Genomic DNA, 72,089 nt, shown 5'->3' with positions numbered 1-72,089 from the left:
AAATCTGGTGATGTGATTTGGTTTGATCAAAGGAAGTGCTAGAAAATCCTCTTTGATATAAACAAGATCTTTTTAATTTTATTCTTAAACATGTTGAGTTCTTTCTATTTAATTTACTTAATTTATTGGATAGAGATAAAGATAAATCAAAAGGGAAAGATTGATAGAAAGGGAGAGGGGAAAGAAAGACACTTGCAACACTGTTTAGACACTTGTGATGCTACCCTCCCATAGGTAGGAACTGGGGGTTTGAACCTGAGTCCTTGTGAATTATAATATATGTACTCTAACTGGTGTATCACTGCCAGATAGATATAATAGGAACTTGAATCACATCTTTCGGTTGAGTGGTTTCTGGAAAAATGTCTTGCAACTCAATTTTCTGTTGGAACCAACAGTTGAATAACCCAAACCAGGAATTAACCGGGATATATTTGAGCAGTTTATCCTCCCATATCCTCAGGTCATTGGCTATCAGTCACCAAATGTAGATTCAATTCTGACATGAAAGCAGCTTCCTGAAACCAGAGAGTAGGAGAAAGGCTATGTGACATGACTGAGTCATTGTGAAAATGCCGGAAGGAAATGTTTCATATTGTTTTCTCTCAGTGACTATGTCATTTGCAAAGCCTACATACTCTGCTGAATAAGGGTATTCTGAGTTTAAAATGTTTTCTTCTTATGATGTCTTTTCTTTCATTTTTCCACATCATAAAAGAATTATATCTTTTAACTAGGGGTTTAAATGTCATTTAAAATAATGTGGTCAAATTTTAAGAACCAAGAACAAAATTGAATCTATGAAAATACAAGATCTCCAAGTTCCTAGGCTTAACTATTCTCTGTACAAGTTTACTAAGTTTAATACCATATTAAAATGAAGTTAAAGTAGATTTCAGTATTAACTTTTTAAATTTTATTTACTTTAGCCTCTTTTAACTGAAGTAACATTGACATATAACAGTTTTCAGATCTACACATTATCAATGATGACAATGATGATTGATTATTTCTCTGGGAAGTAAAAAAAAAAAACTTAAAGAGTTGCTTTTCTCTAACATAATGAAAAACTAATCTACTCACAGAATCTTGGCAAGTCCAGGAAACCCAATGAATCTCTCAAGGAACTGGAGATTACTTAGAGGTACTGTCATTTCAGGCATGGCACAGGTACCCATTGTTCTTGCTGTTCCCATGCCAGGAAGAGTACCTGATGAATTGTCAGTTTATAAACCCTGTATGATGAAAGGCATTACAAAAAATCTAGACTGTGAACAGAGTAAGCCATGATTAATTGCTTAGTGTGATGAAATGAATCCTGAATGTACATGAAACATGACATGAATGCTCACGTATATAAAGGGGATTTCTAATACTTACACACCTCTCCAAAACCACTGACTTGAATATAGTCTTTTGAATTCCTGAGAATTTCTATTCATGAACTCCCAACCCAAGAAAATCAATGATTCCAGGGAATCAAATAAAAAAAAAAAGTCAAAATAAGCCAAGCATAAATTCCCCAAGTTGTTATGTTTATGCAGCTTGAATAGTTTTATCTAGCTAGAATGAGATATAAATATCTTGCCACATGTAAAATTGACCATAAGTCAACAGGTTCAAATAATCCTTTGCTTCAGAAAACAGAAAAGCACATTCCCATATAGAATGAACAGAGTGGTGTTTGCTATGTCTCATGTTCTCCCTCTTTTTTGTCTCTCCTCCCCGGTCAAAGTGAGAGAATACATTGATTGCATTGATTGCGGTGGAATCACACAGGCGCAAAACCAATGTGTGTGTGTGTGTGTGGGGGGTAGTGATGGTGGCAGAAACCCATGTAATAGAAAAATCAGTTAATATTGACTTTTAATCATCTTTAATTAATTTGAGTGTGAAGGGGAAGGTAGGGAGAGAGAAAAGGAAACACCCGCAGCACTGTTTTACCTCTCATGAAACTTCACCACTGCAAGTGGGGACTGGGTGCTTGTACACATGTTCTTGCACATGAAGCATGTGCACTTTACCAAATGTGCCACCATTGAGTCCCCAATTAATGTTGATTTTTATCTGATAATCAGCACATGCTTTCATAATAAATAGAGCTGAAAGGGCCCTTTCTCGTAATATAAAGAATTTTTATTCTTTATGTAATTAGATGGTTCAATTAAAATAGTTTCTTCAGGTGACATATTATGACATATAAATGTATCTTAAGTACTTTTAATTGGAAATGTTATAGATTATAGAAATTAATGATTCCTAATCTCACTCCCTATATAAGAAACTATGCTAATATTTTTAATGTATTTAAATTCAGATGTTTTTAAATATTTGAAAGTAGAAAGGACCTGATTTTCTCTGGCCTTAGAAACATTTATGATCATGGTTGTGCTGCAAAAATATACCCTATAGTCCTACAATCTTATAAAACACTAATCAAAAATTTTTAAAAAATCATTTAATATGAGACCTTCCTAGTTATAATAAGGTTATAAAACTATTTTTAAACCCTGAAGATATTTTAAAAATTAAAGTTGAAATAATTTTAATTACTCAGTGGGAGATAGACATCCCTGCATACAAGAGAGCTAAAACTTGTGACCAGGAAATGTGCAGAGAAATTGTGAAACTTAAAACCTTTTTCCTTGAGTTTTGTATTATTCGGTTTCACTCTAGGTATATAAAATCAGGTTTATGACTAAGAAAACTGCTTTTTGACCCTCATGCAATGAGTCAGAAGTAAAGCCATGGGAATTTAGCTAGGGCTGAGCATGGATTAAGGTGAAGCTGTCAAAGACTTTCTTTGAAAACCAATAGTAGGAAGCAACATGGATAAGCACTATGTAGAATCTATATGATTTTTCCTAACCTTAAATTTCTCAGTGTCTAGAGGAATATAATAGAAAAATTTCAATGGCATCTCTACTTTTTTTGTAATTTTTTTATTACTAGTGACTTAACAGCAGTTTACAAAATTATAGGATATCAATTTGTCTGCACATTCATTTACTCTACTTACCTACATTCAAGATGCAAAGGAAAAGTAGTTGTCTTCCACCTTTTGTAGAAAAATACCTTAGAAAAAATGGAAAAGCAAAGTCATGTTATGAAGTTATAATAATAAAGTACATCTCTTCCTTATGTTACTTGGATAATTCCATTATAATGTGTATTTTAAACATGCTCTGTGTTGGGGAGACAACATAATGGTTATGCAAAAGACTTTCATGCCTGAGGCTCTTAGTCCTGGGTTCAGTCCTCAGCACTACCATCAGCCAGATATGAGCAACACTCTAGTCATTTTCTCAGTATCTTTCTCTCTACAGCTCTGTTATTAATATAAAATAAAATTAAAAAATAAAATATTTTAAAATTTATGTTCATTTTTATGACATAGGAATAAAATTATAGTTGCCTCTTTAAGATCTTTTGCACTTCTCATATTCAAAGGTATTTGGGGGGGGGGCGGAGCCAAGATGGCGACTTGGAGGCAGCTGCTAGTGTGAGCTCCAACAACAGCAGCTGGATAGGGTAGGATATTACTCTGTCAGCAGGAGGGTGAATAAGGGGTCCTAAGTGTGACACCAAGGAGGTGACTATACCTCAGTCTTGGGTTAGAAAATGGAGGATAAAGGAAGTCTTCTGATTTTTCCTGAAGCACACCCTTCCCCCCACTTCATAACCAGACCCCAGAGGCTGGAGAGTTGCTACTAGCAGGCTCCCTGGTGAGCTTTTTTTCTTTACCAAGATTCCTGGCTCAATAGGGGTGTCATTCCAGTTATTTTCCTATTTGATTTCCTTCTCTCTCTCTCTCTCTCTTTGTTTCTAAGTGGAAGAGGCTTTAGTTGAGTAACAAAATATCTGACCAATAAGAGCCTCACCCCTGCCTGGGAAAGACTACCTGGAGGTTTTTTTTTTTTACAATTGGTGGTCGTTGCTCAGGCTGCCTGAGCTAATCCTGAGCTCGCCAAGCTGCAGACTGACTGTTAGGGTTTTTTACTCTATTTTATTTTATTATTACTATTATATATATGCGTGTCCCTCTCCACCCTCCTTCTTAAGGTTGACCAAAATGAACTGTTATTGTTTTTTTCCATTGCTAGGTGACTGGCTGTCCTGTCCATTGTAAAAGGAACTTGTCTCATTCTACCTCTTCTATCCACTCTCCCATTTTTTCTTACCTCCTCCTTCTTTGGCTTTCTGAATTCACTGATACTTGCTTGTGAATTATTTTGGGGAAGAAATCTGACTCAGAGTGGACTCTGTGTGTGTGTGTGTCTCATCTCTACTTCCCTTTCTTCTCTTGCTGTCCCTAGAATTTACAGTGGACAGTAGATTTGCATAATTTTCCATTCTTGCTTTTACATTTTTCCTTTCTCTTTCTCATTCACTTAGATTTGGTTACTATTTTTTCTTGAACTGGAGGTGTTGTTTGGATAACTGGTATTGGTTAAACTGCATCAATCACTTCAGTTATTATTGCTGTAATTTCTGAGGTTGCTGACTGCATTTGTCATAAAGGTGTTTAGCATAGCATGACTTGTACTCAAAACACAACAGCTGAAGAACAACAGATTAGAAAAATAAAAAACACATCAATAAAAAAATGGTTTAATCAAGAGCAAATGTAACTGCAACCACAATGAATGAAGAAAGATCCCAGAAGAAACACCAAATCAATCAGAAGTAACCATAGGTAAAAAAGTATGCAGGAAATAATAAACTTAATAATAGAAGAAATGAAGACAACTATGGAGGGAAGGGCTATCAGAATTAGGGAAACAACAGATGAGACCCTCAAGGAAAATACTAGCTACCTCAAGGTAATCAGAGAACTAAAAGCTGAAATAACTGAACTAAAAGGTCAATTCACAGAACAGGCTAATACTATAACTGAACTGAAGAAAGAAGCTAAGGGAATGTAAAGCAGGCTAACAGACCAGAAAACAGAATTAGCCAGATAGAGGATGAGCTAGAGAAAACTATGACAGAGGTAAGAGTCCAAAATGAGATTGAGGGACACTGAAAACAACAAGAGAGACATATGGGATGATGTTTAAAAAAAGCAACATTCCTATCATTGGCCTACCAGAAGAAGAAAGAGAGGAAGGGGAAGTAAACATTCTAGAGGAAATAATACAAGAAAACTTCCCAAACCTGAACAACAGAAAGGACATTAAGATTCAAGAGGACCACAGAGTCCCAAACAGAATCAACCCAGACCTGAAGACACCAAGACACATCATAGTTACAATGAAAAGAAGCTAGGATAAAGAAATGATTCTAAAGGCTGCAAGAGAAAAACAAAAAGTCACATACAGAGGAAAACCCATAACACTATCAGCAGACTTCTCCACTCACACTCTAAAAGCCTGAAGAGAATGACAAGATATCTGTTGATCCCTGAATGAAAAAGGGTTTTCACCAAGGATAATATATCCTGTTAGACTTTCATTCAAACTAGATGGAGGGATCAAAATCTTCTTAGACATAAAATAGTTAAAGGAGGCAACCATCACCAAGCCTTCCCTGAAAAAGGTTCTAAAAGACCTCTTATAAAAAAGAACATCACCATAATAGTTGTCATATATCAAGCAAATAAAAAAAAAGTTGTTGAATAATGGCACTACAATACATTAAATCCATGATATAAATAAATGTCAATAGCTTAAACTCTCCGTCAAAAGGCAGAGAGTAGGAGGATGGATCAGAAAACATAACCCAAGCATATGCTACTTGCAAGAATCCCACTTGACCCAACAAGACAAACACAGACCTAAAGTGAAAGGATGGAAAACTGTTATACAGGGTAATGGACCACAAAAAAAAAAAAAAAAAAAGGCAGGAACAACTATTCTCATCTCTGACACAATAGACTTTAAATTAAATAAAGTAATAAAAGATAGGCAAGGCCATTACATAATGATTAGAGGATAAATCAACCAAGAAGATTTAACAATTATTAACATCTATGCACACAATGAGGGACCATCTAAATACATCAAACATCTACTGAAAGAACTACAAAAGTACATCAATAGCAATACAATAATAGTGGAAGACTTTAACACCCCACTCTCACACTTAGATCAACGAAGCAGAGAATCAACGAAGAAATAAGAGAATTAAATGAAGAGATGGACAGACTAGACCTCCTGGACATTTTCAGAGTTCTTCACCCCAAAAAATTCGAATACATTCTGTGCAAATCCACACAATACATACTCAAGAATAGACCACATATTAGGCCACAAAAACAGCATCAACAAATTCAAGAGCATTGAAATCATCCCAAATACCTTCTCAGACCACAGTGGAGTAAAGCTAACATTTAACAACAAATAGAAAATTACTAAACCACACAGAATTTGGAAAGTAGACAACATATTGCTTAAGAGCCACTGGGTCAGAGAGACACTCAAGCAAGAAATTCAAACATTCCTGGAAACAAACAAAAATGAAGACACAAGCTATCAAAATATTTGGGACACAGCTAAAGTACTGACAGGGAAACTCATAGCCATAGAGTCACATATTAAAAAACAAGAAAAAACCCAACTAAACGACCTTATGGCACACCTTAAGGACTTAGAGGAAGAGGAACAAAGGAACCATAAAGCAACCAGAAGGACAGAAATCACTAAAATTAAAGCAGAATTAAACAATATTGAAAATAAGAGAACCATACAAAAGATGAATGAAGCCAAATGTTGGTTCTTTGAAAAATTAGACAAGATTGACAAACCCCTATCCAGACTCACTGAAAAAAAAAGGGAGAAGACTCAAATTAATAGAATTGTAAATGATAGAGGATATATCACAGCTGACACTACAGAAATCCAGAAAATCATGCAAAACTTCTATGAAGAACTATACGCCACCAAGCTAGAGAATCTGGAAGAAGTGGAACAATTCCTAGAAACATATGCCCTTCTAAAACTGAACCAAGAAAAACTACAAAACCTAAATGCACCAATCACAGACAAAGAAATTGAAACTGTTATTAAGAATCTCCCCAACAACAAAAGTCCTGGACCAGATGGCTTCACAAATGAATTCTACAAAATTTTCAGGAAACAGTTAATACCTATACTTCTAAAGCTCTTCCACAAGATCAAAGAAATAGGAATACTCCCTTACACCTTCTATGAAGCCAACATCACCCTGATACCAAAAGCTGATAGGGATATAACAAAAAAAGAAAAACTATAGACCACTATCTCTGATTAACACAGATGCCAAAATATCCCAAGTGGGATTTATCCCAGCAATGCAAGGTTGATTCAACATACGTAAGTCAATCAATGTCATTCACCACATCAATAAAAGCAAAACCAAAAACCACATGATTATCTCAATAGATGCAGAGAAACCCTTTGACAAAATCCAACACCCATTCATGCTCAAACACTACAAGAAGTGTGAATATATGGGTAATTTCTCAAGATAGAGGAGTCCATATATAGCAAACCTACAGCCAACATCATACTCAGTGGACAGCACTGAAAGTGGAGTTTTCACTAAGAAAACTGAGTTAGAATACATTTGTTTATTTATTTATTTATTTAATTTTCCCCTTTTGTCACCCTTGTTGTTTTATTGTTGTCATTGTTGGATAGGACAGAGAGAAATGGAAAGAGGAATAGAAGACAGATAGAGAAAGAGAAAGATAGACACCTGTAGACCTGCTTTACTACCTGTGAAGCGACTCCCCTACAGGTGTGGAGCTGGGAGCTCAAAGCTGGATCCTTATACCAGTCCTTGCGCTTTGTGCCACCTGCGTTTAACCCACTGTGCTACTGCCCGACTCCCAGAACACATTTATAAAACAAGTTCAAGTTATGCTGAATCTCAGCTCTAGAGTATAGGACTTGCATGCCCAAGACCTGAGTTTGTGAGTTCATGTCCCTGGCATGGACATCTACCAAAGTTCAGTTGTTCCCTAGATTTTCTCACTCATCTCCTTTCTTTATAAAAGCAAACTATATATGTATTTAAAAATCAATGGGAGGTAGGTCACCAAGCAGAGTATACACTTTACCACATGGTAAAGTGGGTAAGGGATCCAGGTTTGAGCTTCTAGAATATACAGAATGGCAGGTGCTATGGTATTCCCCCCTTTCCATCCCTATTTAAAAAAAAAATCTACTGCCAGAAGTGGTAGAATTATGCAGATCTCAGAACACAAAGCAAACCGATTTCTCTTCCCACCATTGCCTAGTATCGTGCTCACTGTAAATTAACTTCTAGGTTCTCAGTGGTGGGAGACTCACAGGTACATATTATCAATTCTATATGATGCAATTTTAGTCATCTGGGGCAAAGGATTACCCAAATACCAGTCTGAAGTATTCAAGAGAAAACAGTTCCATCACCAAACACACAAAATAGACACCAGGAAATAGAAGAATAAAGATCATTTTTGAGAAGTAGAAAAGTCTCTGAAAGAACAAGGCCACAAAGTGTCAGAGAATGAGGATCAAAATCTCTGAGAGACGAGAACATAAATACATCCATGAATATTTTGTGAACTCACAAGCAGATATGGATCAGCCAAGATACTAAACAGAAAATCTTACAGTGCTGCAAGAGAACATTAGAGTTTGTTTGCTAATAAGACAAAACTCTCAGATTTTTATCTTAAACCCTCTTCCCAAGTATGAAAGATTTCTGAGGAGCAGAAATAAACTAGAAAGAGATCAGCCTCACAGAGACTGAAATTCAGGTTAAAATTATCTAAATAACTGGTTATACAGAGGTGGTCCACACTAATTGCTTGCCAAAAAAGCAAAAGAAATTAGTTGGTAATAAAATGGAGACACATTTTTACCCCATGTTCACAAACCAAATGTGTGACATTTAATGCAAATATTAGCAGATATACCAGGACAGGAAACTAATGATCAAATAAATCAGATTAAGGGGGCTGGATGGTGGCACACCTGATTGAGCATACATTACAATGCACAAGGACCTGGCTTCAAGCCCCAGTCACCACCTGCAGTGGGGAAGTTTTTTGAGTGGTGAAGCAGTGTTGCAGATGCCTCTCTGTCTCTTTCTCTCTCTCTCTTTCTGTTACCCTCTTCACTCTCAATTTCTGGCTGGCTCTATCTATAAATAAATAAAGATAATAAAAAGTGTTAATTTTTTAAAGAAATCATATTAGGTAGTGATTTCCCTGTAGAAAATTAAAAACCATAAGAAAAAAAAAATAACACAACCTTCTTCACTGCAGTGGCCAAAACAAGTGGCAAACATCAGGTAAATGGATAAGGAAGTTGTGGCATATAAACAATGGTTTATTATTATTCAGCAGTAAGGAAAGATAAGAAGGACTAACTGGAGGGGATTATGTTTAGTAAAGTAAACTGAGAGAAAGGCAAATGCCAGATGATCTCACTCATACATGAGATTTAAGAAACAAAGCAAAGAAAAAGGTAGAGTGAAATACAATTAATCCCTAGGTCTGTATCAGCAGATCTGAGGTCACTTACGGAAGGGAACTTAGGGCATTTTATGGAAGAGCTGGGTTTGGGAAGCACTGTGATCTGCAATGGTGTGAGATGGTACTAGGTTTTTGGCAAATATTTCTCAGCAATGTAAAAAGCGTACCCCCCAGGACAACAACTGTCTTATCAAACATTTACCAATATATTTTTGAAATATTTTTTTTTTTTATAATCTTTATTCATTGGATAGAGACAGCCAGAAAGAGAGAGAGTAGAGAGGGAAAGAGACAGAAACATTTGCAGCATTGCTTCCCCACTTGTAAAGTTTTCCTCCTGCAGGTAGGAACCACTGAACCCAGGTCCTTGTACATTGTAACATGTGTTCTCAAATAGGTGCCCCGCCCCTCTGCCCCCCAATAATTTTTCAAGTGTCAAATAAAATTTTGTGGGACCATAAAAGAATTATCTGATTTAAATTCCTCTCACCTGAGATCTCAAATTATTATAATAGTCAGACTTTGTTAGATTAGATCCTCATTCTTACACTTCTTAGTCTCACATTTCAGCCCACTCTGTGTCAGCATGCCTGTCAAAATAGAGGTAAAATAGGGGCCAGGAAGTGGTGCAGGCAGTGGAATGGACCTGGGTTCAAGCTCCCAGCTCCCCCTGGTGGGAATAAGGGAGTGGGGATGGGGGTGGGAGCTTCAAGAGCGGTGAAGCAGTGCTGCTCTTTATCTTTCTTCTCAGTTTCTATCTGTCTCTAAAAAAAATAAATAAATGAATAGAATATTTTTAAAAAGAAAGGCAAAAATGACCATTCTGGGAAGGAGTTATTTTATAGTAGTATATAAATAATAAAATCTAGTCAATAGTACTTAATTATCCTTATGGAAACAATTCAGTCAGCCTTGTGGTGGAAGAAGAGCTGTTGAAAAAATATAAAATGTTACTAATTTGGAAGTAACATGTTAAATATATAACAAATCTACCCATAGGAAGTAAAATCAAGCTATTGCCAATATGTCGTATCTTTAAAATCATTTATGAAATGAATATTTGGCAATTATATAAATATACATAAAATATATGACTCTATTCACTCATATGCTTTGACTTCCTGATAATTATTAAAATATATTTGCGAGTAATTTCCAATAAATTACTACATTACCTAATAAGTAACTTTTCACTTTCATAGCAGAGTGTCGACATGTAGGCTGATCTTAACTTTCAAATTACATATAATGGGGATAGTTTTGATTAGTAAAAGTAGTTTTGGATTTAAAGTATTTTTTTTCTTACACTTCAAAATGAAAATGCAAGGTTCTTTCTGTGACACTGTAACTCCTACAGAATTAATAGCACTAGCCAAACAACAGTAAAGCTCTGTAGCAAATTGTGCTTATTGTTCTCTGGTCAGTATCTTGATTAATCAAACACTTAGTCTGTGTGGGTTTTCTGGTGCGTTAGCCATGTGACAAAACCACTGATGATATCAGGTTCCCAGAACATTCTAATGTAGGCCAGTCTAGTTCAGAACAAATCTCATTCGACTTTATAACCCAAAAATGACAGATTCCATAAGTGCCTTTAACTTATTATGAAATTCTCAAATTCAAACCAATCATTTCTAAAGACAATTTCTGAAGAGAGAATAACCTTTGCCCATGTAATATAAGTCCATATTTTTTCTTCTTAAAGTTTAGTGTATTTATTTCCCAGGGCTTTTTGTTTGTTTGTTTGTTTTGTTTTGCCTCTAGGGTTATCACTGGGGCTCTGTGCCTACACCATGAATCCACTGCTCCTGGAGGCCATTTTTTCCCTTTTGTTGCCCTTGTTGTCCATCGTTATTATTGTCGTTATTACTGTTGTCATTGCTGTTGTTGTCATTGTTGTTGGACTGAGAGAAATGGAGAGAGAAGGGGAAGACAGAGGGGGAGAAAGACACCTGCAGACCTGCTTCACTGCTTATGAAGCGACTCCCTTGCAGGTGGAGAGCTGGGGGCTTGAACCAGGGTCTCTTGAGCCGGTCTTTGTGCTTTGTGCCATGTGTGCTTAACCTGCTTCACTGCTGTCTTGCTCCCTGTTTCTCAGTTTATTAACCTAGCAGCATAGAAGGTTGGTTTCATTGTCTTCAGAAGAAACATTACAATGATTACATACTAGTAGTATGAATCATTAAAACAAATATTATCTTTTCTATACAGTGATTCCTTAAATTTAGATTTAAATTAATAAAATGACCTAAAAGTATATGATAAGGTCTGGTGAATATAAAATATAGGACCTATGCATAGCAGGCGATATAATTTTTGTTATAAATCCTGAAAACAGTATGGTATACTAAATACTATAGGCTTTTCTTCTTTTAAGTATTTCATTTTAAGTCTGCATATTGTTAATAAGTACAAAATGCTACACAGACAAACGTAGTCAAGAAAACGCAGGTTATGAGAAAAAAAGCAAAGACATAAAACAGTACTTTCTTTACAAGTGACCCAACTTAATTATCTAGCAGTGAGGCCAACATTCTAAATATATACTGCATAGTAGAGTGTAATCTTATATATAGACTTGTATGATTGGCTTGATGACATGTTTAAAAGCCAAAAATACAATAGTTTAAAATTTCTGTATTTTTGTTAAACACAGTACCTCAGACACAATGAATTTGCCTCTACATAGTTAAGGTGATGTGGGAGGTGATGGCTCCCCCTAGTGTCCAACAAGAAAGAAGAAAATACTTCAAGCCATTAGGAATTTTATTGTGAGTTATCTGCAAAAAAAAAAAAGCAAGATTCCACACATAACCTCGCTCACAGATAGGCTATAAAAAAAAAAAAAAAAGGAAAAGTCAATAAATATGCATCATCAATAAACTACAGTCAATAGGAACAGTTTAAGGAATTCAGAAAAGGATTTGTTTTGGTCTAAGATGATTACTTGACTGAGGGTCTTTAATATTGTCTAAGTGTCAGACTCCTTTTAATCCTTGCTCTACTAATATTAATTTTATGTCTACTCTGGACCAATTCGTTGCTAAGGTCTGGAGCTGTTGCAATGAGTCGCTGAAGCAAAATCTTTAGCTTTCTTCTCACATTCTTGTGAGAAGGAAAGAGATGATTTTTTTCATTATAGTCTCTAAAGTCTTCAAGGGTAGAAAAATATTAGAAATAAGTAAGAGTTAGCTTTATTTATTACCACAGTGAAGTATGGCCATGGAATATGCTTCTCTTCTGCTTAAAGCTGCAATTGACTTGTTAGTAAATGTGGACATCCATTTCTAGTTGATGTTTCTTTTTCTTTTTTTTTCTCAGTAATATTTTTATTTATTTATTTATTTATTTGCCTCCAGGCTTATCGTTGGGTCTCGGTGCCTGCACCATGAATCCTTTTTTTTTTTTTTTTCCAATTTTGTTATCCTTGTTGTTGTCATCATTGTTATTTTGTCATCATTGTTATTCTTGCCATTGTTGTTGTTGGATAGGACAGAGAGAAATGGAGAGAGGAGGGGAAGACAGAGACAGGGAGAGAAAGATAGAAACCTGCAGAACTGCTTCACAGCATGTGAAGTGACTCCCCTGCAGGTGGGGAGCCAGGGGCTCCACTGGGATCCTTATGCAGGTTCTTGCACTTTGCACCACATATGCTTAACCCACTGCGCTACCTCCCGACCCCCTTCTCAGTAATATTTTACCAACATTGTGTGTCTTTCAAGTTTCTCAGTAATGTAGCTAATGAACAGATCTATGTGGAATATTTTCTAAAGGGAAGGTAGATATTTTCTCTCAGACAACACTGAAGTGAGTCAGCCTCTCATGATCCATAGTAAAATACCAATTTGACTGTGATAAGTATTCTAGTTTTGTTTCATTTTGCTTTTCTTCCCTTTTGTATGATGTTTTGCTGAAATTATGTTTGAGTCTGCTAAGATATATGTAAATGAAAAATTATTTTCAGTTGGATTCTCAACCCAAACTAGAGGATGATTTAATTTTAGCTTTTCTTACAAAATTGGTAAAAATAATAATTGTTTCTAGAAACTGAGAACAATTCTAATGTAATTCCGAGAAAGGAGAGCGAGGAAAATCATGAAATCCAAGGATGACACTTATCTTACCTTGTAAACTGCTGTATCAATGATTCAAACACATGAAACACAATTCTTCTTCTAGCGTTTGCCCTTCTTCCGTAGCCAGTCAACAGCGTCAGGTTGAGCCTGATGTAAAGTTTCGAGACCTCCTTTGAATCTGGAGAGGTGGCAGTCGTTGACTATGTGGGTCATAGTCTGTCTGTAGCCGCAGGGGCAGTTCGGGTCGTCTCTGGCTCCCCAGCGATGGAACATAGCGGCGCACCGGCCATGGCCAGTTCGATAGCGATTGAGGAGGGCCCAATCATAACGTGCTAGGTCAAAGCCGGGTTGACGCTTGCAGGGGTCTGTGATGAGGTGTTTGTTCTTTACCTCAGCTGACTGCCAACTCTGTTTCCAAGAGACTGGAACAGAGAAGTTCAGTGTAGGCATAGGGGACCAGATTGGGTGACGAGATGTCAAGCGTTGGACAGGGTGGGCGAAGATATCCGCGTATATTGGCAGGTCCGGTCGAGCGTAGGCGTGGGAAATGAACTTAGATGATGCCGCATCCCGACGAATATCTGGGGGGGCGATGCTGCTAAGAACTGGCAGCCATGGAACCGGGGTGGAACGGATGGTTCCAGAAATTATCCTCATGGAGGAATATAATTTGGAATCGACCAAGTGGACATGGGGGCTACGGAACCATACTGGGGCACAGTATTCTGCAGTGGAATAGCATAATGCCAGAGATGATGCTCGTAGTGTGGAAGCGCTCGCGCCCCATGAGGAGCTGGCCAGTCTTGCAATGATGTGATTCCTCGCGCCCACCATTGCTGCAGTTTTTATGAGATGTTCGTGAAATGACAGAGTGCGATCGAGAGTAATGCCAAGATAGACTGGCTGGGCTTCATGCTGGATTCTCGTATCATCAAGCTGCACATTAAGCTCACTTGAGGCTGAGGCATGGTGTAGATGGAAAACAGATGATACCGTTTTTGCAGTGCTAGGGACTAGTTGCCATTTTTTACAGTAATCAGATATCAGAGACATGTTTTTCGTGAGTGTTTCCTCGAGGATGTCGAACTTTGATGCCTGAGTTGCACAGCAGATGTCATCAGCGTAGATGAACTTCCTTGAAGAAGTTTCTGGGAGGTCATTGATGTAAATATTGAATAGCGTAGGAGCCAGAACAGAGCCCTGGGGGAGGCCACTTGAGACAAGTCTCCATCTGCTAGACTGAAACACAATAATACATTAGAGTAGGGATTATGTAATGCATACTTTATAGGATTTTTAAACAGTGTGGCACTAATGTTTTTACTGGGGCTTGGTGCTTGCACAACAAATTCACTACTTCCAATGCCAATCATGTCCTCTTCCTTTTCCTTCTTTTGTTGAGAAATCTTAAGAAATAGAGAGGGAAGGAAGAGGAATGGGAAGAGAGATACAGCAGTGCTCCATGGGTGGGGACAAAGGGTTTGGACCAGGGTGGTTCCATATGATAATGTGTGTGTTCTACCAGATAGGTCACCACCTGACCCTGGGAGTTATTTTTATATTCATTTTACAAATGAGAGACTAATATTTAGAGAAGCTAAGTGGTTAATTAGAATACACACACTAAACAATTAGCAGAGGCTTGATTCAATCCAGGCAAACTGAATCCCTTCTCTAGATTTTATTTTTTTACTCCTCCTTTCCCAATTAATTAATTAATTATTAAAGAGAATGGGGGAAGTTCATTGTAGTCTTAGGGTTTGAAAAGTAAATAGGCAATTATAACCAACTTAGTTGGGAGCTAGTTTATTTTTCCTGTTCTCTAGTGCCGGGCTAGAGCCAGCCTGGGCTGCTACTCACTCAGCTACGTGAGGGAGATGACTCAGGAACCAAATAAGTGACGAGACAATGCAATGACCTCTAGTTGATGTTTCAAAATTAATACAAAGGTCTTTGTAGACAGAAACATTATGATGGTCAGAAAGGTGACATTACAATGTGGAAACTGGGAGTCAGACGGTAGCGCAGCGGGTTCAGTGCAAGTGGCTTGAAGCACAAGGACCACTGAAGGATGGATCCACTGATGTTGGAGCCCCCAGCTCCCCTCCTGCAGGGGGCCCCTTCACAAGAGGTGAAGCAGGTCTGCAGGTGTCAGTCTTTCTCTCCCCTTTGTCTTCCCCTTCTCTTTCCATTTTTCTCTGCCCTAACAACAACAATAATAACTACAACAACAATAAAAAAACAACAAAAGGGAAAATAAATGTTTTTTAAAAATTAAAAAATATAAATTAGAGCTGAGTAGTACTCTTGCAAAAAATGTGGAAACTACAGATGGGTGAAATTCCTGATGGGACACATAATGTTATTTATTCAATATATTGATAACTTACTAGCCTCCCAATACAAGAATTCAGCAATATATGCAATGGGTAAATGGCAATTCCTGCTTAACTGCATCTTATCCTAAATCATATTTAATACAATTTTCAAGAAGTTATTTCAACTTTTACTCTGTCGATCACATATTTATCAATTTCAAGCCAGGAGCAAAGGGGAATTATCTAATTTATAGAATGTTTTACCTTTCAAAGTGTCAATATAGAAATCCATAAAATAAACAGGAAAGGGAGTAGGGCGGTAGTGCAGCACAAGACACAAAGTACAAGGACAGACAGAAGGATCCAGGTTCCAGCCCCCGGCTTCCCACCTGTAGAGGAGTCGCTTCACAAGCGGTGAAGCAGGTTTGCAGGTGTCTTTCTCTCTGCTTCTCTGTCTTCCCCTCCTCTCTCTATTTCTCTCTGTCCTATCCAACAACACTGACATCAATAATAACTGCATAATAAAACAACAAGGGCAACAAAAGGGAATAAATAAATAAATATTAAAAAAATAAACAGGAGAAAGCACACTCAGAATGCTGTTTGATACCAGCCTATTATGTATAAAGCTGTTATCATTAAAGAACCCAAAAGAAGGTTGGGGAAAAGAGTGTGCCTTTGTCACGTTGAATTTGTGTTTCCTGGGAGTGTATATTTAGGAAGGTCATACTGTGAAGAGATAGGAAGAGGAAAGACACCTGTTTGTGTTGATGATATTATATCCAGGGTAACATAAACAACTCAAGTCACATACATACATATATATACAATGTGTAGGTGCACAGTACATATGCACATAAGTATAAACATATAATAGTATTTCTGGCATTTTAGTCACCAGACAAATGGCATTTTATTTTTTTTATTTTATTTGTATTTATTTATTATTAGATAGAGACAGAGAGTAATTGAGGTGAGAAGAGGAAGATAGGAGGCAGAGAGATACCTGAAGCTTGAACCTGAGTCCTTGTGCATTATAGTGTGTGCACTTAAACAGGTGAGCCAATGCCTGGTCCCCCAAACGGTATTTTCATCTGGCAACTGGTAGAATAAGATATTGCCTAACCCAGGGATCCTGAGGCAGCACAGTAGGTTAAGCACACATGGCGTGAAGTGCTAGGACTGGCAAGGATCCTGGTTCAAGCTCCCGGCTCCCCATCTGCAGGGGGCTGGCTTCACAAGTGGTGAAGCAGGTCTACAGGTGTCTCTCTCTCCCTCCTCTCTCCATTTCTCTCTGTCCTATCCAACAACAATGATATAAATGACAACAATAACAATGATAAAACAACAAGGGCATCAAAAAAGGGAAAAATAGACCTTAGCAGCAGTGGATTTGTGGTGCAGGCACCGAGCCCTAGCAATAACCCTGGAGCCAGAAAAAAAAAATTGCCTAATCCAGTGCCAGAAACTTAACAGATCATGCAGCATTATAGTGTTGACAGTGTAGCAAATAGGAGGCAAAGAAAGAAAAATAAATCTACCTATGTGTCTGTCCTATATGTCTACTCCCTCATAATTGTTCAAGTTGAAAGTTATTGAACACAATGTCAATCTTATTGTCATTTAATCTTATAGACTAAAAAGATCACTGAATAAAAAAAAAACATTCTGCTCAGTAGGAGATAGAGATAAATAAGCAGTTGATTACAAAATAGTGTGAAATTGCCTCAATGAAAGCAGAAGTAGGGTTGAATGTTTAAGGAAGTTCATGACTCTGCTGTGGCTTGTGAGGGGAAGTGCTCCTCTAGAAGTGACACTTGCTTCCTGTTTTTTTCCCCATTGATCAAGCTTGGAGACAGGGACACTGAAGATTTGTAAAAATCCTAGCACCAAGAGATAGGAAAGATGTTTGAGAATATCTAATGGACCACAGCCTGCCATGTGGTGTGAGTTTCTATATTTCTATGTGTGTTTGTATATTTGGACTTTATTTCCCAGAAAACTAATGGAGAAATTTTCTTGAAATCTTTTATCATGACATTTGAACATGATTTCTATGAGATACTTTCTAAAACATGTGGATATCTATAAACATCTTAGATAATACTGGAGTAGCTATAACATGACACTGACCATACTATTTGCTCTATTTTTCCCCATATTTTATAATGAACATTTTTAAAGGACTTTTTTTAATACTTCATTTTAATTTTGAGAGAGATTCAGAGAGAGAGAGTAAGAGAGAGAGAGACTCAGAGAGACACACACAGAGAGGAACACCAGAGCACTGCTCAGCTCTGGCTTATGGTGGTGAGGGGGATTGAACCTGGGACTTAGAAGCCTCAGGCATGAAAGTCTGTCTGCATAACCATTATGCTATCTCCCCCGCCCTATAATGAACATTAAAAGGAAATTTTGAAACTTGTGAAGACTATGGTTTGGGAGGTAGGAGGGTGGGGACAGGGCAGTTTGGTGGTGGATGTGCTGTAGAAGTACACTTGTAATACTACAACCTTGCCACCCACTATCATGATCAATTTAAATGCAGCATTTTGTTACAAAACACATTTGAGTACATGACTATGACTGTTCTCTGTGTGTGAGTTATCTTATCTGCCATTCTCGGGCTTCCCAGGAAATTTTATGAACATGGACACATATTCTCTCCTCTCCTTATCTCCTCACAGTAGGACCTTCCTAAATATACAATCCCAGGTAGGACAAAGAGCTAAGGTAGCTGGGCACCACCTCCTTCCCCAAAGTGCACCAACCTTTTTCTGTGCTCTCCAATGTTAGCAGCTTACCCTTCTTCAAACACAAAAGTTTTAAGTGTCTTAAGTCACAGGAAATGAAATAGATTTTAACTGTCTTTAAAATCTACTTGCTTTCTGTTATACTTCCCAGAAGCTTCAAATAGCTGCTTGTTTGTTAATGTATTTTGTTCAGTACTTATAGATATTATTTTGAGAAGAGTGTCAGCTGTACATGGCACCAAACAGTTAAATCTATGATAACCTAGCAGTATGCTTCAGAATTTTTTTGAAGTATGTAAGCTAGTCTTAGTGATTCTAGAGGTCCTCAGCTCACAAATGGCAGTTTGAAATGATCATAATTACATTTTTAAGCTAGTAAATATACCTTTGACACTACTTGGATGCTTTTCTTTCTTCTGGAACATAGAGAAAGTAACAGATAAAAAAAATCAAATGTCCCAGTTCTTCCAAATATTCTGGAATAGTTACTTAATATTGCTATGTGTTTTTATGGTATTGGAAATAATACTTCAATTATCTCTATATGTGTTTATTTACATATAGGCTGAGTATTGGTTACAGGACTGACCCTTGGTATCTCTTGCTACTATAATGTTCTATATTTCTGCAATCATTTGTTTCTTTTTTGCCAGAATGGAAAGAAGCACAATGAAAGTTAATATAAATGCTAAATTAATAGCACCTCCTACGAATTTATTAAGTTAGCAGAATCTCAACAAACATAATGAGCTGAAAGAAACATTAAACATGATACAACCCTCTTGGAATCTAAGATCTAGGAGCCAGTACTCAAATCTTATCAGGAGACTACTAGTAAAACTAAGATGGAAATCAAGATTCTGATTCCCTTGTCAGGAAAAAAAAAAAATAGTATCTGCAAAGTCAGAGAAGTGGTTGCTTCACAAATATGGTAATGATGATTTCCTAGTGTTCAGTACACAACTAGTCTTTACCATATATTAAGACAAGGGGTATCTATTAAATGTTTCAAAATAAATTGTATAAGGAAAATATTCAAAATTCAAGGACATAAATAGTGTATTTAAAACAATCTCATATTCTTGGATTTGTGATTAACAGGACATTTATTAACTTGTTACCATATATAACTCTCTTACTACATAAATCTATAGAGTTTCTTCTCAGATGAGTAATAATGATGGGAAAACACTTGTTATACATTAATTGCATGAGAAGATACTCTGCTGAGGAGTTTATATATTATATGTATCATTCCATTCTCATATTATTGCTGTAAGTTATGTGTCATTAATATTGTTTTCAGAGTGAGAGAATGGGAATGTAAGGTGGTTTCACAGCTTCAAATCAATTAGTGGAAATGTCAGGAATCAATGGAGTCCAGACTTGAAAACAATAAGAATTAATAGTTAATATATAGGGACCAGATTGTGGCATACCCAGTTAACGCACACGTTACAATGTGCAAGGGCCCAGGTTCAAGCCCTGGGTCCCCACCTGCAGGGGAAACTCCTGAAGTGGTGAAGTTGTGTTGCAGATGTCTCTCTGCTTCCCTTGCCTTCCAGTTCCCTGTTCCTTCTTGATTTCTGCTTCTATCCAATAAATAAGATAAAACTAGTTAATGCCTTTCTTATTCCAAGTAGCCACGAGTAACTATTTTTAAATAACAAATCATGTAAGATGAAAACCTTTGGTCACATCCCCCCACTTATACATTCATGTCATAAAAATTATTTGGAAAGTTGTGTGAAGATTATATTGAGAAAGACATTTCTAGTAGATAAAGGAAACAAAGTTAAATTGAGTGTCAACAGGGAACAAAAGGATAGAAGAAAGCAGGAAGAGAATGAAAAACTTAAGGAGTTGAATGACATTAGGGTTTTAGTTTCTTATATTTGGGGCATGGTAAATCACTTCCCAGCAGGTGGTGCTAAGAGTCTGCATAGTCCAGATCTAACAGCCAGACTTGGTACCTTTGCTCTCAAAACACAAAAACAAGAAAATTACTTCCCAACTCCCACTCCCCATCCCCCCAAAATATATTTATCCAACCCTGGGAACTGGCCTTTGAGTATTTTCAGGGATTCTGGTCTTAAAGTTATGTTTTATTTTATTGTAGAAAATGACTATGTGAAGTTGCATGGATGTTGTGAGGAAATAATGGGGTGCCAATAGTAATTTTTTCTGTGTTTTCATTGGGGGTTGTTTTCAGTAGCCGCAAGAGATATTTCTTTTTTAAAAAATATTTATTTTATTTATTCCCTTTTGTTGCCCTTGTTGTTTTATTGTTGTAGTTATTGTTGTTGTCATTGCTGGATAGGACAGAGAGAAATGGAGAGAGGAGGGGAAGACAGAGAGGAGGAGAGAAAGCTAGACACCTGCAGACCTGCTTCACCGCTTGTGAAGCGACTCCCCTGCAGGTGGGGAGCTGGGGTTCGAACCGGGATCCTTATGCTGGTCCTTGTGCTTTGCGCCACCTGCGCTTAACCTGCTGCGCTACAGCCAGACTCCCTAGAGATATTTCTTATGGTCATTTCATGAGTAGAAGGTTAGATTACCCTTGGGAATGACCAGTTCTACATTGTAAGTTTCAACTAAGGAGATAATTACAACTATATGTAATGTACCTATAGTGAATATATGCATTAAGTATACATATAACATATGTATCTATACTTAATATATATCATATTAATATATGTTAAGTACAGATATAGTATCTCTATACTGAATGAATGATATAATGTAGTATAATGTAATATGATATAATACATACTTTATATATATTTAACTTATTTCTCAGACTAAATAATGAAAAGCGTAAGATATGAATTCATTATGATGCTAGTTAAAAACATACTGACAAGCAAAAAAAAAAAAAAATCAAACAACTTTGTAATTCTTCAACCAAGTAGCATATAGACTTTCCATATGACACCAAAGATCTGTCAGAATTGATAATGTCATTCCATTCCTGACCGAGATCAGTGTCTAATAAATACATGCTCATTAAAATGTTACCTGTTGTACATAGGAGATAGCATAATGGTTCTGCAAAAGACTATCATAGCTGTGGCACTGAAGTCCCAGGTTCAATCTACAGCATCACCATAAGCCAAAGCTGAGCAGTGCTCTGGTATAAAATAAAATGAAGTAAAATAAAGCAAAAATAAAGTAAAATAAAATAAAAGTGTTATATATCTGTGACCCATGGTTGCCCCAAGAGAAGCATACTTTTAAGTTCAGAAATTGTAACCTGTCATATCCAGTACAGTAGTATCTAATTTCCTAATAATTGAATACCAGGTAAGATATTTATTAACAAAAGTCTATCACTATAAGTTTATTATCAAAAGCAACATTTTTCTACCTATTATTCCCACCACCTCTTACCATATTCTTCTACCCATGAGAAATTGGAAATAGTTGGTATAAAGAGTTTAGAAAGATTGCAAGAAAACATTGAGAATAAGTAGGGTGGCATAATTTTTAAAGCAAATAAATTGTGACATTTGGCATTTAAATTTCCTCCTACCTTCAGGTTTTAGTTTTCAGGAATGGAAAGTCCTGGTTGTAACAAGATTATAAAGGTTTGGCCACTGAAGGAAGTTTAAGGCACTCCCTTAGGAAACCACAATTTGGATGGTATGTTTCTGAGGAGTTCTGCCCTCCTTTATTGGATATTTTGGGTTATGAGAGAAAGGTACTGTGGTGAAAATGCTGCATAAGGGACAACAATATTTTGTTCTCTGTCCTTGATAATCATATACCTCATGCTTCCTTGCCTTCTAAGAGGCTTGTGCAGTGGGACAGATAAGTTATTTATCTTCCTGGTACTTCTAGAAGGAAGAGAATCCTCATCAAGGGAGATTTAGAAGTTTCTAGTCGAGGCATATAACTTACTCTCTCACAACTTTCCTGAAAATAAGAGTTTTGGATGAGGCAGAAGCATGGCTGCACGACCTGCCGAAAGACTAACATTTAGACTCAGTCTCACAACCTTTTCAGAGTCTTCTAGAGTTTCATATGGAAATGCAACCAAGGTTCTTGAGATTTCAGTAAAAGAGTAAGAGAGAAGAACTACCTCAGTTGTTTCTTTGTTTTAGAACAGCCAAGAGTGAAAGAGCACAGCATGAATTCTGATTGAAACATTTTAAGACTGGAATAAGCTCAGTTTATTTAAATGAATACCACTTTTGAGATTTTGAACTAAGATTATATTTTAGTTCAAGAGCAATTTCTTATTCTGGGATCATTTTCCTCCTGAGAATAATTAATCAACTATTCATCTCAACAACATAAAACATTATTTGTTTTCTAAAAAAGGTGAGGAGGGGGAATTATATAAGAATAACTATGTTTTTTCATTTTGTAAGTATACTTACGTAAGTAATCATATTATTAGAGGAACCAAAAGTTTAAAATCTATCATTTTTATGCAATACACCAGTATCTGGGAGATGGGACTTAGAGAATTGGAGCCTATAGTTTGTATTATCCTGCAGGTACACTGAAACAAAAAATGTATAGTTTAGGGTTCCATATGTGAGTCCAAAGTGGCCCCACCAATGTAATGAAAAGCCATAGTTTACTACATTGTATGTTAAGATAACAAGGGAGTAGTAACAAGAGCCTAGACAGAAACTTGTCTCTGATCACACCACTGTCTGTTTCACTCACTACATGCTCTCTGGCCTGACTTTATTCATTCCCTCAAACAAACAAGGTGCACTCTAGCTTCCCATTAGAAATTCTCAGTGGATACGTTTTATTATCCCTTTTAATCGAGCTAAGGCTTTGACATGCAAATATTCTCATCCATTTTAAAGGAAAAGCAGGGGCCTTCCTTTGAGATTTTGCTCTTTGAGTTCCAGTACTAAGACTAGGAAAATGTCTTAGTGTTAGAATGAAGGACTGCATATATATATACATATATATATATGTATATATATATAAAACATTTGCTGAAATGTTATCAAAGACGATCTCATTAAATAACATAGTTTTAAGAGTTACTGATAACAATAAGATGCAAGGTCTTCCCAAATGTGGATTTATAAAATTAACTTTGTCAGTTGAGTGTCACATGAAGCTTATTGCATTCTATTGCACACAGAGATTTTTTTTCAGCATATTTGTTTTTATGAAGAAATCACTTCACTTGACAATTGGTATTTTAAATACAAACAAAACAAATACTAATTGTAATACCAACAATACCTTTATGTTCTTTTACTCAAAGAAAACATAGTTGAACTCATTATTGTGTTCTAAAGTTGACTTCATATCCCTCTTGTTTATTCAGCTGACTTTCTTCTTCATTCTGGCTTCCTTACAGATCATTGCACAACTCATTATTTGTTTGTGTTTCAGCTTTAAAGTTACACTGAGACCATCCAACCATTTAAAGTTATTTTATCTTATTTGAAATTATATTTCAGGGACATTTTGTTTCCTGATGAAAAACATTTTTGAGGCTCAAGTAGGATTATTATTTACCAATCAAAATTTCAAAACATAATGGCTGTATGATTTTATTATTTTTTTATTCTGTATTTCATTTGGCAAATGTAATTGGATATGCCAATGATTGTAGCCCTTTTTATAGATATCTGTGGGAAGTGACAGTCCAGGCAAAAGAAAAGATTTAGACAAAAATACGGTAAGAATATTCAAAGGCTAGCACCATGACCCAAAGGCTAAGGCTGAATAGCATCCAGAAGAAACAGGAAACAGGTGGTAGGCATTTAGATCAGGAAAGACATGGTATTTGTTTCTCATTAATTCAATTTGATTATGAGGTCAGACTATGAAAGAACTATCATGTACTTTCAAGGCAGTGATTATGAAATGACACTAAATTTTTAAGATTGAAGGTCTCCACAAAAATGAATGAGGAAGGGGGGGTAAAAGAAAAACAAAAGAAGAAAAATAAATGTAGAGGACCCAGCACATTATATAAGATCATTAGAAGTACATTTAATAAAGGAGTTATTGAGAGATGTCAACTAGCTGTATAGAAAATCAATGGATAGCCCAATGTCTCAAAGAGTAAAAGTCATGTTTCAATTTGCCTTCAGTTTGGAAGCTTCACAATCAGCATAGAAATCTGTGTTAAGCAGAGATATAACAGACCAGCTTTAAGGAAAACACAGATGCAAAGTGAATCACTATCTCTCCCTCCCTCCAATCTACAGAAAGTTCTTTTCCACTGACGGAAGCAAAGCACAAGACAGGACCAGGGGGGTATAATATGACTTAGTTCATACAGCTTAGCCTTCTCTGTTAAGGACAATTTTGTGGAAGGAAAGAGAATGAGACTATAGCGGCAAATGAAGAAATCCAGGATGTCTCCACAGACCTTATGCTCACAAGTCCACTGCCTAGTATACTGCACCACCATTTTCTTCCTTCAGGATGACTCTACAGATTAGTTTTGACCTACGAGAACTGCATGAGTATGACATGTGTGTGCACTCACGTGTGTGTATGGTATTGGAAAGGTATATACTGAAAGAAAGAAAAAGTTTTAGCACAAATTCACTTTTATAACGGTAGGGATGTATGATTTTATCTTTTCTGGAACTGTCTTTATAAAGTAAGATAGGAAAGCAGAGGTATAAAAGTATAAGGCACAGTACAGCAACTTAATTAGGTGCGAAGTCTGCCTTTGGGAGGGTAGGAAAGCATGGGACTAGAGCTGAGTAGGAAGTCAGAATTCTTTGCATAATTATGGGATTACTTCTAATTATTGAAGATATTTATTTATTTATTTATTTATTTATCTGATAGAGAAAAGGTAATGAGAGAAAGAGAGATGAGAGCACAGTTCAGTTTAGTCATGTGCAGTGCCAGGGATCAAAGTTGGGGTCTCAGATATATATCTTATTTGACAAACAAAGAAAAAAATAAAAACTACTTAAGTCTTTCTAAAAATAAAACATCTATAGACTCCAGTAATTGCAAAAGACACATTAAAATAATGACGTGTGATACACATTGTTCAAGGAGTTTGAACAGTACAAGAACTATTATATGTCCAGTCTTAGACTGTATTCTTTAAAATGTTTTTATTTATTTATTATTGGATAGAGACAGAGAGAAATTGAGAGGAGAGGGAAAGTAGAGAGGGAGAGAGACAGAGACACCTGCAGTATTTGATTCACACTTGTGAAGCTTTCCCCCTGCAGGTATGGACCAGGGGTTTGAACCCTAGTCCTTGTGCATTGTAATGTGTGTGCTGAACCAGGCACACTACCTCCTATATAGACTATTTTTCTTCAGGGTGAGCTGATTATTTGTAATAAGCTATGTACCAAACTCTCTAGCTTCAGAGGAAAGAGTGAGCACCTCCTGCCTGTGTCATCTGAAAAAGTCCTGAGATTAACTCTGATTGAACATTTTACACAAATCAATGGGGGACAGACAGTGGCACATTTGGTAAAGCACACACATTATCATGTACATGATCCTGGGTTCGAGGCCCTATTCTCTGCCTACAAGGGGAAAGCTTCACTCGTAGTGAAGCAGAGCTACAAGTGTCTCTCTTCCACTCTACTTCTCTATCACTTTCCTCTCAGTTTCTCTGTTTCCATAAAAAAAAAAGAAAAGGAAAATAAAAGGGTCCTTGGAGCAATAGATTCTTTGTATGGGCATTGATTCCTTAGAAATAACCCTGGTGAAAAATCAAAATAAATATAAAATAAATTTCAAAAATAGCAATAGGTTTTCTTTGTTCTAACAGCAATATACGTAAAATCAAATTGGAAAAAATAAATTTATCATAGGGACAGAACAACAAAATTCCTAGACTTAAACAGCGATAATAGTGTAAGACACAAAAGTTAAATTATGAAATTTCATGAGTTACATAAAACAAGCTGAATAAAAACTAATCATCACAGAAAGACCAGTGCTTTTAAAATTAATTCACAAATGGTAGTCGGACGGTAGCGCAGCGGGTTAAGCGCACTTGGCGCAAAGCACAAGGACTGGCATAAGAATGCGGATTTGAGCCCCCAGCTCCCCACCTTCAGGGGAGTCACTTCACAGGTGGTGAAGCAGTTGTGCAGGTGTCTATCTTTCCCCCTCTCTGTCTTCCCCTCCTCTCTCCATTTTTCTCTGTCCTATCCAACAACGACGACATCAACAACAATAACTACAACAACAATAAAAACAACAAGGGCAACCAAAGGGAAAATAAAAGAAATATAAAAAAATAACAAAAAATTAATTCACAAGTTGCATACAAGTGACATTTAAACATCACTGATATTTTTTGTGAAGTAATATATAATCTGGACTATTTATGGAAGAATAAATCTTTAAAGTAACCAAGAGCAACTAGGTAGTGGTGCAACCAGACAGCACACACATTGCAATGTATTAGTCAGTACCTGGGTTCAAGCCTGGGGTGCACATCTTCAGGAGGGAAACTTCAGTAAGCTGTAAAGAAACGCTGCAGGTATCTTTCCTTTTTTTTTTTTTCTTTTTCCGTTCTCTGTCATCCACTTCCCTCTCAATTTATGTCTCTATCAAAAACAAGGAAATAAAGAGAACAACAACAACAAAAAGCAACGGATTTTTTTGTGTAGGCACTGAGCCAAAGCTATAAACTTGGAGGCCAAAAAAAAAAGAGTAATCAAGAAATTCATGAATTCTGATAAAGATCAATTAAGAACTCAAAGTAGACAATTTCTTGATATTTGAAGAGCAATAATAATCATTATAATCAAAGGTATGATGGTGATACATAAATGTATAAATACCATAATTATATACAGTTTTAACACTTTTCAAAAGATGAGCTTCTGTAGGATTTTAATCTAAGTGAATAAAAATAATTCATACATGCTGTTAATGTGATTGATTATTAAAAAGTAAATGAATTAGATTCTTTAAAAAAAAAAAATTATATGAGCCCGCGGTTCAGGGCGATGGACCTTCCATCGTGCCGCCATGGCTCAGCTTGTCCGTAACCTCACTGAGAAGGCCCTGATGCTGATAAACGCTGCTGTGACTTACTCAAAGCCTAGATTGGCCACATTCTGGCAGTATGTCAAGGTTGAGCTGGTTCCTCCAACCCCTGCTGAGATCCCTACAGCTCTTCAGAGCTTGAAAAAAATAGTCAATAGTGCTGAAACTGGTAGCTTCAAACATCTCACAGTTAAGGAAGCTGTGCTGAATGGTTTGGTGGCCACAGAGGTGTGGATGTGGTTTTATGTCGGTGAGATCATAGGCAAGCATGGCCTCATTGGCTATAATGTTTGAAGACCAATCTTTAACATCTGGTTATATTTGATTTCTTATTTGAGTGTTCCTGGGCTATGTGTGATCAGACTGGTATCTGAATAAAATAAGACAATATCAAACTCAATGTTTTCTCTGTAAACACTACATGGACAGTCACAATTTCTCTAGATATTAATTTTACTTATTTATTTTTCTCTATTGGGGGACTATTTACAGGCAACAGTAAAATACATTAGTTGGTATATATGTAATATTTCTCAGTTACACTCTAACCCGCCACCTAGGTCCTCCTCCACCATCATATTACAGGACTTGAATACTCATCACCCCAGAATCCTTTGCTTTGGTGCAATACACCATATCCAGTCTAAGGTTTCAACTTCTGTCTATGACTGATATCATCCCATGTTCACCCTTCTCTTTCTGACTGACTTAAGATGATTCCTTCAAGTTCCATCCAGGATAAGGTGAAGAAGATGAAATCACCATTTTTCATAGCTGAGTAGTATTCCATTGTGTATATAGACAATTTGCTCAGCCACTCATCTGTTGTTGGACACCTGGATTGCTTCCAGGTTTTGGCTATTATAAATTGTGCTGCTATGAATAAAAAAAATAATTTATATTTGTAAAAAGGAAACACTGACAAAAACCATAGAATAAGAGGGGTACAACTCCACACAATTCCCACCACCGGAACTTTGTATCCCATCCCCTCTCCTGATAGCTTTCTTGTTCTTTATCCCTCTGGGAGCATGGACCCAGTGTCATTATGGTATACAGAAGGTGGAAGGTCTTGCTTCTATAATTGCTTCCCCATTAAACATGGGTGTTGACAGGCTGATCCATACTCCCAGCTTGCCTCTCTCTTTCCCTTGTGGGGCGGGGCTCTGAGGAAGCAGGTCTCTAGGACACATTGGTGGGGTCATTTGCCCAGGGAAGTCTGGTTGGCATCACAATAGCATCTGGAACCTGGTGGCTGAAAGAAGAGTTAACATATAAACCCAAACAAATTGTTGAATAATCATGAACCTAAAGGCTGGATATTGCAGATGAAAATTTTGGAGAAAGTTAATAGGCCTATTTTAGTTAGATCCCAAAGGGCCCATTACTATACTATTTGTTTGTTTGTTTGTTTGTTTGTTTGTTTTCTTCCTGAACCTGACATCTGATATACAGGTGGGGCCAAGTTATTGTCCGGGGAGATGATGTCATGGCTGGAAAAAGGACCAGAAAGCTGGATCAGAGAAGAAAGTACCTCCCAAATATGGAGAGGGTATATAAATATTGTTGACTGTAAACACCATTGATTTGATCTGATCTGGGGCCCATATTCAGCTTAGGAGCCTATGTGACCTCTGCATCCCTGTAGATCTGAGCTCACATTCTGTGATATGAGTAGGAAGGTTTCAAGCTGCCCCAATATCAGGACCCATCTTCCTCAGGTGTAGCATAGATTATGTTGTCCGGCCTCCCTTCGGAGGATGGACCATTCTCTGTCGTTGTTGATCCAAGTTGAGGTCAAGGTCCTATGGGCACCCACAGAGGAGTCTGTTGTGTCGTCCCTGATAAAGATGACCAGAAACAATGGAGAAAGGAATTTATTCAAGGTATAGGAACATCTTGTCTATTTGGGAATCTCAGGACTCCCTAACTAGGGCCCCAGCTGCTTCCAGGTTTTAGCTATTACTAATTGTGCTGCTATGAACATAGGTGTACATTGAATTGGATTCTTAATATTTTCTTTATTTAAAGTTTTTTAATGTTATTTATTTAATGGATAGAGACAAAAAGAAAATGAGAAGGGTGGGAGAAATAGCGACAGAGAAAAAGACAGAGAGACACCTACAGCCCTACTTCACCACTTGTGAAGATTTCCTTCTGTCGGTGGGTACCAGGAACTTGAACCTGGATCCTTGTTCACTGTAATGTGTGTGCTTAACCAGATGCACCACCACCTGGCCCTGATTCCTACAAATTTAAAAGAAAATTTATCTGGATATTTCTACAAATTTACAGTACAGAAAACTTTTTAAAAATATTATAGAAATCTTACAAACCATAAGAAGGACTAGGCATGGTGTATTGCCCAAAAGCAAAGTGCCCTGGGTAGTTGGGAGTGTAAGGGACTACAGGGGGAAGGAGGAGATGAAGACAGCAGGATGGAGAGGGCAAGAGCTAGGTTGGGGGTTAGAATATATTGCAGACTGGAGTTGGGTGGCTGCACAGCAGGTTAAGCACAAGTGGCGCAAAACTCAAGGACCATCATAAGGATCCTGGTTCAAGCCCCCAGCTCCCCACCTGCAGAGGAGTCACTACACAAGTGGTGAAGCAGGTCTGCAGATGTCTCTCTTTCTATCTCCCTCTGTCTTCCCCTCCTCTCTCCATTTCTTTCTGTCCTATCCAACAACAATGACATCAATAACAACAACAATAACTAAAACAAAAAAAATCACAACAAGGGCAACAAAAGGGAATGAATAAATAAATATTAAAAAAAGAAAGAATGTATTGCAGAAACCTTGCATGGATGATGGTAAACTATATCATGCGTCAGCAACTGTACTGTAAATCATTATTTCCTGATTATAAACAAAATGTATTTCATAGATATTCAGGACATTTTAAGCAAATAATGTAAGATGAAATTTTTTAAATTTATTTTTTATTTAAGAAAGGATAAATTAACAAAACCATAGGATAGGAGGGGTACAACTGCACACAATTCCCACCACCCAATGTCCATATCCCATACCCTCCCCTGATAGCTTTCCCATTCTCTATTCCTCTGGGAGCATGGACACAGGGTCCTTGTGGGATGCAGAAGGTGGGAGGTCTGGCTTCTGTAAATGCTTCCCCGCTGAACATGGACATTGACTGGTAGTCCATACTCCCAGTCTGCTTCTCTCTTTCCCTAGTAGGGTGGGTCTCTGGGGAAGCGGAGCTCCAGGACACATTGGTGGGGTCTTCAGTCCAGAGAAGCCTGGCCGGCATCCTGATGGCATCTGGAACCTGGTGGCTGAAAAGAGAGTTAACATACAAAGCCAAACAAATTGTTGAGCAATCATGGATGCAAAGATTGGAATAGTGGAGAGGAAGTGTTTGGGGGGTATTCACTGAAAACTCTAATGTACTTCTGCTTTCAGGTATATTTTTTGCACTAGTTTATGGATACGTGTGAACATATGCTCTCTCTCACAGAACCTGGTCTATATCTAGGTTTTGGGACTTTGTTAGAAAGTGATCCACCATGGGAGTCGGGCTGTAGCGCAGTGGTTAAGCGCAGGTGGCGCAAAGCACAAGGACTGGCATAAGGATCCCAGTTCGAACCCTGGCTCCCCACCTGCAGGGGAGTCGCTTCACAAGCGGTGAAGCAGGTCTGCAGGTGTCTATCTTTCTCTCCTCCTCTCTGTCTTCCCCTCCTCTCTCCATTTCTCTCTGTCCTATCCAACAACAACAATAATAACTACAACAATAAAACAAGGGCAACAAAAGGGAATAAATAAATAAAATAAATATTTTTTTAAAAAAAAGAAGAAAGTGATCCACCTGGGAAGGAATTAGAGAATACTATGAAAGGAAAGGTCTCACCCAAGTAATGAAGCTGAAGTGTTGTCATCCCACATGTGAAGTCTCTGGACATAGTCTGAGCTGAAGCATGTTGAGGTGGCAATCATTGTGTTGATTAGGTTGCGATCGGCAGATGCAATGTTATTTGATATGGATTGGGAGAGGCATATGGGAAATTAGGCCCTATCCTAAGGATTCCAGGACTGGGGGAAATATAGGCTCTATAGTGGAGATGTGGGGTTCCTGCTGTCTTAGGGTTCAAAAAGACAATGGATAGTTAATGTTATCATCACATTATTTGGTAATTGGTTAACTTTGAAAAGTCCTTTTGTTAGGGTTTGCTGTATAGTACCCAGTATCTTGTATATAGCTGTGCCACCAGTTGCTTCTGATCTACTTGGTCTAGGCTTTTGAGAGAGTCTACATATCAAATACACAGCCTGTATATTAAAAAGAGTCAGTCTGTGTTTTAAAAACTTCGAGACATATAATTAGTTTTCCCCTATCATATTAACTAGTGATTTATATGACTACACTTTACTAGGAGTGGACATAAACACCATTCCCACCACCAAAAGACTATGTCCCATCCTACCCACCCACCCCCACTCCCCACGCCCAGGAAGCCACATGTCTACCTCTCACCACAGGGTTTTTACTTTGGTGCCATACTTTCAATTTAGTCAGATCCTGCTTTTAGTTTCCCTTTCAGATCTTCTTTCTCAACTTCTGTTGATGAGTGGGATCATTCCATACTCATCTTTATCTTTCTGACTTAGCTCCCTTAACATAATTCCTTCTACCTCTGTAGAGCAGGTGGGTTCATTGTTCTTGATAGCTGTATAGTATTCCATTGTGTATATAGACCACAGCTTTCTCAGCCACTCATCTGTTGTTGGGCACCTGGGTTGTTTCCAGGTTTTAGCTATTATGAATTGTGCTGCTATGAACATACAAGTACACACCTCTTTTTGGTTGGGTGTTATGGAGTCCTTGGGGTATAACCCCAGGAGAGGAATTACTGGATCATATGGAAGGTCCATGTCTAGCCTTGTGAGAGTTTTCCAGACTGCTCTCCACAGAGGCTGGACCAGTTTACATTCCCACCAGCAATGCAAAAGGGTTCCTCTGTCCCCACAGCCTCTCTAGCATTTGTTGTTGCTGTCCTTTTTGGTGTATGCCATTCTTACAGGAGTGAGGTGGTATCTCAATGTTGTATTAATTTGCATTTCTCTGATAATCAGTGACCTGGAGTAGTTTTTCATATGTTTGTTAGCCTTTTGGATCTCCTCTGAGGTGAATGTTTTGTTCATATCCTCTGCCCATTTTTGGATGGGGTCATTTGCCTTTTTGGTGCTAAGTTTCTTGAGCTCTTTGTATATTTTGGTAATTAGTTTCTTGTCTAATGTATGGCATGTGAAGATCTTCTCCCATTCTGTGAGGGGTCTCTCTGTTTAATAGTTTCTTTGGATGTGCAGAAGCTTTCAATTTGATGTAGTCCCATTGGTTTGTTTTTGCTTTAGCCTTCCTTGCAATTGGGTTTATTTCATCAAAGATGTCCTTGAGGTGTAGGTGGAAAAGTGTTTTACCAATGTTTTCCTCTAAGTATTTGCTTGTTTCTGGTCTAACATCCAGGTCTTTGATCCATTTGGAGTTGATTTTTGTTTCTGGTGAGATGAAGTGGTTCAATTTCATTCTTCTGCATGTTTCAACCCATTTTTCCTAGCACCATTTATTGAAGAGAGTCTCCTTCTTCCATTTAATACTCTGGGCCCCCTTATCAAAGATTAGATGTACATAGGTGTCGGAATTTATTTCTGGGCTTTCAATTCTGTCTGTGTGCCTATTTTTGTTCCAGTACCATGCTGTTTTGATGATGATGGCTTTATAATATAGTTTGAGATCTGGGAGTGTGATGCCTACATTTCTGTTTCTTTTCCTCAAGATGGTTTTGGCAATTCTAGGTGTTTTCTTTTTAAAAAAAAGAAAAATTCTATAGTTCTGTGGATTTTCTAATTATATATCTTCTATGATATCTTTTATGATAAATCATAAGCAAATTGAAGAAATCAATCATAGGAAAAGTCTTATATTGCTTGAGATTATTTCTTGAAGGATCATTGCATATAAAACCCATTTGTGAAATCCATACACTATGTAAAACAGATTTTTTTTTCAAATTTTCTGTAATTATTGTGAGAATTTTACGTTAGAATAAAATTCAAGTTAGAAATTAAATTATCATTGCCAAGAAATAATTTTCCAATAAAATTATGCTGCCGGAAAAATATTAAAACTTTTCCTGATTCTTGACTTTAATATGTCTATTTACAATGGTTACATTGAAGATTTATTTTAAGTTATTTTGAATAAAAAATGAGCAAAATAGTATAGTTGAATACTATAGTGGAACAGAACAAAAAATAACCAAATGCAATGAAAAATTATTAGGACCTGAAAGCTTTCTCTCCTGGATTTAGTGTTAAAATGACAAACATTTGAAAAGGTCCACATAATTACACTTTTGGACAAGAAAGAATTCTAGAAATGTGAGTCCATAGACAGAATATCCTCATTTTCTGGTTTCAATGATTATAGTGAAAATTAAAATATTGGAAAAAATATTAAAAATATATGCCACAAGAAAGTGATATAATTAACCACTTCTGGATTTCTCAAATTATGAATACAACACAGACACTGTAATAAATGAGATATATTTTGAAGATAGAAGTTGTTTTAATGAAGAAAATCTTCTATTAGCTTTTCAAAGGAAAGTAAGAAAAAAAAAAGTAATCTTGGCATAAACTGCTTTCTCAGGAGACCATGGTAACTATGACCTAAGATTATTTGTATTGGAGGAAAGGTCATAGGGGATTGTGACCTCATTCAGTTCTGAAGTACTTCAGTGGTTGAATACACTCAGTCTGTCCCTGATTAATGTCATTCAGAGAGAAAGAGCTAGTTAACATTGCCAAATCAAGTTCACTTAAGGTAACAGGCCAGTGATGCTGCTGATCATCTTTGTTTGCCTTTATAGACCCTAAAATGAAAACATCAGCTACTGAAATGGATGTCAAGAAACCAGATAACCTTTGTCCTTTTGGTGAGAGTAAAAATTGGTACAGCTAAACTGAAAAACCAATTGAAAATCCCAAAGCTTCAAAGCATTCCTGACTCAACAGTTCAATTTAAAGATTTTTATGCCCAAGCACATATGCATCAAGACATTTTCTCTGCAGTGTTTGTGACTGTGTTAGTCATAATAGACACAAACTAAAAATTCCCCAAGTGGCTTCTATCAGCAAAATAAATTAATGAATTTTGTCATATTTCCCTAAGGGAACCTGACAGCAGTGACAATGGAAGGAATACAACTACAATCTGTATGGATAAGTCTCACTGATGGAACATGAGTACATCTATAAAGCACAGTTCATTGTAAAAGAAATCAAGCACAAAAGAGTACAGGTTGTTCGATCTCATTAATTTAAAAAATAAAGATAAACCATCCTACAGCATGGACTGTTAAGGTAATAGTTGTCCTATGGACACATAGGTTATTGAAGACTGGTAGGGCACTTGAAGGACCGGACCGGGAATTTGCATGCCGGTAGTGTTAGTTAGGTCTATATGTATGTATCAAACTTTTGAGCATACATTGAAAATTTTTTCAGTGTGATATTGTATTTTAGAAAAGTTCTCCAGTAAACTTGTGCTTATAGTATAGAACAGAAAACAGTGGGAGTCGGTGGTAGCACAGCAGGTAAAGCACAATTGGAGTGAAGCTCAAGGACCAGACTAAGGATTCAGGTTCCAGCCCCAGGGTCCCCACCTGCAGGGTAATCAGAGCAGTGACAGGTCTGCAGGTTTCTGTCTTTCTCTTCCCCTCTCTACCTTCCCCTCCTCTCTCCATTTCTCTCTGTCCTATCTAACAACAACAACATTAATAACTACAACTACAACAACAACAAAAAGGGCAACAAAAGGGAAAATAAATACAAAAACTAAAAAAAAACAAAATTAAGAAGTGAGTTTATTTCCTTTAAGTGGAGGCAATGTTTTATAAAATATTTAACTGAAAATAAAAATGGTAATTGGGTTCATGTCTCTTTAGTTTAACAGTCATGGGAAGACAATATCTTTGATTCTTATTTCACAACCAAATGTTATTACAATTGCTGCTCCAAAGAACAGTCTTCACATACTTGGCTCCATTTCCCAATTTTCTGAAATCCACTGAGTATGAATTTTATCAACTAAATTGATACCATCTTGTAAAGCACTTCATTGCCCATAGCAATTTAAATTTTGTAAAGCATTTTTCACAAAATATAATTCCATGGCTCACAAAGGCTCGATGAAGTGCATAGCTATTAACAGTCTGAGTGGGAATGATTTCATCTGAGTTGTGTTGAATGACTCTATAATCCAGACAGCCCAGTATCTTCACAGAAGGCAAAGTTCTGCTTTTCCAAGATTTGAAAACTTCTCAGTACTTCCCCAAGATTAAGTATAAGGCAAGTGTGTCTCCCTGCATTAGGCATTATTCTTCTCTAGCACTGTACAAAAAAAAAAAAAAAATCATCTTTTGCAATAGGACAAAAGTCATAGAAGTATACACTGGTTGAAAATAAACAAAAAAACAGACAAAAGTCTTTCTAAGGCTGAGGTAAAAAAGAAAAATATAACTTTTTTTTTCTGTTTTATTAGCCTCAGGCTACTCAGAAGCTGAAACAAAAGAAAAACGGAAGGTCTCAGGAGAGAGTTTAATGGTTATGCAAAATGACTTTTATGCTGAAGGCACCAAATATCCTAGGATCAATCTCCTGCACTACCACAAGCCAGAGTTTTGCACTGCTCTGGTAAAAAAATAAAATAAAGTAAAATTAAATTAAATTAACCCAATTAGAGCTAGTTTTGTGGCATCTCTGTTTTGTTCATTTTAATTCTTTCCTGGTTGTTGACACCTTTTAAGTCTGAAAAGCTCAATCAATCTATAAAAAAAATTATTAACCTATACAATACCCTCTAGAATGCAGGTTTTGAGTGGTCAGGGGTAGGGCAGTGGTACCTGTCCCTTGGAAACAAGCATACTGGGGACTGGTATGGGAAGTGAAACAAGGAAAAGCCTGTTTTGTCCTTTTTTTTTTTTTTTTTAATGTTTTTATGCAACCTTCCAATATTCCCAAACATTCAAGTAATCTTTCTTCAGAATCACCTCTAACTCTTAACTTATGTCATAAAAACTTATGTAAGTCCATGTTTGGAATGTAAACTTCCCTGGGAGAGAGTAGTGACCCCTTCTCTTCAGGACAGTGACAGATGACATCAGATAACAAGTGTTTTTGTACAAGTCAGTGATTTTGGTCAGCTGCCAACACACTTGAATACTAAGAGGAAAAAGGTCAGAGAAGGAGAAACACAGTGACTTTGAGGAATGCCTTAGAGCTATTGCTCTTAAAGAGCTTAGTATCAACTGAGAGACAGCATAATGGTTATGCAAAAAGGCTACCTTCCTGAGGCTTTGAGGTCCCAGGTTCAATCCTCTGCCCTACCATCAGCCAGGGCTGAGCAGTACTCTGATCTTCGTCTACCTTTCGTTCTATATACCTCTCACTAAAGTAAACAAATAAAATATGTTTCAAAAAAGAAAAATCTCAGGCCTGGTGGTGGCACACTTGGTTGAGTGCACATGCTACAATGCACAAGGACCCAGGTTCAAGCTTTGGGAGTGGTGAAGCACTGTTGCAGGTGTCTCTCTGTCTCTTTCCCTATCTGTCACCCCATTCCCTCTCTATTTCTGACTGTATCTATCTACTTAATAAAGATAATAAAAAAATTTTAAAAAGAAAAATTTCCTGCATATCTAGAACACACTTGGATGTGGGAGAAACATAGGGGGCTAATATTCAGATGGAGAAACTAGTGCTATATATAATGTTAGTTTCAAAAAAAGGAAAAAAAATAAATAAATGTTTACATGGTGGCTCTGGACTTTACAGGTTAAATGAGTCTGAGAACACTGAAACTGAATTTTGTAGTTTAAAGAAATGAAATTTTCAGACTGAAAAGAAGTTGGCATCAAGGCCAAGGGTAATGAGCATAGATGTCAGATACTCTATTTATAAAAATAGTCTCAAGCACTTCCTTTCCTCCTAAAGCTTGCCTTACTCTTCCACTACCTCCTCTCATCTAATCATTAATGCATTCCCACATTCACTGAACAACTGTGTGTTAGTTAATTGCCCATTGTGTGTTTAACACTAGTACTGAACACTAGAAGCACAATAGGAAGTATTTGGATTTGTCCCTATTGGATTTGTTGTTTCTGCAAAGAATAAAAATAACCTGTATTAATATGACAGATGGATTTCTGTGGCTCTTAGGTCCCTGGTTCAATTCCCAAGACCATCATAACCCAGATCTGAACAGTTCTCTGGTATATCTTTCTCTCTCCCTCCCTCTCCCTCTCTCTCCTTTTCTCTACTTCACTTTGAATCTATCTTGCTAATTAAAATAAAATATATATTTTAAAAAACCTAATGAATGAAGCCATGACCTGGGGCAACAATATAGTATGTAATCAAGAGCATCAAATAAGTATGCTTCTTTTTTTTGTTTGTTTGTTTCCAGGGTTACTGCTGGGGCTCAGTACCTGCACTATGAATTTACTGTTCCTGGAGGCCATTTTTCCCATTCTGTTGTCTTTTTGTTATTGTTATTGTTGCTGTTGTTGCATAGGACAGAGAGAAATTGAGAGAGGAGGGGAAAACACAGTGGGAGAGAGAAAGATAGACACCTGCAGATCTGTTTCACCACCCGAGAGAAGTGAATCCTTGTAGGTGGGGAGCCAAGGGCTCAAAGCGTAATCTTTATGCTGATCCTTGCACATAAGTGTACTTTTAATTTTTTTTTAATTTATTTATTTATTAATGAGAAAGATGGGAGGAGAGAGAAAGAACCAGACATCACTTCTGGTACATATGCTGCCAGGGATTGAACTTGAGACCTCATGCTTGAGAATCCAGTGCTTTACCACTGCACCACCTCCCAGGACCACAGTGCACTTTTGATTAGTATCTTCTAGACCAAGTATCACTATGAAGGGGCAAGTGGTGGCTCTCATGGCTAGGTGCACATTCTACAGAGTGCAAGGATCTTGGTTCAACCCCCCAGTCCCCACTTGCGGGGGGAGCTTCTAGAAAACTGCCTCTCTTACTTTCCCCTCTCAGTTTATTTCTGTCTCTATCAAATAAAAAAATATTTTAAAAATATCACTATGAAGACTTGAGAAGATAAAGTTACATTTGATAAATGAATTTTATATGAAATATTTAGAAATAATTTTATTCAGGTTCATTTAAAAATGAGAATTATGAAGCCTGGTCCATCTCACTTCTGTGAATTCATTCTTGAAAGATGCATTCAACCACACAGTTGGGTGAGTCTTCAAATTGGGATTAAATTGAGCCAGCATGAAAATCAGTTTTTGCATAACCATTGTGCTATCTCCCAGGTCCTGGACACTTGTCTCTTACTTCCAGCTTAGTGTCTCACCTAACTCACCTTAAAGCTACAATCTCAAATAAGGTAATTTACTGTCCATTTTGTATACCCTACGTACCTTTGTTCATTAAAAAAACTCAGATAAAGAAGCACCTACATTATCCTATTGACAAAGATATACCTTTTTAATTTTAATTTTAAAATCAAACCTTTTAATACAGCAAAAATTGATGGATAAATCAACACAGTGGTGCACGAACACATACTTTAATTTCTGTAGTCATTCTGCTTGTAACATTCTTCTTGGAACAGAATTTATCTCCATACATTTTTTTATGTTAAAAGCCCTGACCCCAATAACTCAATATATGACTGTATTTGGAAATAAATTCTTTCAAGAGACAATTAAGTTAAAATTAAAATGTTAGGATCTAAATGACTGGTGACTGGGGCCGGGTATGGGGTGCAGAGGGGAAACATGCACACAGACAAGTCAAATGAGGACACTGTGAGCAGGTGCTCATCTGCAAGCCCAGCAGAGTGGCCTCAAGAGGAGTCAAGCCCACTGCCAAGAGTATAGACTTCCAGCCTCCAGGACTGTGAGACAGTGAAGTGATTATTTAAGCCACACAGATTGTGTTATTTTGCTCAGGCATCTCTACAAATCAATGCACTTTGTCAATACCAGAATGAATTGGTAATATGGTGACAATATCAGTTTGCCCTAAAGTTAACTTCTTATCGAAAGAAAGAGAAGAAGGAGAGGAGAAGGAGAAGAAGGAGAAGGAGAAGGAGAAGGAGAAGGAGAAGGAGAAGGAGAAGGAGACGGAGACGGAGAAGGAGAAGAAGAAGGCATCCTGAGGAAATCCCCCTTCTTGTGTTCTTTAATTTTACTGTAAATCAACTATTTCTTCGACATCACTAGCACAAAATCCTCTCTGGTGTTTCATGTGAGTCTAGGTTCTTTTTTAAGGATTTATTAACGTCTTATGTCCCAGACAACTAAAAAGAACTACAATGAGTCTCAGAGCCCTTTCTCATTCTAGACTGCATATTTTAAACAAATAAAAGTATAGTTACCTACTTGAAGCTCACATAAAGGAAAAGTAAACAGAGCCCCTTTGCTGGACCAACCAGTGACTCACTCATTCCCCCTTCCTTGCATACTCATAGTGACATAGCAATCCCAGTAGTCTACCACAGGAGGAATAGCTAAGAAATGCCTGGATTATATCTCTCTTCATTAAAACCTCAAAGCATTTTTGAGGCCAAATCTCTTTGATTAGAACCCAGAATGTGTCATACACTTTATAAGACAGACCCTATCATTGGATAGTAAATATACTGTAGAAGAATGATCTGTAAATAGGTTATTAGATGGATTTGAGTTTTTTTTCTGAATTAGGACAGAAACACTCCATTCAATGTGAGTTGAGACTCTAAGATCATGAAGTACTCAGGAAGCGAGGTTCTGCTAGGAGTTGATAGGGTTTTGGTTTCATAGCTAATCCAAACTTGGGTGTCAGGTCTAGCTGAGCTCCGGGACACTTTTTGAGGGTGAGCTGTTGCAGAATGGTGGTGATAAAGATGAATATCTCATTCCTTGCAACTTCTTCTCCGAGACACTTCCGGATTCCCATTCCAAATGTCAGAACTTTCTCCACAAGATTCTTATTCAGTTCTCTGTTTTCATTCAAAAATCTCTCTGGTCTGAATACGCTGGGATTATCCCAAATAGTTCTGTATGAAATGCGAACAGATAAAATTTTAAAAACAAATTATTTCACCCTTGCTGTCAATTTATCCATAATAATTTTGTTCTGTACATAATAAGAAAATTGAAATGTCCTTTAAAAGTCATGTAAATGCTGTTATATAATATATGGTGTATGAAATACATAATATAATCTATATATTACATAGATAATATGTTCTTCTAAATATCTTGGAGCTACATAGTTATAGGTAACTATTAGTACATCCATATGTTGTCTTACTTTAATATATTAAAAATATAGTTACCATGTTCAATACAGCTATATTTTTCACACATTTTTTTTTACTCATTTACTGGTGAAGAAGATATCTGAAAGTTTATTCCATTTTCATCATTTAAAATGAAGTGTCCCACAAAATTCTCACAAGGCTATTCCAACACTGTGGCATGCATAAAAAGCAATCGATATCACTTCTCCTTCACTCTTGGTGAGATGAGAGGCAACACTGAGGCTCACAGATGTTTAGGAGAAAATTTCCTGCTTCACTGCTAGGGGAACCAGGTCTCTGAAAACACCTCTAACTGACAAGGGTGCCTGCCCACTACCCAAAGTGCTGTTCAGTTTTTGCTTCTCTCTTTTCTTCTCCCTTCACCTAATCTTATAGGAAACTATTGGCAGCTAGTGCCAGCTATCTGTCTAATGTATTCTAGAAGTGTTTTTTTAATTTTATTTATTTTCCCTTTTGTTGCCCTTGTTTTTGTTTTTGTTTTATTATTGTTGTAGCTATTATTGTTGTCATCATTGTTAGATAGGACAGAGAGAAATGGGGAGGGGGGGAAGACAGAGAGGGGGAAAGAAAGATATATACCTGCAGATCTGCTTCATCGCCTATGAAGTGACTCCGCTGCAGGTGGGGAGCTAGGGACTGGAACCTGGATCCTTATGCAAGTCCCTGAGCTTCGCGCCACGTGCGCTTAACCTGCTGCACTACCGCCCGACTCCCCTTAGAAATGTTTGTTATATATAGTGCTCAGCTCTGGTTTACAGTCCAGCAAGGGGATTGAATCCAGCACTTCAAAGCCTCAGTCAAGGGAGTCTCTTTACATAACTATTATGCTTTCTCCCATGGCCATGCTCAATACATTCTAAACCCTGCATCAGTGACCCAATAGCCTAAACAAAACAATTGGTTCACTTTTGTGGGTATCTGACACTCTCTTCCTAGGAGGAAATTAGTTTTCTCTCTTCACTAGAGGTCACAAATGTATCAGCTTATAAGTCACACTCAGCATCCAACTAATTTTGTTTTGAACTCCTAAACTTTGAGAAAACAATTCAGTGGCCCCAGCAAGCTAGGCCATCCAAAAAGGTGCCTGCTTTGTCATATGAACGATTCAGGTTTGACCCCAGCCTCCACAGAACTGGGTATCTTTCTCTACCTCTTTCTGTCTCTCTGTCTCTGCCTGTGACTCTATTTTGAAAATTAAGCCTGGAGTAAAGAAGCCTCAGTGATAGCAATACAAACAAAATCATAGCAATTCATTGTTGCTAGCATTTAAAATCCAGTAGATTTCACATAAAAATCCACATTCCTAAATCCTGCCTAATAATCGAAAGAGCTAAAAACACTGGGGCATTTGGCTGTGTATCTCCAGTTTGCTGGTGGAATTTGATACAGCAGATGATCTTTGTCTACTGCTTTCTGACAAGGCTAAGTCTCTCACTCTTGGTATTTTTCCACTGTTCACTAAGTGCTTGAGTTTGTGACGTATGCTTTGGATTACATGAAAAACTTCCCCACATTAGTAAGTCTTAAATTGCACAACTTAATTTAACTTAAAAAATGCCTCTATATAATTTATTTTCATTACCACCTGTGTTAACTCAGTTTGTTTGAACATTACACAATGTTCAATATAATCATAAATTCTTGGGATACTAGAGTATAATTGAGGTTGAATTAGCTGAAAATTATGCCATTAAGACATACTTCTCCTTTTAGCATTAGATTTAAAAATGATGGTCCTGGGAGAAATGCAGCAGATTAGTATGCCTGAGGTCCTAGAGGTTCAAGGCTCAACACCCAGGGCTGAGCAGTGTTCTGGTCTCTCTTTGTGTCCCTATCTTCTATTCCTTCATGAAAATAAACAAATCTTTGAAAATGCAACAAAGCTCATTAAAATGCTTAGTTTCTATAGGTGGGGGGAAATGACAATTTTTCTAAGAAAAAAAAATTGTCCTTGGAGCAGTCTGAGCCATTTTGTTGGCTAGAGAGACTGTGATGGTGTTAGAGACAGGAACAATCAGTCAGCTCCCCTCCCTAATAGGATGGACATAGCACAGATAAGATCTTGGGTGGGAATGGAGGGCATACTGCATAAAGCAACTCTTAGAAGGCAGTCCTTATCAGGTTACCAGAAGCATTGAGCTCTAACCACTTGTAGCACCTGCTCCCTCTGATGGGGGTTCAGGCAACTGAACTCGAGTCCTGTTTTTTTCCATCAGCTGTCTAGGTGATCTTAGGTAATTTGCTGAACCTGACAGAAAAATATTTTCATCTACAAGGTTGGGGTCATGATAACACCACTGCTTAGGACAATGTAGGCTCAGGGAAGACATGCCCAGAACATGGAGGGGTTGGGGATATAAGCTGCAATTATCATTCTCATCATCAGCATCAGCAATCTCACCTTCAGCCTGTGAGGCAACTTCATCTCAGTCTTTCTAGATAGATAGGATGAGCCTGCAGTGGTATTTTATTCATAAATTTTGACCAAGTATCTACTATGTACCAGGCAATGCTAGAGAAATGGAGGCCATAGTGTACTTGGTTAATCTCCCAGTCCCCACCTTGCATTGGGAAAACCTTGTGAGTGGTGCAGGAAGGCTAAAGGTGTTTATCTGTCTCTCTCCCTTTCCATCTCCCCTCCTTTCTCAATTTCTGGCTGTCTCTCCCCAATAAATAAAAAAATAATAATAACAATAATAATAATAAAAGAAATTGGGGTAGATGAAAACCAAAGAAGCAGAAATACATAAATAACTCCCTTTTTGCCAGTCCCAGTTCGGGGAGCCAGATTTCAGGCTACCTTTGCGGACGGCAGAGAGATGACCAGGGACTCATGGCTGAGCTGGGACACAGTTCAATCTTTATTGATGAGGAATGCAGTGCAAGCTAGCTTTATCTAATCACAATCCTGTCCTATAAATATCTCCTGAGGCGGAAGTGTCAGGTCAGAAGAGGGTGTACATAGGATAGGGGGTGGGGAGAAGGAAAAAGAGCATGAACCAGTGGGGATTAAACCAATGCAGAACAAAACAATGATTATGTAAATAGACCACAACATCAAGCAATGCAACAGAAGGGGTCTTAGAAGCAGAATTTAGAAGCAGACCAACACTTTTTCAGTGCCTTAAATTACAGTGGAGAGAGGATTGACTGCGATTCAAATATCATCTGGCAATAGCAGAGGGTGGGACCATGAAGTCCTTAGCACAAATTTATAATCCCATGTGTAAAACTAAACTGAATCTTCACTGGATAAATCTGCAGTAATATATCCTTCCCCTCATTAGTGAAGTGGGAGAAAACTGAATTGCATACCAACTTCACTAAGATTAAACAGAAAGAACAGAGCTTGTTTGAGAATAAAAGAAATTTCCCCTTGACTAGTAAAAGTAATCAAGTATGCAAATTTTACCGCACACAAATATTTTGGCAACTTACTCATCATGATTTACTTGATACATATTAATAAAGATGCAAGTTTTCTTGGGGATGAAATAGCCATTCAGAGTAGTGTCTGCTGTAGTACTAGGGAAGCAAAATAGCAAAATATCACTATAATAATACATCCTGTAACTTGTTTAAAAAGTACTTAAACCACTTCTTACAACTCATATAATATTAGGCTAATTTATTTTCTCACTACAATAATTATATGACTTTATAACTCTCCATTATTTTATTGATTGCATCACCTTCCATTGATAGTCAAATTAATAATTTATTATTTTATTTGCTGGCTATATTGAGCGTTTAATATACTCAAGGCATTTCCATGAGTTAAATTCCCAGAAGCTTGTTTTAATACTTCTTTAATACAGAGTTGTCCACAAAAGAAATATTAAGTTATAAGAAAAGGTAATGAGCATCCTATCTATCCTATATAGGCTGAGATTTTATTACTGTCACCTCATCTATAAACATTAATGTCCTGAGGTGAAGTGAATGAGGTCTTTATTATTTTTTTAACTTTCAAAAAAGACTAAAGTTCTTCCATTTTTTTCAGAGACTGAGAAGAAAAGTGTATTTAATTCAGGTAAGAAATATACTTGGTCTAGTTCTAAACCAGGTAGTGTAAGCTGACTGTGATCAATATTAGTTAATATTTTTATCACTACACAATCTATATTCATCTTGAAGTTGGTACAGACGTTGACAATTCATATGAACATTATTCATGGATTGCCATCAAAGTAAAAACTGGGACAGGAAAAACAAGATAGGAGTATATCCTCCAACATGTAGTCAATTCATTGTCTCAGTACATTTATGTATACAGTTCCCTCTGTGGATTGAGCACTTACAATTCCACTCTACTTAAAAAAAAGAAGGGAAGTCGGGCTGTGGTGCAGTGGGTTAAGCTCACGTGGCACAAAGCGCAAGGACCAGCATAAGGATCCCGGTTCGAGCCTCCAGCACCCCACCTGCAGGGGAGTTGCTTCACAAGCAGTGAAGCAGGTCTGCAGGTGTCTGTCTTTCTCTCCTTATCTCTGTCTTCCTCTCCTCTCTCCATTTTTCTCTGTCCTATCCAACAACAATGACATCAATAACCACAACACTGTTAAAAACAAAAAGGGAACATAAATAAATACATATAAAAAATTTAAAAAAAAACTACATCTTCCTGTCTAATGGAATCTAGCATATAAAATTTGAATTCACTGCTCGTAAGTGTCATTGTTTATTTTTAAGAACTCCACAAATATATAGCATATGTCAATGGAACTCTGATCAATTTTTCATGAAAATAATAAAAACTGCACAAATACATATAAGAAGCTACTCTTCGGTCTATTTGTGGTAACACTAATTTCCTGAGTTGATTTCTCAAAAGAAATTCTAAGCTATTTATATGAAGTCACTTTGGCAAATAGGGCTGCTCATAAGAAGTTAATGAATTTCTATGAAAATATCATAGCCAACATATATTATTATTGGATAATTTACCTCATGTAATGTTTCTACCTTTGCTCTCCTTTCTTAGTATGTATGCTGTGAAAGTTAGTAGCATCATGGCTTAGCTATGAACATATCCAAAAATCGTGCTTTTATGGCATGGGAAATTCATTAGAAGTTTTCAAATAATTTTTAAAATGATAATTAAAATATTATAAAGTTTAAAGCACCTAAAGTATTAAAATATTTAAGATTTCCCACCAATAACACCTCAAATTTGATGTCAAATTCAATGAAAAGTCCCATATTTACCAATGTGGAATAGTAAAAGGAAGAAAGGAGACATGTCTGAATAGTTCACTTATGAAAGCTTCTGTGTAGGGTAAATGTTTCCTGTCTTCAAATCTAGGTGACTTCAGTCCAATGTTTCCATCTGGAAGAAAAAAAAATTTTTTACTTGCTTTTAAGTTTAGTAAGAAAAATGCTTGTTTTATAAATTGCAATTTTCTTTCGAAAGCATGTTACCAATTTCTTCTTGAATTTTGACTTGAATTTCTGGATAACATATCAAATAAAGAAAACTCCAATATATACATGTTGATACTGTTTCAAATCCTGAAAAAGAAACAAGAGACAAAGTGTCATGGGAAAATACTAATAATCACAACTTTGGTTTTTACTCATACGTGAATATTATGAGTTAGGACAGAGATATAAATATAGCTATACTTTAGTAAAATCACAATAAGATAATTAAAATACATTTCAAAATGTAGCCATGATCTTTCACCCATTATGACAATCATTTTCAAGAAACAGAAAGTAAGTGTTGATTAGGTGATGGAAAAATTAGAACTCTCATAAGCTGTTGGTAGGGAAGTACATTGTGGCAGTTTCAGTGGAAAACAGGTGGATATTTTAAAAAGCAATGTTCCAGCATTTAACTTTAGGGTATATGTCTAAAATAACTGAAAGCAATGTATTAAAAAGTGTGTGTGTGTGTGTGTGTGTGTGTGTTAACAGTGAATGAAGTGTTGACCTTGCAAGCATGAGGTACTATGCATAAGGCAGAGTAATGATCTCTTTCTCTCACTCTCTCTCCTCCTCCTTTCGCTCTCTCTCCTATTAAATAATGGAAATGGAAAATGTTTTCTTTAAAAAAATAAAATAACTCCGCAAAGCACAAGGACCAGCATAAGGGTTGCAGTTTGAACCCCTGGTTCCCCACCTGCAGGGGAGTCGCTTCATAGATGGTGAAGCAGGTCTGCAGGTGTCTGTCTTTCTTTCCTCCTCTCTGTCTTCTCCTCCTCTCTCCATTTCTCTCTGTCCTAACAACGAGGACATCAACAACAACAAAAATGACTACAACAACAATGAAAAAACAATAAGGGCAACAAAAAGGAAAATATATATAGAAAATAAATAAATAAAATGAAATAACTTTGGTATCTATTTCACAATAATATGGATATCCATAACACTACTTAATTGAACAGTTAGAATAGTCATGGTACTACTTTCAGTGCTATGTGTTTGTAACCACAGCTTAAAAGGTTAAGACAGTGCAATGGAGATAGCATAAAAGTTATCCAAAAATACCCTCATGGCTGAGAGTCCAAAATCCCAAGTTCAGTCTCCCACATCACCATGAACCAGAACTGAGCAGTACTCTCATGAAAGATAAATACATAAATAAATAAACAACTAAAAACAAAATTTAAATGGTATTAATCATGTAGTAAATGAAAATACTGAACTATTTCATATAAAACTAGCATTATCGGTATAATAGTAATGTCTAAGAGCTATCTACTAGTAATTGCATGACAAGATGCGCTCTATCTTTTTATAATGTTGCCACTAGAGCTTCAGCAAGGCTTTGTGCCTGCATGACTCCACCATTCCCAGCTGATGTTTTTTCTTTCAGATACAGATGAAAATAGAGAAGATGAGAGAGACAGAGAAAGGAAAGACACAACAGCACCATTCCACTGACTGAGAAACTGCTCATGTTGCGTGATTCTCTTATGTGGTAGCAGCTGTTTGAACCTGGGTCCTTAAATAGGGTAAAGTCTGTGCTCTACTATGTAACCTATCTCGCATTACTCTCCGAAGCTTTTCCCTTTAAGTCATAATACATAGAGTTATGTTAGATGGTAATATGACTTTCCTCTTTCTATTGAAAAGAAAAATATATGTTTCAAGGGTCCTATGAGTCTTGCTTAATGTGACTCAGTTCACATGAAACACTGCCTGGAGTTTGTTTTGAACTTATCTGGTCCAAAGGCTATATGTAAGTTTGGATGCATGGATAGTTAAAGACTAATTATCTCCAAATGTTTCAAGTACTTATCTGCAATATAAATTTTATGGCTTAAAAATATTTTTTCAACAGAATATCTCCATTTTTGAGAATATCATTATAATTAATAGGTTACTTTTATTATGGAAGTGAAGTCTAAAATATAATTTTTTCCAGGATAAATATAAATATGAGAGAATATGATCAGTTCTTGAACAACTATATTCAGAAATGCCACATGAAAGGCCTTTCCCAGACCATTTTAATTGTAAAGTTACTTCTCTGATGATATAAGGTAAAATAAATAAAATCATTTACATTTTTGTTTTTGGACTTCTGGAGGTATGGCTATGAAGTAACAGCTGTCTCACTCACTCCCCTGAGCAATACAAACTAACAACAACAACAACAACAAAAATTGCCTGAAAACTCAACAAAATACAATTGGGATTTATTCAGAAACTCACTAAGGCACTTGTGGTTAGTGGATGGGACTCAAAAATTCTTACTCAGTGAAGGCTGGCACCAAATTGGGAGCTACTCAGCAAAGCATATTGTTGAAGGCAGGAAAGTAGGACTAGGCCCATTTTCTACTTCATATTATGAACCCTAGTGGCAACAATAAGGCAATAAGTTGATGCTTTTTATTTTATTTTTATTACTACTTATTAGAGACAGAGAGAAATTTAAAAAGGGATAGGGAGAATGGGGAGATATAAAGGGAGAGAGACAAAGAGACACCTACAGCCCTATTTCACCACCTGTGATGCTGTCTCTGTGCAGGTGGGGACCAGGGGGCTTGAATTCTGGTCCTTGTGAACTATAATGGGTGTGTTTAACCTGGTGTGCCACCACCTGGCTCCTGATGCATTTTATTACTAGTTTCTTGTGATAATGTAATATACCAAATATGACCACTTAATTGCATTGCCATCAGAGGTAGAGGCTGCAATTTGAGAAATTTTCAACATGATAATAATTAAATATCTTACCAGGTTTACAAAAGAGACCAAGTTAGTGAAGGGATCAAATCCAGTAATGCGCACTCTCAAGACCTGTGCTCTACCCATAACTGCGTCTTCTGGCTATAAACAGGACAATCTTTACGAGTGAGCCAGTATCTTCTCCCAGTCTCTGAACACATGATTTCTACCAGGCTTAGATACTTCAGTAAAGTTCTACAAAAAACTCTACTGACTACAACATCTATATGTTGAAATATGAATTCTAGTACAGAACATATTAACTTTAGGCATTGAAACAAGAGAAAAAGAACAAGACACACACGTACACCCACACCTATATACATATATATATTATATATAATTATTACTATTATTATTATTGTTATTTTAATCAGAGTACTCTTATCAGCCTTAGCTTATGGTCACAGAGGGGACTGAACCTGGAACTTTGAAGCCTCAGGCATGAGAGTTTATTTGCTTAACCATTATACTCTCTACCCCTGCCCCAAGACATGAATGAATGTTGAATAAGAAACACTTAAGTTTGCACATTGTCTGGTTATATCCAAAGGTGAAACCAAATGATCTGAATGATTAATATAAAAAGTCAAATGTAAAAATATATGGTAGATATGATGAAAGAGCTGAGTGAAAATTTGGAACACTGGGATATATGACTTAGGTTCACTATTTTCTTCTTTATTATACTATACATCACTTATGAGATAGTAAGTACATCTGAAAGATGATAATTTCTTAGTTTTAGTTACTTTCATTTGCAATGCAAATTCCATAAGACGTGTTTGTTGAGATAATAGATGCTTTATACATCAATACATGATGATAAATACTGATTGTTTTGCACATCTTTTAGCCAGACCATTCTAACTATACTGTGCACATCTGGCGATGTTATTTTGTATGTTTCACATTTCTGCATCTGCTATAACTTTATATTTGTCAACTATATTGGAATCCTGGCAGCATTACATATTTCTGAAATATGTAGCTACCTCATTAGATAAAGATGAAAATAAAGCCTGCTCGCTGTGTTAGTCACACCCACACAAAAACACTCCTTAGTCTGACATGGTATTCACACACACACACACACACACACACACACACACACACACACACACACACTATCCTTAGGGGGAGTTTGGCTTTAGCACAGCAGGTTAAGCGCATGTGGCACAAATTGCAAGGACTGGTGTAAGAATCCCGGTTCGAGCCCCAGGTTCCCCACCTTCAGGGGAGTAACTTCACAGGGGGGTGAAGCAGGTCTGCAGGTGTCTATCTTTCTCTCCCCTCTGTCTTCCCCTCCTCTTTCCATTTCTCTCTGTTCTAACAATGACGACATCAACAACAATAACTACAACAGCAATAAAAATAAATTTAAAAAATCCTTACAAATTCTAGTATTGATATTTAGGATCAATGCTAAAAATAGTCTGGTCAGAAATATTAATGGTCATTAACTAGTGCGTCCATCACACTTAAAACATAATCAAAATAACACATATATGTGTGTATATGCGGGGAGGGAGGAATAGTACATTTTTAAGTAAAGAAATATGAATCAAAACAAAGATTTCTGTTTGTAAAGAAAACTTAAAAACACACATGCAGAAAATCTAGGGGGAAAAATGAACCCAACTGTCAAGCAATATGCTATAGAGAAGGAAGGATAAGACAAATTTGAAGAATATGCTGCCTAAAATGGAACCTTTAAAACATTTTTAGTGTGGGACTGGATGGTGGTGCACCTGGTTGAGCGCACATGTTACAGTACACAAGGACCCAGGTTTGAGCCCCCAGTTCCCACCTGCAGAAGGAAAGCTTTGCAAGTGGTGAATCAGGGCTGTAGGTGACTCTCTTTATCTCTCCCTCTCTATCTTCCCTACCCTTTTGATTTGTGTTTCTGTCCAAAAAATAAAAATAATAAAAAAATAAAACAGTTTTAGTGTATCGTTGCTGCTATATTAAAGGAGTTTGCTTGCTGCAGTCTGAGATCACACATAAACTAGAGAAGTTGGTAGGTAAAACAGAAGTCAATCATGAAACTCAAGAATCAAAGTATGGTAACAGTGCAAATTAGTATAGTCTTTTGGAAAAGGATTTTGACAATTTATGTGAAAACCCTATGGGTTCTCTCTATCTCTCTCTCTCTTTTTTTAGAAGTTATTCTTTTTAAAAAATTATTATCATCTTCGTTTACTTAATAGAGACAGTCAGAAATTGAGAGGGAAGGGGTAGAAAAGAAGGGAAGAGAGAGACACCTGCAGCACTGCTTCACCTCTTGCAAAGCTTTCCCCCAGCAACTGGGGACTGGTGGCTGTAACCCTGGTCCATTGCATAATGTGCATTGAAACATTAGTATTCAACTAGGTATGCCACCACCCAGCCCTGAAATTTGGCTTTTTAACGCAAGGTTATAATTCATAAAGAAAGCAAGAACTCAACATCAGCACTGCCTGTGCGAGCTGAGCACTGAAACAAGGCAGTTATCCATCTTGTCATGGAAGGAAGGTCATGCTAGACTGAGCCATGCAACCAGTAGAAGTAGCAAATTAGAAAATAAATCTACTAACTATGACTTAGTCCTACAAACAGCATTTCATGTTGGAAAATATTTAACATTTTATTGAGTTTGAATAGCAGTGGTATTGACATCAGTTAAAGTTGGTTTTAGGATAGGGATGTGTGGTGACATGACCATATAACATCAATTTTACAAGAATCTATAAAGCAATACTTGAATTTTTCAAACAAGACATTTATCTCTTGTGCTAAAACAATACTTTAAACAGATTAAAAATAAAGGTGAGTGTCAGTGATAGTTCCTTTGGAGCATGTGCAGTTGTATCTGACCCAGATTTATGTCCATATCCCACTGCATTGAAGGACGCTTTAGTGATGTGGTTTCTTTCATTCTTTCTACCCCTCTTCATTTCTATCTATATCACAATAAAAGTTAATAAACAATAAAAGGCAGATGTTATTGGTGTGAGGAAGAGATTAGGAGTAACTATGGGGATGAAAAAGCATTTAAAATAAAAAGGGCAGACGTTATGTGAATAGCGATGTTGATGCACATCAACTGGGGAATCTGATTAAGTTGGTTTTGCTTTTTTATTCATGAGGGAGCAAAGTGTCTATACAGACAGTACGCGCATACACACACACACACACACACACACACAAATGGCCAATACTGAAAGAGAGTAGTAACTAAACTACAAGTAATAAACAATAAAATATTGTAACCGAGCCTTATTGACCATACATATTGTCAAATGCTCTCAACATACCAGCTCCAAAAATGTCGGTCACGGTACTTATGACTTCATCATCTTTTAAGGTGGATGTTTTAGTAGCAGCATTTTTGTGGCATGTATTAATCAGAGCATCAGTAATATCTCGGATGTGGTTCTGAGGAGACAACCCACAGCAAAATTACTCACCCCGCTTTCATTTCACATCACATGTGAATCTCATACAAGATGAGTCATACCCCCATAAACAAAGAACAGGGAAGCTATCAGGGAAGGGCATGGGATATGGAGTTCTGGAGTTGTACTCTCTTATCCTATATTCTTTGTCACTGTTTCCATTTTATAAATACAAATACAAATAAAAGAAATATAAAGAATTTAACTAGACTACTTTAAACCTTGTAATAAAGTTTGCTTGCCAATGGTAATGTTTAATGATAATATTGTAAAAGAGCAAAGCCAAGTTGACACACTTAAAAAAGTTTCTCTCTAAAGCTTTATTCAATAAATATGGAAGAATACAGACAAGGCTGGCAAAATAGCTCATATGGATACTGTGCTGTTTTGTTATTCACAAAATCCGGGTTCAAACCAGGCCTCCAACTCACTGAAGGAAGCTTTGGTGATATGGTATCTCTCTTTGTCTAAGACTAAATAGTTTTCACCAATAGCATTGGTGAAAGAGAATGGACTGTGATAATTGAATATTGAGAAGGAAAATTCATAAACACTGTCAATTCTTTTTTTATATTTTATTTTATTTTTTACTTTATTTATAAAAAGGGAACACTGACAAAACCAAAGGATAAAAGAGGTACAACTCCACACAATTCCCACCACCAACTCTTTTTGACTATGTCTACTCAGAGTTACTAGTTGGTAACTTGAAACAGATTGCAGGGAACAAAATTCCTCATCTCACTTCATTTCTCAATCATCAATCTTTTCACATTCCCCCCCAACATGTTCTTTTCTTAGCAAAATGGCTTCCAAGAACTAAGATTCATTCTAGTAACTTATTTCAAGAAGTGAATGTGATTTTCTGTGGACCATTAACTGAGGCCACAGCATTATAAAGATCTTAGAAGAACAGTGCACATGTAGCATCTGGAGAACATATCTACATGTGTTACTGTATCAGAATTTTATTCTATATCATAAAGAAACTCCAGCAGGATGTGAGGGCAATTGGAAGCTTCCTATAAAAGTCTTTTTGATGGGGAGTCGGGTGGTAGCCCAGCGGGTTAAGTCCACTTAGCGCAAAGTGCAAGAACCTCCATAAGGATCCCGGTTTGAGTCCCCGGCTCCCCACTTGCAGGGGAATCACTTCATAGGTGGTGAAGCATGTCTGCAGGTATCTAACTTTCTCTCACCCTCTTTGTCTTCCCCATTTCTCTCTGTCCTATCTAACAATGACAACATTAATAACACCAACAATAACTACAACAACAATAAAAAGGGCAACAAAAGGGAAAATAAATAAATATAAATTTTTTTAAAAAGTCTTTTTGATGATTTAAAACATTTTCTTAAAGAAAATGCAGATGTTTTTGACTCTGAGATCTCTCAATTTCAGTTATAAAATAGGAGGAAAAATAGACATCTGATATTTTTCATGAAATTTCCCCTAAACTACTCTTCAGTCCTAGCATGAATCTAAAGCATTCTAAGTTTTAGGCATTTATCCAAAGGTCATACAAGCACTTATTCAAAAGGACACCTGTACCCATATGTTTATAGCTGCATTATTCACAATAGCCAGAAAGCTATTGTGCCTAAATGCTCATATCGCAACCTAATCAACGAGTGCCACCCCAGCATGCTGCACTTCAGACTGTGACCAGAGACTTCACGTGTGGAATGAAAACCCTTCAGCTTCATCACTCAGGTGAGACCTTTCCTTTCATAGTATTCTCTAATTCCATTCCAGGTGTTCCACTCCCCAATAAAGTCCCCAAACCTAGATATAGTCCAGGTCCCCTGAGATAGAGCATAGGTTCACCCGTGTCCATAAACTAGGGGAAAAAAATATACCTGAAAGCAGAAGTACACAAGAGCATGCAGGGAATACCCCCAACACTTCATCTGCACTATTACAGTTTTTAGGTCCATGATTGTTCAACAATTTGTTTGACTTTGTATGCTAACTCTCTTTTCAGACACCAGGTTCCAGATGCTGACCAGACTTCCCTGGACAGACGACCCCATCAAGGTGTACTGGAACACCACTTCCTCAGAGCCCCAGAGAGATAGAGAATGGGAAGGCTATCAGGGGAGGGGGTAGGATGTGGAGATCGGGTTATGGGAATTATGCGGAATTGTACCCCTCTCATTCTATGGTTTTGTTAATGTCTCCTTTCTTAAATAAATAAAAAAAAAGAGAGAGAAAAAAAAATAAAGATTACCAGATAAGAAATTGTGGAGTATATAGCCCATGGAATACTACTCTGCAATAAAAATGATGGCGCTATGTGTCCTTTGGGCCATAATGGCTACAACTTAAGGTAACTATACTTAGCAAGTAAATAAAGAGACGAAAGACAGCTACCAGATGGTTTCACTGACGTGGAATCCAGAGAACTGGTACTCATGAACTTGAAGCACAGACACACACAGAATAAACAAACAAACAAATAAATAAATAAATAATTAAAAAAGTAAAGAAGATTAACCAGGAGAAACCAAACTGTGTCTAAGCCTTGTGATAATTATAGTTATTATCTCTGGGAAGTGAGAGGCATAAGGCATAGAACTTTGCTGGTGAGTACGGTATGGAAATATACCCTGTAATCTCACAATTTTGTAATTTATTTACCATTAATCACACACACACGCACACGGAGAGAGAGAGAGCACAATGAAAAGGCAGAAGATAGTTCACTCACAGAATGCATATTTTACTATATCAAAATTAGTTAATTCATTAATCAATCAATAAAAGTAAAGTCTTGTGTTTTACCTTATCATAGGTAGTGATATGTTTTTGAACGTGCTGTGCAATAAACTGATTGAGAGCATGATAAAATTGCCGGGGGCCATTTATGATCTGCAGGGGTAGGTAATGAAGACAGGGTATGAAGTCGGCAGGATTCACTATGCTGGAGGCCTTGAGCAGGTCATCATTTGTTCTCACAATTTTAAGAAACTCCTGGTCACTGTGGTCATACCTCTTGCCAAAACAGAGAGCACAGACGACATTAGCCACAGCGCAGGTGATGGCACTTCTAGGGTCGAAGCTGCCTTTCTCTGTTGTCAGACGGCCTAAAAGATGGACCAGTTCAGACACCTCCTCAGTGACATGCTCCTCCAGCAGGCAGGAGCAGGTGGAGGCCTTGGCTTCTGCTTTGGAGAATGCCCTGAGTGCATTTGAGGCAATCTTCTTCTGAAGCTTCCAGCTTTCTCCAAAATGGGGGGAAAAGGAGAAGCTCTTGCCTTCTGCCACGAAGGAGAAGGTATGCATTTTTGGTCTGCCTGCAAACAGCTCTCCATCCCTGAGCAACACTTGTTTCACCGTCTCTATGCCATTCGCCACCACCACGGGTAACAGGCCAAGCCTGATAAGAAAGACGTCTCCATATTTCTTCCTCATCTCCATGAAGGTGAGGTGAGGGTGGTCTCCAAGCTGAAGAAGGTTCCCTATGATGGGAAAGGACCATGGACCAGGAGGAGCTCTCTGCTTTCCCCTATTTTTCCCCAGGACTCTGAAGAACACCAGCATCAAAACCAAAATGACCAGGGATGTGGCTACTTCTCCAGGTATGACTGCCATGTTCAAGGCCATTTTAATGAATAAAACTCCTGAAATAGAAAAATATAAATCTTGGGCTGAGGAGACAGCATAATGGTTATGTAAAGGACTTTCATGACCACAGCTTCAAGTTCCCAGGTTTAATCCCCAGCATCACCGTAAGCCAGAGCTGACCAGTGCTCTGGTGTTTCTGTGTCTTTCTCTCTGTACCTATCTCATTAAAATAAAATAATTTTTTAAAAAGAAAATTATGAATCTTATTTTCTGTTCTCTCCACATTGAAGGAGTAATCTTTCTCCCTTTAAGTATCTAGAAAAAATATAGAGAAAAAATAAAATATTTTATCATTTTTTACAGCTGAGTAGTATTCCAGGAATGCTATACTGCTATTTTCAAAAGTTGAAGTACTGTCTTGAAAGACAAGTGGGTGGACTTGAGGAGTTATGCTGAGGGAAATAAGAAAGAAAATGAAAGGCAGTTATCAATTTTGTTTTATTCTGTTGTGAAATATTAATAACTAGCACAACCAAGGTAGCCAAACACAGCAAAAATAATTTGAACTTCAAAAAAACATTGTGGTTATCAGAGAGTAATGAGAAGGTGTTGGGGAGCATGAGATAAAAAGGGACATTTTTATTCTATGACAGCACTAAACCTGTGTAGGTTTGGTGAGTCTTACATACTCACAGAGGCAGAAAGCTATTTCCTTGAAATCTTATGATACTGAAGACCTATGATGAATGAATCAAGTTGGATTGAAAGTAACTTTCTTGGGCCTAGATGGTGGTGTATCAGTTGACCATACTCATTACTATGTTCAAGGACCTGAGATCAAGTTCTTGATCCCCACCTGCAAGGGGAAGCTTCATGAGTGGAGAAGCACTGTTTCAGGACTCTTGCTCTCTCTCTCTCTTTCTCTCTCTCTTTCTCTCTCTCTCTCATTCCTCATTGCCTTTCAACTTCTCTCTGCTCTCTCAATAAAGGAAATAAAAATAGAAACTATATATTAATAAATAACTTTAAATATAGACAAATATCTTCAAAAATACTAAGTCTAATGTCTAAAACAAAGTGCAAAATCCTTATAGTTAAGTGAGATTGAATGATTAACCATCTTACTGCCATTTGGTTGCTCCACCTGTACCATTCCTCTGCTCTCATTAGGCTCTTTTCTCTTTCTCTTGCCTTAAGATAAATAGTGGGAGACAGAAGAAAGAGAGACACTGCATTACTGCTCCACCACTCCTGGAGATTCCCCATTCAAACACTCCAATGTGATGCCCAGGGCTTCAAACTGGAGTCCTCTCACAAGGGAAATTGTGTGTCCTACTGGGTGAGAGACCTCCTGGCCTCAATTGAACTTCACTAATAAAGGCACCATAAGGTCAAAATCAAATTCTCTCAATTGCACAACATCTTTATTCCAATTCTATTATTTTCACAATTTTAACCTTCAGACTGAATCCCTTTATGTCAGTCACTGACATCATTGACTGAACATGAGAACAAATCCATGTAGAAAGCTTGGGAACTTTATCTCGTTAACTTACTCTATATGCTTACACTGTTATCACCTAGGTATAAGAGCTCATAAAAGTTGTCACCTATGACAACCTCTATTATAATCATCAAAACAAGTAAAATGCAATAAAACTTACAAACTTAGATCTCACTTAAACCCTAGTTCTATTCTCTCCCTAACTTGAGACCAGATCCCATGAACCCAAAACCAATCTGGATACAACAAATAGCACTCAATGATTTAACAACTGGGAGAAAGTCTAAGTTCATTATCCAGATAAAGAAAGAACTACAAAAACTGGAAAGGACAAATGACTGGCACACCTTACTGATGGCCTTTTTGGTCAATACCAGATCATCACCTGGGGCTCTAGTCAGAGAATCCTTGGATTTCCACATAGATATAATGGGTCTAGTCCTCTAATAGGTCTCTCACTTCACCATCATTGATCATCATAAGCCGTCTTGTGTGCCTCTCTAGGATTTTCCCCTCAATATGGCGCAGCATGGTAGGTACTGCCCCACTCTGTGAAGGAAGGCTTGGCCAACCTAGTCTGCCACTAGAAGAAGATGGTCCTAAAATGAGTATAGTGTAGAATGTTCCAGACTGTGAGCATGAACTCAGCTCAGACTGACAGTGACTGAGGCCACACAGGCTCCTATGCTAAATATGAATAGATATGGACCCTAACTTAGGTAGACAGGGCTAACAGTTAATATTTATATATGTTCCTTATCTCTGGGAGCTCTCTGCCCTAATACAGGATTCTAGCCCTATTCTCAACTCTGTCACTATCTTCTCAGACAATAGTTTAGTCACCTTCATGTTAGCTATCAGGCTCAGGCAAAAATTACTAAAGTCATGGGCCCCAAGAAACATATCTAAAATAGACTTCCTAGATTCTAGATTTAAAATAGATTATAGATAAAATAGATTCCTAGATTTCCACACAAACACCCCTAATTTCATCTGCTATATTCCTTCTTCTGGATTAGTAGACAATTTGTTCTGCTTTAAATCTTACTGCCTTTCAGCCACCAAATTTCAGACACTACTATGATGCCATCCTGACTTCCCATGGCAAATGACCTCACCAATGTGTCCCAAAGTCTCACCTCTCCAGAACCCTACCCCACTAGGGAAAGATAAAGACAAGCTGGGGGTATGGATCAGCTTATCCATATCCAGTAGAGAAACAGTTACAGAAGCTAGACTTTCCACTTTCTACACCTCATAAATAATGTTGGTTCTTACTCCCAGATGAATAAAGAATAGGGAAGCTTCCACTGGAGAGAAAGGGATATGGAACTCTGGTGGTGGGAACTGTTTGGAATTGCACCCCTATTATCTTACAATATTCTTAATCATTACACTATCATTAATACAAATATTTTAAAGTCATCATACATGTTTTTTCTTCTTTTCTCCACCAGGGTTATTGCTAGGACTAAGTGTCTTTCAGAGAATCTATTGCTCCTGGTAACCAATTTTTCTTTTCTTTCTTTTTTAATTGATTTAATAATGACCAACAACACTGGGATAAGAATTGTACAATTCCTACCACCAGAGTTCTATATCCCTTACACTCCACTGGAAGTTTCCCTACTCTTTATCTCTCTGGCAGTATGAACCAACATAATTTATGGGTGCAAAAAGTGAAGTTCTGGCTTCTGTAACTGCTTATCTACTGGACATGGATATTGGCTGCTTGATCCATATGCCTAGCCTGTTTTTATCTTCCCCTGGTAGGGCAGGGCTCTGGAGAGGTGGAGTTTCAAGACACATTGGGGAGGCTGTCTACCCAGATTGTCAGGTTGGCCTCATGGTAGCTAATGCAACTTGGTGGCTAAAAAGCATTAAGATATAATGAAAAAAAATTGTTTAATAATCAGGAACCTAAAGGTAAAAATATAGCATATGAGAATTGCGGTCTCCATTTTGGAAAAAGCTAGGGAGTCTATTTTAGGTATTTTCTAAGGGGCCCATGACTTGACTAATTTTTGCCTGAGCCCAACACCTAACATACAAGTGGGCTAGATGTATCTTCTGGGGAGATGTTGTCAGAGTTGGAAATAGGACTAGAAAGCTGGATCAGGGAAGAGAGTATCTCCCAAATATGGGGAAAGTATATAAATACTGTTAACTGTAGATCCCACTGATATGATTTGGGCCCCATATCTATTTATATTTAGCACAGGAGCCTGTGTAACTAACCTCTGTATCCCTGTAGGTCTGAACTCACATTCCATGGTCATAGCTAAAACATTCTGGGCTGCACTCATTTCAAGACCAGTCTTCCTCAAGTGGCGTCAAATGTTGAGCCAGCCTCCTTTGGAGAGTAGGCCTTTTTGGTAACTCCCAGGCCATAGCATCATCTGGGGCCCTAGTCAGGGAATCCTGGGGTTCCCACAAAGATATGATGGTTCTAGATATCTAACGGATCCCTCTGTCCACTAACACTGGTCATCTCCATCAAGAACAACATCATAAACCCTCTTGTGGTCCTCTATGAGACCTTGCCCTCAATGTAGAAGAATTATTTATTTTACTTTTTTTATGGGATAGGAAGCTCTAATTGCCTGGACCAAAATTTAACATACCCAAGAGCAAAGAAAAGTAAGCAGAAATAAGATTACAGTGTTGAAAGTGCTATAGAAAATCGATGACGGTGTGAGCTAAAATTGTGTTCATATTACATTAACACAGTTTCCTGCACATGCAGAACATGTCATTATAGATTGTGGTAACATAGGGTGAATATAACTGGCTTAAAACAAAATGCAACTAAATTGAAAATCATTGAAGGACATTGGACTTGTTAAATAAGTGGACAGTTTTCTCTCTTAATTTAGTAGAGATATGAGTTTGCTAAAATAAAAAATTACCTTAATAAGCTGAAAACAATTTATACAAACAGCAATGAATTACTTACCTAATGTTTTTTTGCAACATAAACATATATAACACTGAATGTGGAAGTATAACCCTTTGTTACCCATTTTAATTGATTAATTTACTATTACAAATTTATAGATAAAATGTCATGAATTATACCAATTTTTTTGGCACAGATTCCTGAGGAATGCATTTTGGATTTAAAAGTGAGAGATCAACTTTATGTTATATTTAAAAATATGCATTTAAACTAAATATAAAAACTGAATTCTTAACCAATATAAAAACTTCCTTTATATATATATTCAGAAGGAACACAAGACATATTTAGTTATGTTTCTGCCTTTCAGTGTGATGAACTTATAATATCTCTCCCAGTAATGATGTCAAGATTAATTATTGCATTCTTATTATGGGCAAGATCCAGAGTTAATCATTAACTTTGTACTTACTATTAAAACTTATACTTAAATGAAATAACTATTCTCCTGTTAAAATGCAACTTAAGAAGGTAAGTTAATTTTCTAAATTAATTTCCAAAATTTTTGACCGTAACAATGGGTCATGGAAAATTTAATCCTTACACTTGATTTTTCAGAAATTGACATTTTTGTACATTTTGCGAACAATTTGGATACAAACTCACCCACTGAAAAACATTAAAATATTTTTCAATAGGTTTGTTTTAATCATTTTATTGGGAGTTTTATGGTTTCCAGTACAGCTGTTAAAACTCGAGTACAATTTCTCATCTCCTCAACAGAAGTGTCTGCAAAACACTCTGAAGTGTGACGGTTCAAGTGATTTTTAAACTTCTTTTAATCATATCATTGGCCATCTTTGGTTTGTGGTAGTACCAGGGGTTGATTCTGCCAAGTCTCATATATGGAAGTCTGTTGCATAAACTGGTGTGCCATTTCTTTTCTATTAGAGGGATTTCCAAAGCAGACTACCACTGATAAGAAGTAGATGTGTCTGGAAGAAGGTTGGATTCCCAATAAGATGACCTCCTTCTTTTTCTATTTAACTGAAGGATATTTATTCAATTGTAATTCCTCAGTTTCTTCACCTGTAAAAGGATCACTTCAAACTAGAAGACTTTGAAAAACTAATTGCAGTCTTGAAGTAATCAGAACCAAAAGGAAAACCAGGAAAGATACCCAGAAATATTATTTTGTCAGTTTCCGGAGTAGTTAACAATTCACTGACAAATAAAATAGTTATTTGATCACCCTGGATTCCATTTTCAGTGTGAACCCTTCTAGTTTTTTTTTTTTTTAATTAAATTCTCTTTGGCAGTTGACCAAGCCCACATACATTGCCAACTTTCCCAGGAACTTTCTTGGAATGTTCTGAAGGTACATTCTGTTCCTGTTGTTTTGAAAGTGAACTGGGGCTGAGGATTTGGATGCATGTCACTGAACGAGCGGACTGCTACACCATCAGTGATTCAGAATGAAGGTTAACTCTTTTAGAGAAGAATTAAGTAACAGAACAAATCATAAAGACAAAAACCTGTTGAATTTTTTGTACTGCTTCTCAAGCTTAGGCAAAAACACTGAACTTTCTTCAGGACTTGTAATGTGTCCCAACTCATGCCATGTCCCACATGAATCAGTTTACCAGTTTAACCCAAATCCCTGTGGTTTTATTTAGGGAGGTGGGAGCAAGGTAGGTTGCAATTTCGAAAGTTTATTGATATGACTAAGGGAAATTACAGTTTGAGCCCCCTCCCCCCTTTTTTTTTAAGGAAAAGCAACTAATTACAAAGATCAACAAATACACAGTCAAATTACAATAATACTTGGAAGGCTCACCTGTGCCCAGAGATCTTGTCAGTCTATGTGATGATTCTGGTAGAGGACTCTAAAAATAGAGAAGCGTTTGGGGTGTAGTTATATATATCCCAGGAATCAACAACAGTCTCATAGCAGCAACAAACCCCAGGGAAAAAATGGAGAAAAAAGATATTCTGGATAGGGAGAGTGAGGCATGGACATTGGACTGTTGTGTGGTGTATGGGGAGGAGTTTGGAGCAGGATTAGGACAATTGGCAACTGGAGGGAGGGAATGAGGATTAGAAGGTCTGGACTGTGCCCAGTAAATTGGGATATGTCAGAGTAAGTGGAAAGACAGGGATTGCGTCTGGAGCAGGGAGTTCTGAGAAGAGACAATGCAAACTGATCTTGGAAAAAGTAATATAGGGGAATTAAATATGGAAAAATTAATTGTTTATAGATTTCTGGTGCAGAAGGAAGCAGAATGTAAAGATATTACAGAGACAAGGCGCAGGAAAAGAAAAAGTGTCAGGAGAGCAGTGTAGAAACATACTCTATGTTCCACCTGAGGAAGATGGGTTGATATTGGAGCAGTTTGGAATGTTCCTACTCATGACCACACAATGTGAGCTCAGATCTGCAAGGATGCAGAAGTCACATAGGCTCCTAAGATGAATATGGGCCCCAGATCAAATCAAATCGATGGGGTTTACATTCAACAATATTTATATTCCTTTCCCATACTAGGGAGATACTCTCTTCCCTGATCCAGCTTTCTGTTCCTTTTCCAGCCATGACATCATCTCCCCAGACAATAACTTGGATTCACCTGCCTATCAGATTTCAGGCTTACGGAAAAGCAAACAAACAAACAAACAAAAAAACTAGTATAGCCACAGGCCCTTTGGAATATAACTAAAATATGCCTACTAAGCTATCTACAAATTGGAGGATCCCCCCCCCCCCAACTCTTCCTCTTCACTATTCCAGCCTTTAGGTCCAGGATTGGTTAACAATTTGTTTGGCTTTGTATGTTAACTCTCTTTTCAGCCACCAGGTCCAGATGCTAGCAGGATGCTGACCAGACTTCCCTGGACAGACAACCCCACCAATGTGTCCCGGAGCTTGGATTCCCCAGAGCCCTTCCCCACTAGGGAAAGAGAGAGGCAGGATGGGAGTATGGGTCGACCAGTCAACACCCATGTTCAGAGGGGAAGCAATTATAGAAGCCAGACCTTCCACCTTATGCATCTCACAATGACCTTGGGTCCATACTCCCAGAGGGTAAAAGAATAGGACAGCAACCAGGGAAGGGGATATGATACGGAGATCTGGTGGTGGGAATTGTGTGGAGTTGTATCCCTCTTATTCTATGGTTTAGTCAATGTTTCCTTTTTTAAAGAAGAAGAAGTAGAAGAAGAAGAAGAAGAAGAAGAAGAAGAAGAAGAAGAAGAAGAAGAAGAAGAAGAAGAAGAAGAAGAAGAAGGAGAAGAAGAAGATGGAGAAGAAGAAGAAGAAGAAGAAGAAGAAGAAGAAGAAGAAGAAGAAGAAGAAGAAGAAGAAGAAGAAGAAGAAGAAGAAGAAGAAGAAGAAGAAGCATTGCCTTGCAGTGAGTTTCAAGTTCCCTCTCATCAAAGGCCTGTGGGCCTTTCACAGAGGGGGATGCACTGGATGCTCTGGGAACCCTAAGGAGGGACAGGAAAATGGGTGAAATAAAAACACAGGGGTCATTTTGGCTTATCTCACTTAACATGATTACTACAAGCAGTGACGAATGTTCTCACTCATAGGTAGAACTTCAGAAAGGACCGAAAGGGAAACACAAAGTCAAACTTGGACTGGTTTGGTGTATTGCACTTAAGTAGAAGACTCTGTGGAAGAGGAGATGGGAGTTGGCAGGGCAGGGAGGGGTTCTAGGATCCTGGTACATGACAGTGGAAAAAGGGCTTAAATTGGGGGTGAGGCTATTTTGCACGCACTTATCACTGGTAGAAGAGAAATTCTACTCAGATTTAACAACTGTATGGTAAACCACTAATCTCACAACAAAACTATTAAAATGTTAATTAAAAATACACACAGGGATCTCATGTCTCCTTTATCAGGTGGGCTGGTAAATTTCTTAAAATTTTCACCAACAGGGAGGATTTATATTTTCATACTATTATGAAACAGTATACCTCTGAGTAAATCTGGAGATCTAAGTGACTTTGTTGTATGATTCCCGAATCTGGAAGAATTCCACCCAGCAAGCAGAGGGACACTATTACTCAAAACAGGGTGACATGAGGTTATCTGAAAAGCAAAGAGAAAATAATTTCAGGCAAGTTCCCTTAGAGGACCTCAGAGAAGGTCTCACAAGCTAGTCCACTAGGTCTGATATGGAAATTCCTGACTTGTTTTTACACTCTCCTTATGGAAGAGACAAAAACAGCAGTTGTTATTGAATAATTCACATCCCCTTTGAGTCCTTCAGGTTCTTTCTGAAGTTAGTAAACATTTAACCAAGCACCAGAATGGTCAGTGAGTACAGACACCCTTAGAATGTTAAAAATTTATTAGAAAAATTTCTCATTAAAATTAAGTAATTAATTAATTAAAAATAAAACAAAATATTTGAAAAGGGAAAATAAAGGAATTAAGGACTTTAAAAAGTGAAGGGTTAGGTTATCTAGGAAATTATACAACCCCTTTAACCCCCTGACCACCACTACCAAAAGAGAAGGGAGCTGGAGTCGGGTGGGAGCACAGCGGGTTAAGCACACATGGCGCAAAGCACAAGGACAGCCATAAGGATCCTGGTTCGAGTCCCCGGCTCCCCACCTGCAGGGGAGTTGCTTCACAGGCAGTGAAGCAGGCCTGCAGGTGTCTATCTTTCTCTCCTCCTCTCTGTCTTCCCCTCCTCTCTCCATTTCTCTCTGTCCTATCTAACAACAACAATAATAATAACTACAACAATAAAGCAACAAGGACAACAAAAGGGAATAAATAAATATTTTTTTAAAAAGGTTGTTTAAAAAAGAGAAGGAAGCATGCAGAGGAGGTAAGGACAAAAATTTTTGAGGCTAGGCAGATTCGGATTCTATTTTTAATTAGTTTGTTTTAGTATAGATATTTAGATGTCTATTTTACTTTATGGCTATAATCCTGTATGTAGTTCAAGAGCTGAAAATTACTTATGAGAAAATATATTAAGTTTAGCATTCACTTGTTTTCAACTGAGTAACAAAGTACTGGTTAGTTAGCATTAATTCTTAAACATTTTCGTTTCAAACTGACTTTTAAGCCTTGAATATTTGTGGAGTCAAATACTCCAATGATAACCCTAGTGGCAAAAACAAACAAACAAACAAATATTTTTAGTAAGCAAATATATAAATATCATGGATATAAATATAAATATATGGTATATAAATATCATGGAGTAACATTCTGTTTTAAAAAAATATGAGCATTCTAAAAAAATATGGAAATTCTGACACATGTTACAACATACAATAACCTTGAGGACTCTATGTTATATGGAATAAAATAAAAACTATTGTATAATTTCACTTTTGGGAAGCACCACTAGCAGCCAAATTATAAGAGGGAAAGAGTATACTGGTGCATATCAAAGACTGGGTACAGGAGAAAATGGGGAGTTACTGTTTAATGTGTGTTGATATGGGAGCATCTAAAGTTATATGGAAGAGTGGTGGTAATGGTTGGCCAACAATGTGTATGTACTTCACTACTGAACTGCACAACTAAAATAGGAAGAATGGTAAATATTACCATAAATGTGTATAATCTCAACAGCAGTAAGATAAGTAAGACTGAAATTTTCAACATTGAGCTTCTTTTTCAGTCCAGAGTACCATGATTTAGTTCCTATTTATTTATTGTGCCTTTCTAATTCCTCTGGTACCATAGTATAATTTTATATGTGAACATGTGTTTATAGAATAAGAGTACTTGAAGCCCAGTAGTAATCATTGTGACTGTATTATCAAGTCTGGATTTGACTTGAGAGTGCACTGTATCTATTTACAGGGCTAGAAACAAAATTCAAGAACATAAATAGTTTAATTATTCTAGGAATGATTCATCCTTTCCAAGAAAATGGCCTTTTATTACTTTGTTCATCTTATCTGAACTTGTCATTAGAAAAGATTCTAGGGGGGAAGGGGCTAGTGCAGCGTAAGCGCATGGTGCAAAGTGCAAGGACTGGTGTAAGGATCCTGGTTTGAGTCCCAGGCTCCCCACATGCAGACGGAGTCACCTCCCTGGTGGTGAAGCAGGTCTACAGGTGTCTATCTTTCTCGCCTCCTCTCTGTTTCCCCTCGTCTCTCTATTTTTCTCTACCCTATCCAACAACAGCAGCAGCAATGACAACAATAATAATGACAAGGACAACAAAATAGGAAATATGGCTTCTAGGAGCAGTAGATTTGTAGTGTAGGCACCAAGCCCCAACATTAACCCTGGAGGCAAAAAAAAAAAAAAAGATTCTATTCTGTTTCATAATAATAAGAACATAATAATAATAATAATAATATTTCTGGTTCAAATTGTCCATGCTTAGCAAATGGTCTCTATAAAACTAATTTCCTCTTAGCCTTCCTTCTTAGGAAATGACACAGTCTGTTTTTGTAATGCTTGCTTCTATAAGAGAAATGTGTTCATATCTGCTAGGGAAATTTAAGCTGGTAGTAATATTGATCCCATTTGTAATTTTCTTCACTATACTAATGCTTTAAATGATATAGGGGAATACTCAAACACAGGGTGCAAATTAATACATGACAGTTCAACTGAGGGGAGTGGTTAACTACTGCAAAATTCTTCCTTTTGTTTACTTTTATGTTCTTGTGTTATCAGAGACAGAGAAATTGAGAGTGAAGGAGATATAGATCAATGATAGATAGATAGGTAGATAGATAGATGATAGATAAGCACATATTGCACTGTGACACCACTTCTGAAACTATCGCCCCTGCAGGTAGTTTTAACACAAATCCTTGTCCATTGTAACATGCATACTCAACCCAGAACTATATCAGAACTATTATGCTGTCTCCCCAGCCCGGATCACTTTTTGTAAACATTTAATGATGGGTCAATGGTAATATTTCAATGACTAAGGTATAGAAATGTCATATGTCATTTGTCCTTCATAGATTATGGTGAGATTGATCAGCTTAGCTTTACCATTTTCTTTCTCAGCTTTTGTGAATAAGTTGAAGACTGGATGTCCCTTTACATGTTCCATACCTACTGTGTGAGTAGTGTAATCAAAATATTGCTTTAGAAGCACATCAAATGGCACAGTGGATAAAGTGTTGGACTCTCAATCATGAAATTATGAGTTCATTCTCTGGCATCATATGTACCAGAACAGCACTCAAGTTCTCTCTCTCCCTTGCCTTCTTACAAAATAAATAAATAAGTAAATAGATAAATAAATAAAAGTGGATTAATAGGAAAATACACAAAAATTAATTCATATGTATTGTAATATCACCTTATATTATCTGTTTATTTTTATTGATTTAGTAATTATAGTCAAGACCATAGGATAAGAGGGGTGCAATTCCCACCATCAGCATTCTGCATCCCATCTCCTCCAGTGGAAGCTTTCTTATTCTTTATCCCTCTAAAAGAATGGACCTAGGGTCATTATGGGGTGCAGAATGTGGAAGGTCTAGCTTCTTTGATTGCTTCTCCACTGGACATGGGCATATTCCCATCCTGCCCCTGACTTTCCCTAATGGGGCAGGGCTCTGGAGAGGTGGGGTTCCAGGACACATTGGTGTGGTTGTCTGCACAGGGAAGCCAGCTTGGCATCATGGTAGCACATGCAACTTTGTGGCAGAGTAATGAAGCTGAGGGGCTGACATTCCACAGCTGGACACAATTCCAAAGTAAAACATGTCGAGGTGGTACTGGTTGCATTGATTTGGTTGAGATCAACAGATGCACTATCAAATTGTATGGATTGAAAGAAGCATGCAGGAGAATGAATCATACCCCAGAGGTTCCAGCACTGGGAAAATTATGGGTTTTATAGGTTACCACCAGAGTCTTATACTCGTTATAATATACCAAGCCCATTCCGAGTTTTGCTTTATGTTTCTCTTTCTGCTCTTATTTTTCAACCTCTATGAGTGGGATCATTCGTTACTCATCATTCTCTTTCTGGCTTAACTCATTTCACATGATTCCTTCAAGCTCTGTCCAAGTGAAAGAGAAGAAGGTAAATTCATTATTTAAATAGCTTAGTAGTATTCCATTGTGTAAATATACCACAACTTTCTCAGCCACTCATCTGTTGTTGGACATCTAGGTTTCTTCCAGGTTCTGACTATTACAAACTGTGCTACTATAAACATAGGTATACATACATCTTTTTTGATGGGGGTATTTGGTTCCTTAGGATATATCCCCAGGACAGGAATTTAAGGGTTATAAGGTAGGTTCATTTCTAGCCTTTTGAGAGGTCTCTGGACTGCTCTAGTCAGGGTTTGTACCAATTTATATTCCCACCAACAGTGCAAGAGGTAACCTCACCAGCATTTGTTGTTGCTATTTTTCTGATGTATGGCATTTTCACAGGGGTGAAGTTGTCGAGCTACACAGTGGAGAAGAGAGGGAGGAGATCCAGAGTGAAGAGGGAACACAAATCTTTATTTGAGCTGGCACCTCAGAGTTGGGTGAGAGAGAAGCAGCTTGGGCCACGTGGAGGTAGCAAAAATGGCCGCCTCATGCAGCAACCTTCCCTGCATCTAACCACCGAAGTGAAGGGCTGGCAAGAGAGAGAGGTGTGGAAGAAGAAGGGCTTTTATAGGAGTAGCTCTCTTGAGGATGGGAAGGGGGAAGAGTAACCATAGCACTCCAGGGTAGGATAATAACTCTCGTGAGAATGGGAAGGGGGAGGAGTAACCAAAACACTTCAACTATCATTGACAATGCCCTGAGGGCACAACATGGCAGAACAGGTGCTCCAAGAATGTCCCCACTGTTGAGGGAACTAGCAATAGCCTGAGGGGATAACATGGCAGATGTGACTGCATCTGCACAATTTCCCAGCATGAAGTGGTATCTCATTGCTGTCTTTATTTGCATTTCTCTGACAATAAATGACTTGGAACATTTTTTTGTTCATATGTCTGTTGGCCTTTTGAATCACTTCTGTGGTGAATATTTGGTTTAGATCATCTCCCCACTTTTGTCGTTGAGCTTGGTGAGCTCAATATGTATTTTGGTTAGTAGCTTTTTATCAGATATATGGCAAATAAAGATATCCCATTCTGTAAGGGATTTCTTTGCTTGGGTGGAGCTTTCTTTTGCAGAAAGTTTTAATTTGATATAACCCCATGAGCTTTTTAAAAATGTTTTTCCCTTGCAATTGGATTTGTGTTATTGAAGATGCCTATAACATTTAAATGGAAAATAATCCTGTTAATATTTTTTCTAACTATTTGATAGCTTCTTGTTTAACATCTAGGTCCTTGATCCACATGGAATTTACTTTTTTCTGTGGTGAAATATAATGGTTCAGTTTCATTCCTCTGCATATTTTAAACCAATATTTCCAATAACATTGTTGAAGAGATTCTCCTTTTAATAATTCAAACCCCTTTGTCAAAAATTAAATGCCCATAGGTGTGGGTGGATTATTTCTGGGCTCTCAATTCCATTTCATTTGTCAGTGTCTCTGTTTTGGTTCCAGTACCAGGAAGAATTGGTTACAATGGCTCTATAATATAGTCTGACATCTGGGAGTGTGATGCATCCAATTCTCTTTCTTTTCAAGATTGTTTTGGCAATTCTGGGTGTTTTTCTGGTTTCAGATAAACATTTTAGCTTTTGTTCTATTTTCCTATAAAATATGTATGGTAGAAACTTTATGGTGATTGCATTAAGCTTGTAAGTGGCTCTTGGTCATAATATTAATTCTTCCAATCCATGAGCATGGGATATCTTTTCCCTTTTTTGTATTTTTTTTTCTTGAATAGTGACTCATAATTTTCAGTGTATAGGTCTTTCACTTCTTTTGTTAGGTTTATTCCTAAGTATTTTATTGCTTTTGCTACTATAGTAAAAGCAGCTGATATCTGGATTTCTTCTTCAGACTTAATATTTGCGTAAATGCATGTCACTGCATTTTGTGTATTAATTTTGTATCCTGACTCCTTACTACATTGCCTAATAGTGTCCAGGAACTTTCTGCTGCATTCTATAGGTTTTTCTCTGCATACTATCATGTTATCTGCAAATAATGATCCCTTCTCTTTCAGTCCATATCACTTTAATTCCTGGTTATTGCCTGATTGCTATGGCAAGAACTTCCAATACTATACTACCTTGAATAGTAACCGTGATAGTGGGCAGCCCGTCTAGTACCTGATGTGAGGGGGAATGTTTTCAGTTTCTCACCACTTATTATGATGTTAGCTGTAGGTTTGCTGTACATGTACTTCACTCTCTTAATAATTTTTCCACCTATTTGCATGTTTTGTACTGTTTTGATCATGAAGGGATATTAGATTTTATCAAAAGTTTCCCCTGCATCTATTGAGCTAATCAAGTGTTATTTTTTTGTTTGTTTTGCTTTTCTTTTATGCTGGGGTAGCCTGAGGGTGCTTCTTCCCGAGCTAGTGCTCTCTGGGTTGGAGAGAACTCAACTGGAGCCAATCTAGGCTGCTGCGTGGGAGAGGGATCAGGAACTTGTGTTGCACTAACTTTGCAGGAGATACACTCTGGAACTCTCGGAGCCGGAAAGCAATTTCCAAGTGTCTTTAATCAGAAGAACAGCTGTTTTTATACTCTCCAAGTAGGGTGGAAACAGGATGTGATATAGAGAGGGTGGAGAGAAAAGTGACTGGTGAAAATCAGAGTGTGACAAGGAGGGGGTGGAGCAGTCGAGAATCCTATCACTGAACCACCAATGCCCTGGAGGGAGTGCTTTATGTAAAAGTGATTTATGTAAATAGACCAAAGCTTTGAATGGGATTAAATCTATCCCTATATAGGCATATGGTTAAGCAGAAGCCAGGGGGAGCTGGCATACTATCCAACATCTCCCCCTTTCTTTTTAACTATTTGCCATATTATCAGGAGTGTGGGGCACTTTGTGAGGCAGGGAGACTGATAAGAGGCACACCTTTTTGGGGTTCTACTGTCCCTCCTTGCTCAACCTCTCCATGGAGAGAGAAACTAACAGGATTGACACACCCCTCAGGCTCAAGCCCTTCCAAGCTCAACCATATCCTCACAATTCCCCAACATTTCCCTCTTACTTAATGGCCATATATAACTGGGTCAATGTCTGTAAAAGGCTTCATTTTTGTCAGGGGAATAGCAGTGTAGGGGTGAACAGAAACCTGTTGGGAAGAAAGCAGAAAGATAGCATATAAGTGTCTTCAAAAAGAACTAGCACAAGACAGGGAGGGATAAGTAAGAGTAGCAAGAGATAGAGTGAACCTGATGGGTGGAGAAGTGGGGGCCTAATAAGCCGAGGTGCTAGAGGGGTGATCTGGCATTGCAAAATCCCGAGTCAGCTGGCAGAAAGTTCTATGAACTGCTACAGTCATTCTTCAAGAAGTCCAGCAGTATAAAGGGAGTGTCCAGCAAGTTCTATAGAAGCATCAGTCCAATGTCAACGGCTAGGAATTAAATGCCACACATCTATCTTGATGGAGGAGGACAGCCACTGGAACTTTTCTTCTCTGTAGAGAGTGACCTGGAAATGCCAAAACATGATGGGCGAAACAGAAGCAGGAAGAGCAGACAC

At 37.4% G+C, this 72,089-nt stretch overlaps 2 protein-coding genes and 1 long non-coding RNA gene across 3 annotated transcripts; 1 reads left to right on the top strand and 2 right to left on the bottom strand.

Moving 5' to 3' along the window:
- Window positions 1–19,274: 19,274 nt before the first annotated feature.
- Window positions 19,275–22,286, bottom strand: LOC132540716 (uncharacterized). Its single transcript, XR_009551878.1, has 2 exons — window positions 21,614–22,286; window positions 19,275–20,184 (listed from the first exon to the last, which is right to left on the bottom strand). It is a non-coding gene; the product is annotated as an uncharacterized LOC132540716 (long non-coding RNA).
- A 5,206-nt stretch (window positions 22,287–27,492) lies between these two features.
- Window positions 27,493–27,963, top strand: LOC103118516 (ATP synthase subunit g, mitochondrial-like). Its single transcript, XM_060198915.1, has one exon. It carries the CDS (start codon window positions 27,551–27,553, stop codon window positions 27,860–27,862), a length of 312 nt encoding a protein of 103 aa, XP_060054898.1. The 5' UTR covers window positions 27,493–27,550; the 3' UTR covers window positions 27,863–27,963.
- A 7,470-nt stretch (window positions 27,964–35,433) lies between these two features.
- LOC103118526 (cytochrome P450 1A4-like) lies at window positions 35,434–62,529 on the bottom strand. The gene is made up of 7 exons (XM_007528751.3): window positions 62,351–62,529; window positions 55,328–56,166; window positions 52,405–52,525; window positions 46,349–46,438; window positions 46,136–46,256; window positions 44,369–44,455; window positions 35,434–40,663 (listed from the first exon to the last, which is right to left on the bottom strand). The coding sequence occupies exons 2-7, from the start codon at window positions 56,147–56,149 to the stop codon at window positions 40,369–40,371; spliced, it is 1,536 nt and encodes a 511-aa protein (XP_007528813.1). The 5' UTR covers window positions 56,150–56,166; window positions 62,351–62,529; the 3' UTR covers window positions 35,434–40,368.
- Window positions 62,530–72,089: the final 9,560 nt, after the last annotated feature.

Source organism: Erinaceus europaeus, chromosome 10 (assembly GCF_950295315.1).
Source record: "Erinaceus europaeus chromosome 10, mEriEur2.1, whole genome shotgun sequence".
NCBI classification, from domain to species: Eukaryota; Metazoa; Chordata; class Mammalia; order Eulipotyphla; family Erinaceidae; genus Erinaceus; species Erinaceus europaeus.
This window is presented reverse-complemented; position numbering and strand designations above follow the sequence as displayed.

Coding starts and splice junctions, on each gene's coding strand:
- LOC103118516 (XM_060198915.1), top strand. CDS start 27,551: ATGGCTCAGCTTGTCCGTAACCTCACTGAGAAGGCCCTGATGCTGATA.
- LOC103118526 (XM_007528751.3), bottom strand. CDS start 56,149: ATGGCCTTGAACATGGCAGTCATACCTGGAGAAGTAGCCACATCCCTG. Junction 46,439..52,404: donor GACCGACATTTTTGGAGCTG/GTATGTTGAGAG, acceptor TTTCTTTTTCAG/GATTTGAAACAGTATCAACA. Junction 44,456..46,135: donor CCTTTTACTATTCCACATTG/GTAAATATGGGA, acceptor TTGCTTCCCTAG/TACTACAGCAGACACTACTC.